General features: G+C 37.6%; 1 protein-coding gene across 1 annotated transcript; it reads left to right on the forward strand.

Annotated features, from left to right (window-relative positions):
- The first annotated feature begins 6,862 nt into the window (after positions 1-6,862).
- On the forward strand, positions 6,863-55,340 carry gpr149.L (G protein-coupled receptor 149 L homeolog). The gene is made up of 4 exons (XM_018263775.2): positions 6,863-8,423; positions 10,211-10,403; positions 26,089-26,537; positions 54,048-55,340. The coding sequence occupies exons 1-4, from the start codon at positions 7,476-7,478 to the stop codon at positions 54,615-54,617; spliced, it is 2,160 nt and encodes a 719-aa protein (XP_018119264.1). The 5' UTR covers positions 6,863-7,475; the 3' UTR covers positions 54,618-55,340.
- Positions 55,341-72,089: the final 16,749 nt, after the last annotated feature.

Here is a 72,089-nt window from a genome sequence, read left to right on the forward strand (position 1 = left end):
GATACTATACCTGCACTGCTATATATATATATATATATATATATATATATATATATATATATATATATATATATATATATATATATATATATATATATATATATATATATATATATATATATATATATATATATGTATGTGTATGTGTGCTTTAGGAAATAAATAATAAATAATACAAATGTACTCTGTGCACATAACTATATGTCGGTAGATAAACAGTGACCTTGGCTAGAAGCAGGAATACCAGATGCATACTAGAAAAAGCAGGATGATAGAATATTATCCCTTATGTAATGGAAGGAGCAAAAGAGAACGAGCACACCAGATTGCAGTAATTCTACTGGTTCATTTGCAAAACACCCTAGTGAAATATAGTATAGATACGTGCCCCATTTTCTGCTATCTACTTTTCCGGAACAGCTGTCAAATCATAGCATATTACACTAATCACATGTAGATATTAAAAGAAAAACAGATGCACAGTGCTGCAGGACACAATATGTTGCCACAATATTAATAAAAACAAAACACAAGTTGTAGGTTTGGGTTGAAAGAAAACTAGTTATATATGTATATGCTACTCCATTTACTTCCCACACTCATTCTCACATTCACTCTCACTCTTTCTAAAGGTGAAAAATCTGAAAGTGCTTTCGGACACATGTTTTGAAACCACAATGTATCTCTCTTTGCCATAATTCCAGCGTAATCACAAGTTTGATTGCCATAACTTCTGGCATTTGGAGTTAAAATGATGTGAGTGCCCAATTCTTTGGGTGCAAGTTTGCTGCAGCAACTGACACACTGCTGTGAGTTCCATGGTGCTTCACCACCTTCAGTGGTAGCGCTAGATCCAGGGTTTATGTGCATCAGTATGAGCTCTATTTTGGAAAAGCAGCAGCACCAAGTGCGAAAACATGGAAGTGCAAGGAGTGGTTTTGACACAAATACCTTTAATGAATAGGAGTTTTTTGCACTAGTGTTTACGGGCAAATTTGCATTAACTAAATGACCCCTTCAATGTCTGTGAGCCACACTGGGGCAGGGAGGAATGTAAATGATGTATAATCTCTGTAAGGTGCTGTGGAAATTTGTCAGTACTATATAAATGATTATAGAAATTAGGTGTAATTTGCTAATGTACCAAACACAAGCGCCTATGGGAGGCCCATTTATCAAAGTCCAACTTTATCTCATTATTTTCAGAAAGCTAATTCAACCAAATCCGCATGGGTTTTCCCCCCTTATTTATCAATACATTTTCTTGGAAATTTGCTGTATGTGAAAAAACCCGGAAAAATTGTGAAAAAAATTAATCATATTGATTTTCACCTGAAAACTCCCTGATTGTTGCTCGAAAACCATGAAATCTTCGGATTATTGCACCCAGCGCAGATCAAGAATTCTTCTGAACTTCTCCCATTGACTTATATGCAACCTCAGCATCTGAGATGCCGGATTTTCAGATTCTGACATATTCCATCCTCCACTAAATATTTGGATATTATAGTAAAAAAAACATGAATTGTTCGGGTTTTTGGCATTTGGAGTTTAATAAATAACCCCCGTAGTGTTCATTCACTAACCTGTGTGCTGGAAGTTATACCCAGTGGTGGAGGATGCAACGTGCATGATATCTTGTTCCTGTTTCTTGCAGTTTGTACCCTGACCTATCCATGTTAAATGACCTCTACTGCATATTTAGAAAAGTCCTTTTTTAAAAAAAACCTGAAAATGTGCAAAGGATCAAAATAAAAGTTTGCACAATAATATAATTTGCTCTAATTTATCAATATAATAAAATATTTCACATTCCAGGGTCACTGCACAGCCAAGTACATTTGTAATGAGTGTAAATTAGAAATTATATTTATCTCTCTGTCTGCGTTTATGACCCTTTAAAGAGGGTGGTGAATATATGGATCAGACTGGTTTCCACGGAAATATATTTATGTAATTAATTTGGTTCTGTTGAAAACAAAAGTATTTTTTTTAACTAACTTTAGAAGAAAGAAAAATGCCGGCAAAATTTAAATCAAACCCTTAGTTCCTGCAGCACAACACAATATTTCCAAGCTCAACTAAAGCCCTAAATGGAGTTGCTTAATTTTAATTACTGCTAGGCATATGGAACACTGTGTATTATTATCCCTGATAAGCAGTGAGTAAAACACGGCTCCTCTCAACTCTGTTACTCTTACATAGTAAGGCTGTGGGATCCTTCTTACAGCTCTACTGATGTTTTGAGTTATTCAAAAACATTTTAGACTTTGGACTTTTATACATTTACAAAGTTTATCCCTATATAAGTAGACATTACTTGAAATGAAGATCTATTGAAGTGTATAGGCTAAGTAATGGCTGCTTATCCATGAATAAGCCTCTCTGGTAAGCGGGAAACATGGATCTCTTCACTTTATCTACTGTTTCCTTGCTGGGCCCTCTTTCTCAGTGTTGGTGTAAGGTGAGAAGTCTAAAGCTCTGGTGCTAAGGAGAAAGCTGTGGAAGCCATTGATTCCAGGTTGATCCCTGATCTATGCTTGGGTGATTGGGCAGTCCATCCACTTTCCTGCTGGAACACTGCCAGTTGCGCTCTTCCCTGCAGGAATACTCTTGACTAGACTAGACTAGAAATCTTTACAATCGCACTGGAGCTCTTAAGATCCCCAAACGTCATCTTTGCCCTCAGTGCGCCTTGTTTGTTGGTCACACATACCTCCCAACATTTGAAAAATGTAAAGAGGGACAAAAAGTCCTGCCGGGCATAGGGCTGAGAGATTTTTGTGACCTGAGGAACTGAGTATTCTGGGCTGTTATTCAATTTAAGTTTTAGAAACGTTGTATATTTTTCTGGTGTTCAGTGCAGGAAAGCAAAGATAAATGCAGCATATTTTAATTAGAATCGGGGACTGCGGGCTGAGCTGTCAAAATCGTGACTGTCCCGTGAAAAATGGGACAGTTGGTAGGTATGATTGCTATAATTATGGACTATTCAAAAGGGCTTACCCTAAATGGTTATGGAAAAAGTAAGTTTGTAGGTGCAGCACCAAGGAATCCAAAAAGTAGAAAAATTAAAAATATAAACCTTTATTCAAGCATTTTAAAATAGTAATGGAAAAAAGCATGCCCCATGCTAAACAATGGGCTGTTCACTCAACGCGTTTCATGGCTCTCGCCACTTCCTCAGGAGCTAACAACCAGTCTAAACACCAGATATATATAAGAGAAATAAATCCAACCCCTCCCTGTAGCATGGCCCCCACCCCTCCCTACTAAATTTAACCCTTTCAATGAAAACCATATGTAAACATGCATCTTCAAACCAAGGTAACCCCCACAAAAATACAATAAAACACAATATAACAAGCCATCATAAAAAGCAATACATAGTATTCATCTTATCTTTCCCACTCCAGATGAACACTGTTGCTAAATAATAACTAAAGACTCCAGCAAAAAGGAGTGAACATTGATGTAATAGCCATTTCACTTATATAATGTAATTCTAGACAGCCCTAGTAACCCCCGAAATAAATCTAGCAAGATGTATCCCTCATTTAACATTTAACTCACCATCAATATATTAGCATCCAGGACACAATTATTACCAATATATCATACTAGTGACTCAGAGAATTAAACATCCCAACCCCCTGATGTTCCATCACGAAATTAATAGAAGCAGGAAACCTCCCACTCCCTATTTAGCCCCCCAAAACATTCCGTTGATCTAAGCTGATATATCCAATATGCCTCCTTGCGTAATAGCAACTTATCCAGATTCCCCCCCCTTGGTCCAACTGTAGCTGTATCAATAACCTGGTACTGTATTTTAATATCCCCATTATGTTTATCTAATATATGCTTAGCTACTGCGGACTTAGTGTCCTTTCTATTTACTGCGGAGAGATGTTCCAGTATCCGTGTACCCACTCTTCTTACAGTTTTACCCACATATTGGGCCCCACATCCACATGTAACAAGGTAAACCACCCCAATCGAAGCACAATTAAAATATCTCTTTATACCATAATTTTTCCCTGTTGACGTTGATCTAAATTCCTTAGAAACCAGTAAATATTGGCAAGATTTACATCTGGTTCTGCCACATTTGAAATTACCTTTAAATCTGAGCCATGCCTTATTATTATCACCCTTTCTGGAGTCATAAAGGCTTTTCGACAGCCATGACGCTACATTCCTATTCCTTTTGAATACAAAAGAGGGGTGGGGATCCAGGACTTCCGCCAACATCGGATCCTGTCTCAGAACATTCCAGTATTTACTTACACTATTCTTGATGAATCTAGTGTTTCTATCAAAAGTAGTACAATACCTTATCGTGCCAGCTTTACAACTCATTCCACGTCTACGATCTTTCCCCCTAACCAAAAGGGCTTTTCTATCAAGCGAGACTGCCTTCTCATACGCCTCCCTGATCACCTCGTTATCATAATCACGTTCCAAGAACCGGTCCCACAGTTGCATCGCCTGTGCATTAAACCGCTCCCAAGACGAACAAATCCTACGCAGGCGAATGAATTGCCCCACCGGGATTCCCTTCTTACAGCTAAAGGGATGTGCACTATCAGAATGAAGTAATGTGTTCCTTGTAATTGGTTTCCTATATAAATCCGTGACCACTGAATCCTGTTCTACTGAAAATAGGACATCCAAAAACGGAATCTGTAATTTATGTGTCTCCATGGTAAAAACAAGACCCTGCACTCTCCCATTACAATATCGGACAAACTCCTCCAACGACTCCTCATCCCCATCCCAGATGATATTGAAAGAGAATAAAATTCTGTGTATTCAGATTCCTCCGTGAGCCCCCCTGACTCGAATCGATTCTGTTATCAAGCTAGCCTTGGTTACTAGTACCCTGGCCTTGAGGGCACCTGTTTGGCTGTAAGAGCAGTTCTTTGTTTTTCGGTGTTTTGGGAAGATATCTCTATGCTATCCCACCAGTAATTTCCTTTTATTACTGTACTCTATAAAACTTAGTGATTCCTTTGATCAGGGTTCCGACTCTTTGGGGCAGATTTACTAAAGGGAGAAGTGGCCGTCGCTAACAAAAATTCGCCAGAAATCTCATCCAGAGGGGCATCGCCAATTTACTAATAGGTGTAGAGGACAATTCGCTAGCAAAAGACACTGTCTCTAGTGCAGTTTCGCACCCTATCGCCAGGCGAATTTTAGCTCAGGCGAACAATCGCTACTCTGCAAAAGTGTGAATTTTACAGAACGTTACCTCTTTTACCAGAGTTTCCTTCACCACCTTAGACCATAAGACATAGACTGATAAGATGAAGCTACATCCTCCTCAATCTTATATCAGTGGCATCATATCCCGTATGCCAGCAACTTATAAAAGTTGTAAAAAATGCTGGCAATTTTTTCATTATTAATGATTTTTGTGTTAACAATTTTTTTAACCAATTTGAGGGGCATGCCACATTTGTTTTAGGGTGGGCTCATGTCTGATGCCTTTGATTACATGTGGTAACACACGAAACGCGTTAGGACGATAGATGTTTGTGCAATAAAGTAAAGAGAAATTTTACCGCTGTCTGGAGTCCTGTTGAGTGCGTGCCAAACTGACGATTTCCAAGTTTTGATGTCTCCCCCATGCTAAGGGTTCAGGGTGCAGCACCCGGGCCACCGAACAGGAGCGGGGAGTGACCCACAACTTATTGTATTGGAAAGTTTAAAGCGGAGGGTTCGGGTTCGAACCACTTTAGAATAGCGGTGAGCAAGTCTTTATGAACGTAAAAATAACCGCTGAAAAGAAAAGGATTCTAATATATTGAACTAAACATATGGCGGGGGGTTGGAGCGCTCCTGTCTTTTTTTCCCTAATTTAGTGGGCTCATGTCTAGGGCATTAAAGGTTCTCTTTTGTCTTTATTTAGCTTCCTTGGACATGTGTAATAATAAGTGGCCCCTTTAAGCATTTGCACCAGCATCACCTATATGACTTATGTATGTAACCACCCTATTCAAATTGACCAAAGTGTAAGAGTACTAACAAAGTTTCGCTAGGCAGAATTGAACGCTAGTGAGAGATCACTAAGAAATGCTCACACTGACAAATTAACGCTGGCAAAACTTTGTCAGTGAGTTTTGCTAGCAACTGAATTAGCATAGTGGTAACGAATTTATGCATGCCGAAGTGGCGCAAAGTGTGGCGGAGTGTTCGCTGGCGAAAATTTGCCCTTTAGTGAATTTGCCCCTTTGTGTTTTCAGAATCTATCCACTTGTGTCAAATAACTTTGTCTTTTAATTCCATGAGAATTCCACCATCCACACTGCACCAATATGGCCTTCTTCTGGTATACTATAAAAATTGACCTCTCTATTATACTGAAAACATTTTATAACTTAAAAGAAAGTTTATTAATATTATTATCTGTTACTGTGACTTGAATTCTTTACCCACAATACATGGTTTTGCAGTCTAGAGGTCACATGTGGACCTAAATTTTTGGTTCCTATACAATTGATAAAGGGTCTAGCCAAAACATTTCACGTTACCCGCCTGTCCAGTTCTTTACTGGGTTATATGGGTTTCTATAAACAGCAAAACTAGTAACTGCCATGGCTGTGCCACTGTAACAGAAACTTTTCTCTGTTGTACAAGAAGGAACATGACTTCTGCATCCAATTTGAATGCAACACAATGTTCCATCCTATCAGCATCACACGCAGCTCCGGTGCATTGACTCCCGCATGACAGTAATGTTTGCATAGCTGCTGCCTCTCAGGCAAGTCTGTGGCAATATATCAGACCCTTCCTTTCTCTCCACTGCGAGATTCTGACTCCACCCTCCTGCAGCTTTCAACAGCACAGACGAAATCAAAGAGCATCTCACTCTACTACAGTTCTCACATAGGCAGCATGCTTTGAACGTGCCAGACCTCCTTGCAACACTCTCAATCAGGATACGTAGTATGCGGTTTCCAAAAGGATTGCATGAAGTTGTCCTCCTTTCCTCTGCCTTCACTCAATGGATTATAAACTCACAAGGACATTGCCTGCATGCTTTTGTTTTTGAACAGGATTGCCTTGCCTGACGCTGTGAATAATTACTGTCATTGTTTGGCATCAAAGAGAGGTTTCCCTGTGCTCTGTTGGCTTTGCTGAGAGTCCTACCTGAAGAAGGGATATCGGTGTTCTGAAAGGCAGCAACATTTTTGGGGGGTATCATTATCTCTTACATGTATCAATTTTGTTGCTATTTTCTTTCATCACGGAAGTACTCTAGTCTTAGTGCTTGGAATGTAATCTCTGATGTCAGGCTGTTCTGTACAGAGAAAATCCTGGGGTGTGCTTGGGAGATTGAAGAGTAAAAGTAAGTTTTGCACAGCAGATTGGTAGTGAGATCATACAACTCCAAAGGGAAGTTGTGCACCATGGGAAATATGTGTAAAGTGTGTCTGGAGAAATAAGTAGAGATTCACAGGCTCAGGACAATGTCTGTAACACCAACTCTCCTACCTACAAATGGCACCAGGTTTGCACCAGAGCATGGCATTATGGACGTGCCAAAGCCACCGTTTCCATTCAATGCTTTACTTTTCAGCCTGACACTCATAATCACTCTGACTGTGTTTGTGGCCAGCATTATTACGCTGGTTTTCTTGCTTAAAATAAAGAGCAGGACAACTCTGACTCTGCTTGTGACCTCCCTGTCCTTGGATGACTTGGTCAGTGTTGTACCAGCGTCGATTTTCATGCTGCAACAGTGGACAACACATGCCCTTTCCCAGCCTCTTTGCTCGGCTGCAGCATTTCTCTACTTGTTCCAAGGAATCTCAAGCAATTTAAAGGCATCCTCCATTATTTGCTACAACTTCTATACAGTTTATAAACTAGGAAACAACGAAACGCCCAAGGTGACTGTTAAAATCTATTGGGCAGTTGTAACTATATGGGTGATTAGTATTCTAATAAGTGCTATTCCTTTCTTCGCTTGGGGTAGATTTCACGCTACATCATGGGGATGTTTTACTGACTGCACAAGTTCTTACATTTTGTTTATTTTTGGGTTGTATTCTCTTTGCTTTTGCATTCTGGTCATCCTTTCTGCCCCTCTATCCCACCAGTTGCTTTGTAGAGATGACCAACATGTTCATTACAAAGATATTGACAAAGGATATCTCACCCCAACGACACCTCTGGGTAGCAATGCATCATCCCTGTCCCCTGATAATGCCGTTGGCAAAAGCTTGAAGAATTTCAACGAGAAATATGTAAGCCCGGAGGCAGTGTTCAAGAGGAGTGTGGCTGAAACAAGTGGGGATGGACAGCATTACTCAAACAGTATCAGAGGCAGCAGGAACATCAAAGTACTGTATGCTCAGAAGCGCTTCTCCTTGATCCTTGCTTTGACTAAAGTCATTTTGTGGCTACCAATCATGGTAAAGACTCACTCTTCACTACTGCAATATGTTATGTGTGTCTTTTAATAATACAAGAGGATGCAGTTCATACAAGTTTAATAGGCAGAGGAACTCATCCATATGTGACACCTTTACTATAACGCCAGAGGCATTTTGATGGCAATTAGGTCAGTGGGGGGGGGATCAAACACTATTGCTAGTGGTTAAGTGTTTGTCTAATGTTTTTGAAAAATAAGAGACCATGCTCTGCAGGCTATGACAGTGACAAACAGGGGAAAGTTGTGCTCACCACTAATTTTTAAAACCATTAGGCGGGGGTGCAATAAGGGTGTGACCACAAAATATATATAGACAAATACAAGAGTCCTCTGCACTCAACCCATTATCAATATAATAACATAAATATATTGCAATATATGGACAAACATAAACATTAAAGGGTAAGGCATTTTTCAGTAGCAGTATGCACAAAATGTCTCTGTCTTAAATATATTGATAATGGGTTGAGTGCAGAGGACTCTTGTATTTGTCTATAGGCTATAACAGTGACCAAACACTTAAATGATAATTTTAGTAATGCCAGTATGATTAGGCTGTGTAAAATAAAACATAAATAAAAATAATCTATGCTAAAAAGACATAAGCAGAGGGAAATGGTTAATGAAAAAAAATTACAGCATGACTGCAGCCCAGCCAGGGTGCAGGATTAAAGGACAAAAGCACTGCAGAAATTAATTTAGTGCAGCCTCAGTGCCCCTATCCATTCTATTAACATGCAGAGCAGTGCATGGCTGCCCGTGATATCACACCTATTAGGCTGAGCAATAAACTTTCTTTCTTTAATGGCAGTGCTAAGTTTTAGTGAGTGAGATACAGAGAGGGTGAGGAATATGTGTATTTATATCACAGTGCTTCCTCTAATTCTCCGTTTTTCAGCCTGCAGTAGATGTAATCCTTGGAGGAAGACGTTCAAGTGTGTGTGCAGGGTAGTAAAATATATTTTTGCCTTTCGTGTATGCAGTTTTACATAAAAATATATTAGAGGATGGCTTTTTTATTTTATTAAACAATTCTTGCACTTACGAAATATTTCAGTGGAAGCTGTTATAAAATATTAATCTTAAAATCATAATGCAATAACCTGCAATTCAGAAATATGGCATGTATGATATCATTCCTGCATTCTGTGCATTGGTGTAAATCAAGTACAGATATTGGGTTGACGTAAATATGATTATAAGAAAGGGATTGGGTTGGCATTGATTCTTGTAATGGGTGGAAATGCAACAGTCACCTGCCATGTGCTACCCAATCATAAAGGCTTAAATCTACCATAATTCATGCTTGTTAAGAGTAGACACATCTGTAACAAAAGCAATGGAGTAGTGGCCTGAATGTGGTGCCGTCACATATCCATAAAAAAAATAAAAGCTAATGAACGTGTGCAGCAAATGCCTATCTTGTTCATAATGGCAGCACCATTAACGTTGTTTCGTGAGATTATTATAAGTTTATGATACGTTGTAGAGTAATTGCAACTTCAGCTTTAAGTGGATGTTAAATTACAATATTTTGAAAGTAGCTCTACTCTACTTGAAAGTATGCTTTTGCCCATAGTCATGGATCAAAATTACAGTATTATATATTTAATAGAGTACTTCAATGCAGTTGTTTTATTTGTATTGTTATTAGTCTCCAGTTTATCTAGCCAAATCAGCATTCACTTGAGTCTGCCATGTTGCTCAATACTTATTCTGCCTTTGCATTTTCCAACTAAAGCACTGTACTCAATGTTTACCTTCCAGATACAAATGGTTGTCCGGCACATTGTTGGCTTTCAGAGCCTCTCTTTTGAGACCCTAAGTTTCGTCCTAAGTTTACTGTCTGCCGCCACTACTCCGCTGTTTGTCCTGTCTGAGCGCTGGAGCCATCTGCCATGTGGCTGCATCATTAACTGCAAGAAGAACACATATGACACGTCAGCAGAAGAAAACCAAAGTAGGATATTATTATTAGTATTGTCATGATTTCAAAATATATTTGGTACCATTTTTAACTTTTTTAATCAGTTTTAATTGTAGAGAGTAATAGTGAATGCAAATGTAGGGTTCACATTAAAATCAGTTGTTTAAGGAATGCATACTATGGGGGTATTTTAACCGACAAAGATTTAATTCCAAATACCGATTCCAACTAAATGCTTGATTCAATTTTTTTCATTTTTACCTCCAAGTGCTAATTTTTAAAAGTCATATATGTGCTGAGTTGCATCCACCACAATTGTACCCATTGCATCAAATGGAAGCAATTGAGATTGTGGTGTTATGCAAATTGGGTACAGGTTGCGTCTAGGATTTTTAGAGTGGAGGTTACATCACTTCCGGTGCATGTGTTAAAAATGCGTTTGCATCTGAGCACCTGTTGTGCCTGTTGATACAACCCACTGTGGGAATCCTGGAGCTACTGACAGCTACTGACAGGTATTTGGGGATAGTAGCTCCAGGGTTTCCCCCAGCATGAATAGGTGCAATAATTTACTTTAATGCATTTGTACCAAATAGTCTTGCGTATAAAAAATTTTGCTTGTGTCAAAAATATTTTGACACCCATTAACTTTAATGCGTTTCACGAATTTTTCGCCATTTCCCAAACAGGTTCGTCTATCACTAGTTTTAATAATTTATTTTTATATATAGTTTTTTTTAAATTATTTGCCTTCTTCTTCTGATAGGGGTCACTGACCCCATCTAAAAAAACAAATGCCCTGTAAGGCTACAAATTTATTGTTATTGGTACTTTGTATTACTCATCTTTATATTTAGGCCCTCTCCTATTCAGAGTCTAGTCTTTAATTTGAATCAATGCATACTTGCTAGAGAAATTTGGACCCTAGCCACCAGCTTCTTGAAACTGCAGACTGGAGAACTACTGAATAAAAAGCTACATATAACTAAAAAAACCCAAATGATACAAAATGAAAACCAATTGCAAATTGTCTCAGAATATCACTCTCTACAGCATAATAAAAGTTAACTCACAGGTGAACAACCCCTTTAATGAAATATGTCGATATACAGCTGATTTTATAAATGACCCCTAATATCCTAACATGATCATCTAAAGCCTGACAAAGAATTAGGCTAAAAGTGCTGAATCCCTGTGCATTAGACTTACTATCGGAGGTCAAACATGCAACAATTTTCTATGTAACTGAAGTTGTCCCCAGTACTTTATTTTTCAGGCTGCTCCCTATTGCATGATGCAAAGCGCATGGTAAATGTATTATGGGGGGGGCTCTGTCTGAGCTAAAGGTGCCCATACACTGAGAGATCCGCTCGTTTGGCAATGTCGCCAAACAAGCGGATCTCCCTCCGATATGCCCACCTTGAGGTGGGCAATATCGGGCTGATCCGATCGTGGGCCCTAGGGCCCAACGATCGGATCCTAACGATGCCTTAACGGGCGGTCGGATCGCGGGACCGGATCAACGAATAGATGCGGCCGCGATCCGACGGGATTTTCTGTCCCATCTGATCGAGATCTGGCCGACTTTCGGTCAGATCTCGATCGGTGAAGCCCGTCGGGGGGCCCCATACACGGGCCAATAAGCTGCCGCCGCGGTCTGTCGGCAGCTTTTATCGGCCCGTGTATGGCCACCTTAAGTCTGCTAATATCACAGGGAGATTATTGTAGCCACGTGTCACAGTTTACAATTGCTCACACTTGATCATATAAATGCAGCATTGCTGCAGTCACAAGGGGGTGCTGAAGTAGGGTTACTAGGTCAAAAGGCTCACAGTTGCACTTGTGTCTAATTTTTCTGCAGTGAGTTGTGTGTTAAAACCCCATTAAAAAGTACTTGCGTCAAAATGTGCTCATTGCACTTCTATACAGTTGTGCTTGGTGCCGCTCAGTCCTTCTTGTCTCTTGCTCTGAATCGTATGAAGTTGCACCTATTGCACTTTCAGAGGGGTTGTTCTAAGTTTGCTTAGCCCACAGGGCACTTCTGAAGAGTTGACTGTGATATTTAAATCACCCTGTTTAGCATGAGTCTTACTGATGCTTTATTACATCATTAAATGGATGACACATTATTAAGAGATCCCATTGTTTTTGTGCTAAATAGAAAAGCTGTGCAGCTGTGGAGCTACTTATGCTTCAGTATTCAGTCCCAGGAGTTGCTTTGGCTGTTAGCTATCCTGCACCTGCTACACCATTGCAACATGTTTATATTTTCTTGGAATGAAAACAATTATTTTATTGTTATTTCTAACGATCCACATTTGTGCGAGTTTTGTTTCGGGGAAACTTTGCTGAATTACTGCTCCCAGCTTCCCTTCATTGTCAGAGTTGCACTCAGGGTAGCAGTCCAACACATAGCATTGCCTACTTACTGTATACAGAGCAGCAGCGGTCCTGAAATGACTGCCTTGAATCTGTAATGCCTTCAAATGTGTCTATTTAAAAATGTTCCAAGTGAGAATTGTAGGATATGCACTAAAGAAGATGTTGTTAGGGGCAATCAGGAGCAGATGATTTAATTCCTTTATTGAGAAGAAGAAACTAGGCATAGAATGGTATCCCTAAATTGCATACAATTTTAATGTAATAACCTTATAGCAACCAATGAGCAGGAAGCATTTACTGGTCTGTTTAAAAGCAAACATATTATTAAATACTATTGGTTACTGCTTCTGGGCAAACTTAGTGCCTTATATTACATATGGGTGTCAATGTCTTAATTTTTTTTATATAGTTTTTGAATTATTTGCCTTCCTCTTCTACCTCTTTCCAGTTCTTTAGTAGGGGGGGGTCACATTATTTCATACATTTCTTTCATAAATTTCTTTCATTCAGTGAAATTGTGTTTTTGAATTTACATTCAACTCATTGCACCATTGCACTCAAAAATAAATGACGTGATTTAGGCTGGGGAGTTGCTGTGAATAAACAATATAAAACTGTTAAAAATAATTGATCATGAAAAGAGAGAAAAAATAAAACTTTATGTTATAAATTACCTGGGAAATCCTCTTTAAAACAAAAAAAAAAAAACTCTTTAATAATTGGGCCTAAAACAATAACCAGGGTAAACAGGGTACAGACTAACTGTGAATCAGTTGCTGATGTGGCTCATGTGGCCTAAGCCACCAGGCTAAGCCAATTTGTGAAAGTGAGTGAAAGTGATGGTATTTAGTCCATTAGATCCCATTGTTATCTACAGTAAACAGTCAAAAGTATTCAGGCACCACTTCTAATTAGTGGCAATTTTATTTTAAGCTATATCTAGTGCTTACACAAGTATATACGGTAGCACATAATCTCCAGAAACAAACAGTGACAGTAGCATGAGTGGTTTTGGAGCTTTCTATGGCTATCAATATTTCACCATCATAAGATTCCACCTTTCCAACAATTCGATCATGCTCAGTTGAAGTTCATACAAACTCACTGCAAGGGACTACCACGTGCTACAGAGCAGAATACATAAGAACTGAAACTTTTGGCCAAATAATGTTCATGGTCAATTTAGGATTCTCCACTTAGCAAACCTGGGAGTCAGCAGAATGATTTCCATGTAGACCAAGAAGTGTTTCATGATTGCATTTTACTTCTGATCTGAGCAACAGACTGTGAAACATGCTGGGGTCTATTCAACAGGCTATATTTGATAATTGTTCTATTTTAGTGTGCTACAAGACTATCAAGTGCCACAGGTTCTCAGGAAGATCTGACTTAACCATCTGTTCTGTGACTTCACATATTCAAATTTAGACCTTGTATTTGATGCTTTTTCAATATACTTTAAAATATAAGCAATTCATTATGTATGTGTGTGTGTTTGTTGAAGGAGGAGGAAGAGGTGTAAATTTAGAAAAGCAGAATTCTAGCCTTGATCAGCATTATTCAGCATCCAGACTAATTGATCTACTGTATTTATACCCTCTGACCAATCATTTGTTGAAGGTATTGACTATTTCTGGTAACCTCACTTCTGTCATTGCTTTCACTGCCACTATAATCACTTCCAATCAACCTCCTTAGTCTAATCTCAGTGACTCTGTGACCTTCCATCTGTGTAGAGAGTGCTATGGAAACATCTTCCCTCTACACTGAGTCTGTCTTTTAGCATTCCTTCTGTAGAAAAACAATAATATAGTGGCAGGTTTAAGAAGCAGCTTCTAGAAATCGTGGGCTTATTGTTTGTGCATAGCATTCTCTATAATATATCATATGTGTTACTATAGAAGATAGTACTGTAGCTCTAATCATATTGACGTTATACAGTGCCAGATACTCAGTTGTAATTTCAATTGCAAAATTGGCCTGGAGCTGTGGCCCTGAAGTGTGCCTATAGAAAAGGTGATGTTGAAGGCCTGCTTAAATATTAAAAGATTGTCAGAGTTTCTATAAAAATGTCTCTGTATCAACCTGCAGATTCGTATTCCCTACTTTTCAGCACATACTTCTGAATAATGCAATATATTAAGTTTCTTGTCTTAATTTTATAATTTACCAGGCTTTTAATAATAGGGTTAATTTCCAATGGCTGTTTTGGGGATAGGTTCAAAAGTGTAGTGTACAGCAGAGGTGTGAATTCCTGGGAATGCGAGGGTTAATAGTTTGAATTATATTCTGAAAAGACGGTGGAAGTTAGTGTAGAGAGTGGCGTAGCAGAGAAGGATTGGTCGTCAAGGTGTATAATCCTGACAGCAGCAATCATTATGGACTTAAAAAGTCTCAAGAGGGAACGGCCAACAGATAGTAACAGTAATTAATATGTCATATGATGAGAGAGTGAATCAGCATTTTGATGGCATTTTGGCTGATAAATGGTCATATTTTGTAAATATTCCTTAGATTAAAGGAATATGATTCAGTTATTGATTGAATTGAAGGACAGGGAAGAATCATAGATAATCCCGTGGCACTGGACCTTGAGCTATGGGGTGATATGGAGTAGTGGAGTTGATAACAGTACTGGGTTATGGGTGCTTGATGGGGTAAAGAGAACTATTACTGTCTTACATAAGTAGATTTTAGGGGTTATTTATTAAAGTCCAAATGCTAAAAAGACAAAAAAATTGTATTGGAAACAAAACTGGAATTATCTGAAAATCCAACTATTTCTGACTTTTCAGCAAAAAAACTGAAAACTTTGTACGATTCTAATTTTCGCAAAATTTTTGTTTGTCCCCGAATCGTGCTTTTATAATAATAAATAAGGTCCAAATAAATAAATAAGGACTCTGGGTGGCTACTGATCCCCGGCACTAATGAGATGTCCAAGTAGCCAGGGACCGCCTGGGTACACATAGCCAAAGGATGCACTGGAAGAAGATGGGGGAGCCGTGCATTGCTTTGTGGCTTCTGGAGAGGTAATGTCCGCGTACACAGGTCTTTGGTGAGATCCAGTGGCACTAGAATGGTGCCCCAGAGTGGGGTGAAAGATAAAATCCCGACAGTGGCTGCTTGCACAGTTCCCACTCAGTCCTTCTATTGCTGTGCTTTTCCTGGGATTCTTTTTATTCGGGCCTGTTTCATACACGTACATCAAGGTATCTGAAATGCACAACGCAGCTTCACCTCGCTTCACATGCTGTCAGTACAATATGGGAGATAGCCAGGGAGGAGCAATAGAGCGCCGCAGGATGAATCGTCGCCCTGTCGCCTTTTCTGAACAGGAGTGGAAGTGGTGTTTGGGTAAGTTATTTCTTAATAAAGGCTTTGCAATTTTAAAGTTTAATTTGTCTTGGTGTTTATTTTTTCGATGTATACTAACAAATTTTTTTAAAAATAATTTTGATGTGACTGGTCCTTTAATACAGCACTTTGCATTCTATGTGGACTTGCTGAAAACGTCAGGGTCTGTGCAAATAGACGCAAACATGAGTATACAAATACCCTATTTTTCTTGCTGTTGCTCTTTGCACCCTGCTTACCTCTCCTGCTATCCTTGCCTTGCATTTTTCAATGATGTTGTCCCTCCTCCAGGTACCAAAGTTAAATTCTAAAGTCTGCAGGGCAGGTAACATTCTGTTTAAAAAAAAATCATACATTGTTGGATGAATTTAGTAGCTAACACACTTAATACAATAACATTAAATTTAATGTAATATACTATTCTCTAGCTTATAAAGAATTAAATAAACACTACTCAGTATGCCAAAGTAAGTAACCAGTCTGCATAGCTTAATCCCAAGATAACCAGGGGGAATGTATCTTTTCTCAAACCGAACCTGAAATGTTACACCTATGAAAGCAATTAGCTGCCTCTTGTTTAGCACCGACAAACACTCATGAGTACTTATTTAAACTGACTAAACTCTTGCTGAGTAATGTAGGAAAAGATCTCTCTTATTTGCACTAATTGGTTTATTTATTACATAACCTGTATTTGGTTTAACAAATATTCATGTTTTTTTTTTTTTTTTGCCTTGTTACAAAATCGCACCCTAGTGACAATAAAAAAAATGCTGTTGTTTTCTATCAAGAGTTCTCCAAATATTTATACATTCTCTCGTTGCTTCACATATATATATATATTATTTAACTGGATGGTATTTCTTTCTGCTTTTATCTTGGCCTTAAGATACAAGTGCTGTATCTTTTATGTTCTTAAAACAAATGCCTCTTGGCATGTATTATTCATGGAGGATTGTGAAGAAGAATTTCTTTAATGTTGTCTTTTCTGGGGATTCTATCCAAACTTATCAGGTCTCTAAATAAAAAAGAAGCCAGTTTATAGTTAATTCAGATTTTTGTTATTGTTCCAATATATCCCAGGAAGCAGGGGCATAAACAGGCAGTAACAGAAGCTGCCACTGGGGGAAGGAATAAAATGAGGAGTTCCATTTTGGGATTAGGGTATATGGGGTCCAGAAATTATTTTGCTGTAGGGTGAGGTAACTTCTGTTTAAACTACTAACCATAAGCTGTGTATAACATGTCTGTACCATTGCAGTATCTCAGCAGGTTAATACAGTATATGTAGCTTTCACATAGGGGTAAGTCAGCCCTGAATACAATAATTAATCTCTAATAAAGACAAATGACTGTAAATACTTGGAAATATTATTTTTTAAGCACTTTTTTCAGCCCTGTATTTAGGGTTACCACCTGTCCAGTTTCCCCCCGGACAGCCCAGTTTTCAAATTAGAAAACCTAGACAGGAAGATAGTAAAATTCTTCAAAAGCACTGGTATATCTTGCGTAATGCATACCCATTGATACAAGAATTCAGAACACCACCTTTAATTTCAAATCGCATGGGCCAGATCATTAGGGTACATGTTACTTCATCCGAGATGAAAGTTAAACCCAGGGAGGCCAATATCTTTTAGGGTGGTAGGTTAAAAGGCATGTTCCCCTGTCTGGGATGTGTACAATGTCCATATGTATTTAAGGGTAAAGAATTTATTCATCCCCATACTGGACAATCTGTACAGTTACAGGGACACTGTACTTGTGTTTCCAAGTTTGCAATTTATGTGTTGACATATTGGTGTGATCTATATAGGTGAGACCACACAGTTCAGGGAGGTTTGGTGGATTAAAAAACTCAAATCTTTACATCCATTAGGTTTAAACAAGGATTTTGACCTCTTTTGTACTTATGAATGCACATATATCAATTGATTGGAAGTAATTGTGATGCAAGCCATGAGGTAATTTCCCTTTCATCACTGCCTTAAATATATCTTACCTGTGCAATGCTGTTGTTGGCTTAATAAAGGGCACACAGTCTGTCTGAAACATCGCTATGATGTACTAACTTTTTAATACACCTTTTAGCATTATTCGAGTGCTGCTTCATTCATTCCTATATATATATATATATATATATATATATATATATATATATATATATATATATATATATATATATATATATATATATATATATATATACTGTTCAAATGACCAGCAACTCCAGGGGTTTCAGTGAAAAGTTTTGTATTAAATAAGTGCAGTTACAGCCAACGTGACGTTTCGGTCCACTCAGGGACCTTTCTCAAGCCTTGAGAAAGGTCCCTGAGTGGACCGAAACGTCACGTTGGCTGTAACTGCACTAATTTAATACAAAACTTTTCACTGAAACCCCTGGAGTTGCTGGTCATTTGAACAGTGTATGAATTTTTTACCATGCACCCGGGTATTTGATACGATACAGTGTGCCACCCAGACGAATATGGATATATATATATATATATATATTTATAACTCAATAACACATTTTGTAACATTGAGGAAGTCTCATTAGGGTCAGGCCTTTGGGACTGAAGGGCAGGCCTTTTGGGATGATTGAAAACCTATAACATTAATTTCAGTGTTATTATTAGGCACCAATAGTTAGTGTATTGATAAGTAAAGTTGGGTGACAGAGGCATTGATGATGTAAAGGGAAGTTGTTCCTGACACAACTGCATCCAATGCATCTGTCTGGTTGGCATAATTTCCAGTGCCCAGCATGAGAGCGACACATGTCTTTTGGTTCATCTAATCTGTGCCTATTGATTCAGGCTGCTGTGGGAACCCTGGAGCTACCTCCTTGTCCATAAATATCAGTAGTTATTAGGTGCAGCCATGTTCGATTCAGAACAGGATGCAGGAGATAGAGAGTGCAACTATACTGACAGTGTTGGACTGGGGGGCCCGGGGCCCACCGGGGCTGCTGTCCTAGGGCCCCCTGCAGTGCTGGCATCTGGTGGTTCTGCTTGCGGCGCTGCGTCTGTACGCATGCGCGAGCCGTATTTGTGCGCATGCGCAAGCACACAGTTTTCTTCCGCAACCTCCGATAAAGGGGGTCGTAGCATTCATAGCCACATGTGGGTGCAGACCTGGGCCCAGCGAGGCCCACAAGAGCCGGGGGCCCACCGGGTTTTTTCCCGGTGCCCCGCCGGCCCACTCCGATCCTGTATACTGAAGTGCAAGGAGCACGTTGCTGAAAGTACCTTTAATGAATTGGGATTTTTTGTTCAACTGACATCACCTTCCAGGCATATCTACCTTCCAGACAATAAAAAAACAGACACATTCTCCTCCTAGGTTGTCTATACCTCCCCAACTGATTGGTCAGTGCACTTTAGGATTGCTTTCAATGAAGCTGCTAAATAAGGAGTGATGTCATCTGTTCCTCCTCTATAAAAATATCTGGCCAGAAATTGCTCTTTAACCTACATTGCAGCTTGAGGATGAATTTCCTGTTGGGATCCATTAGCCAAAAAGCTCCAAATTATGGGAATACTATCTCCCACAGAGCTTATTTTAAGCAAATAATTATTTTGTTTCCAAAATCTCTTGTACTGCAAATACCTTGTACTGATCCTACTTAAGCTGCATGAATCCACATTGGTGGCAAAATAATCCTATTGGGTTTATTTAAATGCAGTGTTTAATGTTTAAATTATATTTAGCAGAAGTAAGGTATGGTGATCCAAATTACGGAAAAATCCCTTATATAGAAGAACCCAGGCCCCAAGCATTCCAGATAATAGATCTTATAGTGCAAAATGCTAATAATGAAAGATCATTACAATGTAGTCTATTCCCTAGTGGTGCTCAGGGTTACTTAAATAAACTAAACGGGTTTTTGCCTAAACATTTTCTTAAAAAAAAGATCACAAATGGAATGTCCAATTACATGCATAATTTCTCTACATTACAGAAAAGTATGCCCAACTGAACAGGGTTACAATCCTAGGTTATTTTAAGCATCTAGATATTGACTGGTAGCGGTTACGTCTTCTTAGTGGCAGATGAAATTCAATGTAGATAAATGCATGTCTGCTGATGTGGGCTTTAAGTGCATGCTACTTATTCTCTTTATATGAATGAATGTCTTTAATGAAGCTTTGATTTTAAAGGCTTTAAGAATAATTGTGAATCATTGACTTATGTGCACTAAGCAACATCACTCTGCTCCTGTATATCTAGAGCCAACAGAGTATTGTTCTGTATAGCTGCAGAAAGTATCATGCAGAAACAGGCATGTCTCATATAGAATATTAGCAATTTAGTTTCCAATTAATTGAAAAGCGGCTGTGGAACTACAGTTAGGTCCATGAATATTTGGACAAACAACTTTTCTTTCTAATTTTGGTTCTGTACATTACCACAATGAATTTTAAATTAAACAACTCAGATGCAGTTGAACTGCAGACTTTCAGCTTTAATTCAGTGGGTTGAACAAAAAGATTGCATAAAAATGTGAGGAACTAAAGCCTTTTTTTTTTTCAACACAATCACTTCAATTCAGGGATTTAAAAGTAATTGGACAAATTAAAAAACTGAAAATAAAAAGTTAATTTCTTATGCTTGGTTGAAACCCCTTTGCTGGCAAAGACAGCCTTAAGTCTTGAACTCATGGACATCACCAGATTCTGTGTTTCCTCCTTTTTAATTCTCTGCCAGGCCTTTACTGCAGCGGCTTTCAGTTGCTGTTTGTTTGTGGGCCTTTCTGTCTGAAGTTAAGTCTTCAACAAGTGAAATGCAGCTCAATTGGGTTCAGATCAGGTGACTGACTTGGCCATTTCAGAATATTCCACTTCTTTGCTTTAATAAACTTCTGAGTTGCTTTGGCTGTCTGTTTTGCGTCATTGTCCATCTGTATTATGAAACACCTCCCAATCAAAGGATTGATTAAAGGAGAAATCAACCTGTGGGGAAAAAAAACCCTACACCCACCCCAGGTAGCCCTCCCTCCCTCCTCCCCCCAGGCTAACTACCACCCGGGGAGATGCCCCATACTCCATACTTACCCCATGGCGTAGATTCTTCCAGCAAAGTTCCCCGCGTCCATTTTCTGGCTCCTCTGTAAGCTGACTGAGAGCGTTCCAAATCCTGAGAAACCACTATGCTTGCAAAGACAAGCCACAAATAATTAGCTTATGCACAGTTAACGTTTCTTCAGAAAGCTGCAAATAAAAGTGCCACAGACTACATAAATTAAACAGCCATTACAGCACTGAGAAATTCTGGAGAGACACTAAGAGGGCCCATTTATTATACCTAAAATGTATTTAATGAAGGTTTTCAAGGGATAAATTAGATTTTTTATTGGGAAAAACCTCAAATTTTTAGAGATTTATTATACCCCCAAAGCTGCCAAAATTCGGAATCTGAAAATACTCCATCTCAAACCTTTTAATGTTATGTTGAAGTCAATGTCCCTGAAGTTGTCTCTTGACATTGTGATCTGTGCTGGATCATCAGATAAAGTCGGGTTTTCATCCGATAAAGTCGAGTTTTTGCAGTGACAATTCGATAAAGTCTAGTTTTTGGAAAATCAGTCGTGCAATTGAATTTTTTTCAGATGTTTTTTTTTCACTCTGACTTTTTGAAAAAAATTATTCATTAATGAATTCAATTCGTGAAAGGGAGTTTGGTCGACTGTTTTAATAAAAAAAATTGATTCATATGAGATTAAGTAAATAACCCCCTAAGTGATGGACTGTTGATTGCAATGATTTTTGATCATTTAAACCCTTTGCTATCCATATCACACAAGGTGATGGAAAAGTGACTTTTACTGAGTTTAAAACACAGTTAAGAAGTTTAAGATACTGTGCAGCCCAAACACTGGTAATGTGATGAAGGTCAGCACCCCTGTTACAGTAAGGAAGAGAGGCAATATTAACCCTGTCTGCTACAGCTGCAACCAAAAGGGCCACAAAGCTAATATGTGCCCAAGAAAACGAAATAAAAGAAGGTCACAGTGGTGTAACTATTGCAAGAGCCCAACGCATAAAGAAGCATTTTGCAGATACAATGTATAGCGAGCAGCTGACATTTGCCTTCAAAATAAGTGAAAGACAGTCAAACAGTTTAATACCAAAGGGACTAATGGTTGATAAAGGAGCAACATCACATATAATTACAAATATTAACTCACTTATCTGAAACCTGGAAGATCTATCCACCCACAAACACATGGCTATTTCTAGCTATTACACAACTAACTATTTAACTATATTACACAACTAACCATTTAACTATTTAGGGCAGTGTTTCTAAAACTTTTTTTCAGAATCAGCTTTTATGACCTAGAATTGGTTAAAACGTACTTACTAACCATGTTTTAATTACTATGGACTACTGTAGGATAAAGTTTTATGTTATGTAACCCTTTCCTGCTACTGCAAGAAATCTAGCGCTGATTTTCTTGTGTGTGGCGCTACAGGAGGCCTGTGCCTCTGCTACATGGGAGAGCAGAAACACTATGATTTGGCATGCCTCCACCCAGGGCCAGGACAGACTGGGCTGTGATACTTCCCTGATCACATAGACACAGAGGAAAGGTTGATGGCTTTATTTGCAGGACCCTGTACATAACCATGATACACACAGCCTGCCAGCCCGGAGCAACTTCATAAAACAATGCAGATGGTGATCTTTGAGGGGAATCCCCTCTTATGTGGCAGTTGCTTCCTGAAAATGACTCCCTATGGCTTTCCGTGCCCTGAAAAGAGCACACTTTGCTCTTTAGAGCCCTGACAATGACCCCCTTTCCACCCTAAATAGAGCACGATTTTATGCCACTGGGGTTCCTTATTGACTTTTTACACAGCAATATTTGGGAACTTACAGCACTTTGCTATCACTCTGCTGCTTCTCTCTCCCAGCCACACTTCCTGTGCAGCACTTCCTTCCTGTCAGCTCACAGGGGTGGGGACTCCTCCCCTTCCCTGGGGGTTGACTCCTCCCGTTCATTGCACAGAACAACACAGAGGAAAGACAATTATTCATAACTACCCTACAGTTTTTATGGAAAATATGGAAACTCGCACTAACCAGCACAGGGACCCTTGGAAAAATTAAGCCAAGCACCCTTTTCCTTTTTTGCAAATATGCAGAAAATTAATGTTCTGCACATATGTCTTCATATATCACTGTCTATTTAAGGGAAAACTGGAAGGTTTCCCTATTAATCAATATGGGGGGAACCCTGTCTTTTGATGAATATTTCTAGTTGTCTTTTATTGAAGCAAATGACATCTCATATTTCATGATATTCATAATAACCTGGAAAAATATTTTATATAAATACATCAAGAATACACCAATAATGGGGAAATGCTATCCAGCATGAGCAGAATAATTATAATCACCTTAGTATTTTGCATTTAGTTTAGAGCAGATGATAACTGTTCAGCCTGGTAAAGGCTGTGATGCAAGATTACCTGCATACAGCTGACAAGCACAACAATAGTATCTTATTAGTAAATGGCCCTTGGCATAGTTGCGGAAATCACTGGTTATGACATTCCATTCCAACACTGTTGATATTTGCTTGTTAGCCAGCAGCTATGCCCTAGTAAACAGAAGGGTAAACGAGATGCTGGTACAGAAAAACTGCACATTACCATATCGTTTAGTGATAAGGTTTAGTTCTCTATAACAAAAACTAATGGCAACCACTGAGGCAAAATAATTAAGTATTACATAGGCAACACAGGAAAATATGCTAGATCACCTGCACATCTAGATGTATTTTTCTTTCTGCACCTATGCTATCCCCTTAGACTTCGCTTGTATCTGATTAAAAAAGCTGGATCTGTGAAGTTGCAGTTGAATCCAGGTCATGTTCCTCTTACCTGGACTTGCTATTGATGTCACTTCCCTGCGACAATCACGTGGATAAAGGCACCTGCTGTCTGGACCATGGCATTCCTCTGTGACCATGTATACACCTGATAAAGCTGGTAGTCTGGTGTATCCTGTCACACTCAGTTACCCAAAACCCAGAAAAAGACCCATGGTCTTGGCTCACGCTTCAGCCTATAACTTCTGCAAACTGCTGAGTCAGAACAGGCAGAAGGTCAGAACACAGAAATCAGAATAATAATAGCACCCATGAACTACCAAACAGAACCTACGATGGGCAACTTGAAAATAGAACATGTGCCCTTTATACAGTATATGTTAATTTTCTCACTGCACGGAATGATGTCACGGTGCATTGTGCATGCGCATCTGATTGTAAAAGGTGCGTGCACAAAAGTCAGGCGCCCGTCCACGGACCTGAAGCGACGGGCGTCTCTGCCGCTTCACCACTAGATCAACAGTTGTTGTTACATATCCTTTTTAAAATTTTTTAGCTTCTTCTACACTATGATCTCTTGAAACTTTGTTTTATTTAAGAATTCTGTAACAGCTTCTTCAGATTTTCAACTCTGTCTTTAATTTGTATACCTCTTGGGAAGCCTCCTGAATTTTTCCTTGTAAAGCTTGCAAGGTTAAGGTCATCAAATTCGAGGCTACAGTGGTCAAGGATCTGGATCCACTTATCCCTGATGTTCTTGTTATTTTTGCAGAGTATTGGCTCTAGATGAATCTGCAGTCCTCTTGGTATCCTTGAATACCAATGGGTGTGCAGTGAAAAAAACATATTAGTATTGAACACTATTCAAATAATTTACTGTAACTGTATTTTAGAAGGATGAAAATGTGACGTACAAACAATCCTGTTTTTCTGGTAGTGTTCTTGGGGCTTGAGTAATGGGGTCATAATAAGGCAACTACTATTCCTGACAGTAGTCACTGGATATTAACTATAATGTGACATAATTATATTACAGAGTCTGCATGATGCTTTCTGAGAAACCAACAGTAATTGTTGCAGTGTTATTCAGCTCTGCAAGTGCAGATGCCATGAAAGGGTCATGACTGTAACCTTTGATATATTATTTGACCATTAGTAATCAGGATATTGTACACTTTTGGGGGAAGTTTTAAAGAATTTAGTGATATCATTGGAGGATTACAAGCTACATAGGGCAATAATACACAGTTACTAGAGGAATTGCATATAGATGTTTGCTATAAATGCAACTAATGATGGGTTATAAATAGTTACAGGATAATTCATTTTAATTTCTTTCAAAAGCTGAACTGCCAGAAAGGTTTTGGGTGCAAGATGCTTCTGGTGCCGCCAAGCTTTTGTTTACAAGATCTTATATTAGAATTAAAACACCTTCAGATTCTTCATGCATTACAAGATTGCTTAAAAGACAATGCCTTAAAGGAAAACTTTACCCCCAAAATGAATATTTAAGCAACATGATGGTCTGTGTGCTGCTTTAGGGGTAAGGCCACACTGGGCGCCTTCCCACATTCTGCGCCGGCTAAAATGACAAATCGTCGGCGCTAATTACAAGTGACTTTTCATTTTAGCCGGCGCAAAGTGAGGGAAGGCATTTGGGGAGATTGGTCGACGCAAAGACAAGGCGATTAGTCGCCAGGCGACCAAATCTACCCAAAACTCCCAGTATGGCCTTACACTTAGAGATGACTTTACCAGAAATACTGCAGCTCTAACTGTAACAGGAAGAAATGTGGAAGCAAAAGACAGAACTCTGTCTGTTAATTGGCTCATGTGACCTAACTAGTGTGGTTTGTTTGTTTGTTTGCACCTTGAATCGTACAATCCCAGGGGGCGGCCCTTATTTTTAAAAATGGCAATTTTCTATTTATGATTTCCCAATGGCACATACTACTAAAAAAGTATATTATTATGAAAATGGTTTATTTACATGATGCAGGGTTTTACACATGAGCTGTTTTTATGCAATATTTTTTATAGACACCTTCATTGTTTGGGGGGTACAGTTTTCCTTTAAGTTGAATAAGAAGTTGAATAAGATCTTACTTCTAATCTAATAACATTGTTTGTTTTTCCTAGTCAAAAAAAGAGGATTCGATTTCAACTTATCCTTCAATAAAGGCTATAGCATTTATAAGATATCGCAGGATAATCATGCTACTGTGGAAAATTCCATCTCATATCATAACTTGATCAACTACGACTGTGAAAACATGAAGGAACCGCGCTGTGACCGAATCCTCAATTCAGCAATGCTGGATTTCAGCACCATAAGTTTCCAGGACAGCTCCATGATGACACTGAAAATTCCCCATGCAGAAGCAAAACTGGACCAATGCAAAGAGAAGACTTTTGGGCATCTTCTGTCAGAGACAAAAGGTGCCTTTAAAAGAGATGATGTAAGAAATTTTGATAAATCTACATTTTATGATGGGCAAGAAAGGAGGTTGTCTCATGAAGAGAGTCGCAAACCAGAGCTCACAGACTGGGAGTGGTGCAGGAGTAAATCAGAAAGAATGCCTCGACAGGTAACTCTTGCCTTTTCTTACATTATAATGAATGCACAAACACCATAAATAAACTGTATAGTATATATATATATATATATATATATATATATATATATATATATATATATATATATATATATATATATATGGATAGACTGTACTTAGTAAAGTCATTTATTACAAACATTATGTCACATGTCTAATGGAAATGTGTGTACTATAATACATAACATTAGGCTATGGGCACATGAAGCTGTAGGCTCTGCTGTTCTTAGCCTGCAGTCTCAGGTCTGTGAAAAAACTTTTACTAATGGGTTGATAAAGGCTAGATTGCTACCCGAAACGTTCGTCTCCCATTAATAAAAGTTTTTTCACTATTTAAGACCTGAGAGTTCGGACATTCTTCCTTCTTTGCTGTTTCACCTGTTAATGTGTCTACACCAAGGTATCACTGTGGATATTTTTACGTGAGTGCCAATTATCTCTGGACCTTTGGAATATACATATTCTCAAAAAAGAATATTAATCTTAGTATTTTTAATTTATTTATTTCAGTCTATATATAAAGATACTTTATCCCATATATATATATTTATACAGGTATGAGATCCATTATCTGGAGACGTGTTATTCGGAAAGCTCGTCTCCCATAGATTCCATATTATCCAAATAATTAATCATTTTAAAAATTATTTCCTGTTTCTCTGTGATAATAAAACAGTACCTTGTAGTTGATTTTAACGAAGATTAAATTAATCCTTATTGAAGGCAAAAAAACTATTGGGTTTATTTAATGTTTAAATAATTTTTTTGTGCACTTAAAAGGGGCTGCTTTATCAAAGTTCTAATGTTAGAGCTTTTTTAACCTCGAATTAACTCAAATGACCTCGAAAATCGAATGGTATCTTACTTAAGAAAAAACTCAAATGGCAAAAACCTGAATGTGCAAGTTCGAGTCGCGCAACCCAAAAACTCTAATTGATTAAGTTTTCAGTGAAAACTCGATTGATCGTATCGAGTTCTCGACTCGAATTTTTGGCCAAAGCCCCCAGAAAAAAACACGACGAACATCAAGCAGGCTGTTTACCTCTTCAAATGGTTCCAGGGACCTCTGCCATTGACTTTTACATTACCTCGACAGGTTTTAGGTGGTGTATTTTGGGATTCGAGGTATTTCCAGGCTTGGGGTATAATAAATCTCAAAATGTGAGTTTTGACCCAAAAATAATTAGAAAATTTGAATTTTCGTGGAAAAACAAAATGTAATGCCCCTTAAGGTATGAAGAAAATATCCAAATTACAAAAATGTCAGTTATCCGAAAACCCCAGGTCTCGAGCATTCTGGATAGCCGGTCTCATACTTGTATTAATATGTTCCCAGGTAGAGTAAGAAATACTTTTTGCCTCTAGTATTGCTATTGTACACTGGCATCACTCAGCACTTACATTTCATGATGCCAGACAATCCAAAACTGGTGCCTTAGCAAATCTGAAAAATGTTATTGCCTATTATTTAATAATAATTTTTGTTACTAACGAAACAGAAGAGATGAGCGACGCCCAGATCAGTCTCTTGCCCCTAAGGATTTTTCTTAAGCTGAGTTGGTCTATGTTCCCTACCACTGATATAGGGTGGGTATTGTCTCTTTCCTACAGGTTCTATTTTACATAAACTCAATAATTTAATGATTTACATAAATCACAAACATTTTAAAGAAAAGTTTCTGCAGATATAAACCCATAACTATGCTTTCCCTTGCCACTACACTAATCAGCACCTGGCCAAAGTGTTCTCAAAGTGCCTATATAACTTTTTTAATCATTACCCATAATGCCACACAGCTGACGTAGAAGGAGCCTAAACTACAATTCCCAGAATGCTTTAATTAGCAACTTGGAAAGTGTCAGGGTGGTGGTCCAAAGGTGGGTATCAGTATCCCTGTAACACACACACATATGATTCCATTCTAAGGCATCATTAGAAAGATGAAGCAAACTTTAACAATGCAGCTTATCTGACACAGTGCTACACGTTAAGGAGAAAGCTATTCATTACAATGAATGTGCCATTGTTTCTTTTGAAAGATAAAAACATAATTTGAGCCTGTTCTATACATACTATAGGTGTGCATACTTTGTGACTTAGATAATGTAGGAAAATACAATTTGATGAGCTGAGATATTTTCTTATGATTAGCCATCATATTGCACCTGTATATGACACTCAATAAGGCAACAGCTATTAATCAATGGCTACAAAGGTTTGAGTTTTTGAATTAGAATATCATTAAACTATGAAACATTATTGTTTAGTGTCGCGTTTGGTTACTTTTACAATAGATTTCAACAATGTTTTTTGCATAGCAATTTTGCATTTGACGTTAGACATGGCAATAACAGTACTGATCAACATTGTTGTCAACCTTGATGACAGTGGTTTTATTTTTTATAAATTAAATTAAGGTGTTTGATTAATGAAAGTGAAGGGCAGAGGTCATTGCTTCATTCATCATCAAGTGATTTCTTACATTATTGCAGTCATTAAATTGCACAAATCATAAAGCAATCCATGTGCACATAGTAACCTGTAAAATATTTACTGAACTGTAGTGAGTAAAATATACTGTTTGGAGAAGCATATAATCACTTAATATTTACTTACTGATACCAGGGAGCTTTATGTAATTAAATATTTACATAGTTTTTTAATTTTCAATGTTTCCTATCAGCTGAGACACACTACTAACAATATCCAAACAAGATATCTGCATTCCTGTTTCATTTGACCCATCTGATACTGTCTTGTTCTTAACCAATCCTTGCTATATTGCCACTGTGAAAAATTTAAAGCAAAAAAAAAAGTGTTTAAATGTAATTGCATCCTGTGTTTCCTGTGTTTCCTGGTATCTAGTAATTTATGTAATACTAAACCATAATGTACTAGTAGAAGTCTTTATTTCCTTATTCTACAACAGCTGGTCAGACTTTAAAGGACAATTAGTAGATTTTATTTTATTTCCCACTTTTAGGCTTTTGGCACACACTGCTTTATGACCACTATACCGTTTATAAAACTCGATGACTGAAGCTTATGTAAAGCTGGCAGATAGGCCTCTGGTCATGTGCTGGCCTCTGCAGCCATATTTCCCATGGAACTTTATTGGAAGCTGTTATAAGTATATATGGACATATTAAAGGAGAAATAAAGCTAAACAAAGAAGTAGCCTAGAAATGCTACACGTTGTGTTTTGCAGTACAGTACCAGCCCAAGGCAACCACAGCCCTTTAGCAGTAAAGATCTGTGCCTCTTAAGATGCCCCAGTAGCTCCCCGTCTTCTTTTCTGCTGATTCACTGCACATGCTCTGTGCTGCTGCCACTTACTGAGCTTAGGGACATAGCATAGAAATGTCAAATACAAGACTAATTTGTAATTCAGATTCAGAGGCAAATTGGATAGGCTTCAAATTGGTTTTTTTTGCCTTCCTCTGAATCAGCTAGTAGTTAGGCAGGTTAAAATAGAGTTAAAAGGTTGAACATAAAATGTAGTAAGATAGTAAGTTAGGTATAAAAAAGAGACACGTCCATCAAGTTCAACCTTTTGACTCTTTTTTTTTTAACCTGCCTAACTTCTAGTTGATCCAGAGGAATGAAAACCCCACATGAAACCTCTTCAATTTGCCTCAGAGGGGGAAAAAATTCCTTCATGACTCCAAAATGGCAATCAGACTAGTCCCTGGATCAACTTGTACTATGAGCTATCTCCAATAACCCTGTATTCCATCACTTGCTAAAAATCCATCCAACCCCTTTTTAAAGCTATCTAATGTATCAGCCTGTACAATTGATTCAGGGAGAAAATTCCACATCTTCACAGCTCTCACTGTAAAAAAACCCTTCCGAATAGTTAGGTGGAACCTACAGTATTTTCTTCTAACTGGAATGGATGACCTCCCGTCAGCTGGAAAGACCTACTGGTAAATAAAGCATTAGAGAGATTATTATATGATCTCCTTATATATGTATACATAGTTATCATATCACCCCTTAAATACCTCTTCTCCAGCGTGAACATCCCCAACTTGGTCTCTTGGGCTCTCTGATTCAATAATAATAATAAACCCTCCCCTAAATCATTAATGAACAAGTTAAATAAAAGTGGAACCAATACCGAGCCCTGGAGGACCCCAATAAGAAACTTACTCCAAGTAGAGAATATACCATTAACAACCACTCTCTGTACCCGATCCTGTAGCCAGTTTCCTATCCCTGTGCACACAACTTAATTAAGCCCAACAGACCTTAGTTTAGAAAGCAGTTGTTTGTGAGGCATGGTATCAAATGATTTAGCAAAATCTGAATAGATCTACTGCCCCCCCCACTGCCCAGCATCTTACTTACCTCATCATAAAAAGCAATCAAATTTGTCTGATATGACCTATCCATCATAACGCCATGCTGATTGCTGCTCATAATGCCATTCACTAGAACAAAATTTTGAATGGGATCCCTTAACAAGCCTTTAAATAAATTGGCCACCACAGATGTCAAACTTACTGGCCTATAATTGCCAGGCTGAGGTCGTAATCCCTTTTTAAATATTGGAATGACATCAGCTTTTCTCCAATCCATAGGTACCATACTAGAGGAAAGCAAATCTGAGAAAATCAGAAAGAGGTGCCGGTCTAAAACTGAACTAAGCTCTCTTAGAACTGGGGGGCGTATGCCATCTGGCCCTGGTGCCTTGTTTACATACATTTTTATTAAAGCTTTATAAATCATAACCTGAGTCAGCCACTGACTAGATTGAGCTGAGCCATTAGTGCAGCTACATTCACTTTGGTTTGTGTGTTTCTAAACACATTTATCCCATTTAACACAGTAAATTGCGTCACAGCATCCCATCTAATTAAAGCTTTTACTATTATAAACAATGGTGCTTTGGTATTCTAATGAAAAGGTTAAATGCATTAAAGGAGTTAAGATGACTTTAGATAACAAGATTTCTTCAGTTAATCCTGAGTCATGATGCATTTAAGGGAGCACACGGGCAGATTCGGGGATATATAGTCGCCTGGCGACTAATCGCCTCTTCTGCGGTGTGACAATCCCCCGAACTGCCTTCCCCCTGCTATAATGAAAAAATGCCAGTGCCAATGCACTCGCGGCACTTCAATTTCCAAAGTTCCTTGTGAGGCAATTTCGGGCGTCTTCGGAAATCGAAGCGCAGCAAATGCATTGGCACTGCATTTTCTCATTATAGCAGGCGAAAGGCAGGGGGAAGGCAGTTCGGGGAGATTGTCATCCCAGAGAAGAGGTGATTGGTCGCCAGGGGACTAAATCTCCCCGAATCTGCCCGTGTGCTAGCTCCCTAACACACAAATCCAAGTGGCTTCATCTGTATGAATTAGGTCTGGGAACTAAGACTCCTCTATTGTATACACTGAAGAAAAGAACTGATTTAGCACATTTGCCTTTTCTGTATCTGTTACAACTATACTGGTACCATTATTTAATGGAGCAGCACTCTCAAACCGCATCTTTTTACTATTAACATACTTTTTTGGGGTTAGTCTTAGCCTCAGCCACAAAGCACTCTTCATTTCCTTTCTTTGCCTTCTGAATTGCTGTTTTAAAACATTTATTATAGTGTTTATATTCATGAAATTAAGCTTCTGTCCCAACAGACTTGTACTTTTAGTTTAAATTCCTTTCTCTTCTTTCCTATTAACTTATTTACTTCTATATTAAGCCACAGGGAATAAATTGAGAACAGTAACGATTTAATATCATTTTAAATGAGAACCATTTCTGTTCTGTGTTTTTAGCTGAAAACATAATGCCCCAATCAATGCTCTGAAAGGCAGCCCTCAAGACACTAAAATTAGCTTTTCTGAAATTCATGGTTTTTGTTGCCCCAGTGTATATTTGTTTTTTGAACCAGACATTAAATGATATAACATTATGGTCACTATTATCCAGGGGTTCAATGACTTGCACATTTGCTATAAGTTCTGAGTCATTAGAGATCACTAGATCCAGAATAGTGTATAACTAAGCGTAACTTCTCAACTGCAGCCCAGAACTCAATAAGAATGTGTTCTGGGCTGCTGTTTAGCCACTAAGTGCATCAATTTAATCTTTTAGATTGTGTGATTGGGTTAAGTTGAAATGAGAGGATGAAACGGGAATGACCTGAGATAGATCTGGTACCATACTGAACTTGTGCCACTTTAGAAGACACATGAGCTGAGCCTGACACCAGTGCCATACTGGATTGATTTTGTGTTATCATAAAGTTGGGAATTCCTGAACATTTCCTGCCATTTTCCCAAAATTTTTAAATTGTTTCACAGTTGTCAATATCATTATTGGAATTGACTGTTCACCAGTATTTATCAGTTAATAGCACCTGCATGTTATTCCAGTTAAATAAATAGCTGTTAAGTACAAATTATATTTCTCATGTACCGTAAACCACTAAAGCTCAATATATTAAGCAATCATTTTTAAGGTTCAGGAGTTTCTGAAAAGTTTCACAAAATTTGAGTTTTGTTTCCATTAAACAGGCATTAAATAATACTGTAAATCATTGCAGCAAATTACACTTAATTATAAAACACATTTGCAGATCTGACTCATTTTTAATCACTATGCATAAAAGCAACACTTTGTTATTAAAATAAGTACCTTGCATTTTAACCTTTTCCATATTTTGTCTTTGAATGTTCTGTTTAACTTTATCAGTGTGTAAGTTATCCAGTTGGATTCAAGACTTTCATTATAACTCATTAGAATTTGCTCAGGATCTGGGGTTTTCTAGATCTTTCCATGATTTGGATCTCCATACTTTATGTCTACTAAAAATTATTTAAACCATTTTTTTTTAAAACCCAATAGGATTATTTTGCCTCCAATAAGGATTAATTCTATCTTAACTGGTATCAAATACAAGGTATTGTTTTATTATTATAGAGAAAAAGGAATCGTTAAAACATTGGATTATTTAATTAAAGGGGTTGTTCACTTTTCAATTAACTTTCGTTATAATGGACAGAGTGATACTCCGAAACAATTGCAATTGGTTTTCATTTTTTATTATTTGTGGTTTTATGACTTATTTCAGCTTTTTATTCAGTAGCTCTCCAGTTTGTGAATTGTCCTGAAAAACATTTCCAACATTTCCAAATTTTGAGTTCAGTCTGTATCTGTGGATTGATGTCAAAAATGGTTTATAGGAATGGTGTGGAATAAAGGAACAAAAGTTGGGAACAAGGGACAGTTCTGGAATTGTGTCTTATTATATCTTTTTTATTTTTGTCTACTTTTTGCCATTAGAAATATTAGATAAAGAATACTATTAATATAAATTATTCAAATGTTATTTTTCTTTTCACCTTTTTCACAGACTTTATGGAATAAAGTTGAGAGGCCCAGCTGTATAATTTAAGGTGTATATGTAGTTATTTTTCTTTTCATTTTTCATAGCTTTTATGAAACCATTTATGAATAAACAAATATTTTCTGTTAACCCCTCACATAGGCCCATTATTGTGATAACAATAAAATTAATCATGTGTTAATTAATCATGATGCTGGGAATTGTAATTCAGATAATATGGAAAGTGAAATAAATCCAGCAGCATTCCAAAAACCATACAAAAGTTGCTTTATTTGTGCCACAAACTGGCACAAATAATCAACCTTTGCACATATTTTTTGGGGTGCTGTTGGATTTGTTTCCCATTCAGAAGGGTTATACAGCCTGCACATGACACTACAATCAATGTACTGGGATTCCTGTGTAGCACTTTTTTATTTTATTATGTAATTAAAATAATCTTCATGTTTTATTCAACACGCATGCTTTGCTCTAGTTCTTGTTCAGTTATGACTCTCTGCATCTTCCATGATCTGGGAATTGTGGTTTCTATTTTCAGTTAGAAAAACTTTTGACCCCTTTCTTCTTAATGTAGGGGCCTATTTATTAAGCCTTGAATTTTTCTGCTTGCGTTTTTAAGGGGAAAAGGAAAACTACTACAGCTAAAACCTGTCAAAGCAAAGTAGTGGAAGATGTTTCTTGCATTCATGATCTTTGTGGGGTTTAAATATTTTATATATTTATATTTTGACACTGGTTTTCGTTCAAAAATCTGAAAAATTCGTAATTGACGACTCAAAATTATTTTGTCACAACTTTCCCCCCACGTACAATTTTCATTTGGATTTTTTTAGTAAATTAAGCCAAATCATGTTTGGGAGTTAGGTTGAATTTTTATTTTTAAAATAATGAGAAAAATCCAAGTTTCAATAAATACCTCCCTAACTCTAATGACACATGGGTGTCTACCGCCACTCCTGAATGAAAATCATCGCCTTAATGTACACACATACAGTGGCAACAGGCAGACCTCAGCCAAATGTGTTGGTGGCTGACAGATGAAGCTCTGATGGCAGCAGCAGACAAAATGCCACAAACCATACAAACCAACAATTATCCTCCTAGAAAATGATATCAATGCAGAGTTGCATGGCCTGTATGAAATAGAAAACCTATGGCATTATACAGCTATGTGGTTAGAGAACTCCTCTAATATGCTTTTAATTTACAGCAGGGGTTCATTAGATATTTTGTAAACTCTAATAAATAATGAACAAACTGCTGCCAAACTGTTATATGTTACAATGCTTTGTAACTTTTGATATTAATGATCTCTGAGCTTAATAAAAGTTAATGCACTGCTAAATATTAAGTGAAAATCGTGTCCTACTTTTTCAAACACCTAATAGCCACCAGCTATTCCAGACAGGCTGTCATATTGATCTAAAATACACAGGAACACTGAGGTGACATAATGACAGAGTTGCAAGCAGTTTACAGTAATGGACCAAGAGTGAAATCATGAACATATGATATGATTCATTTACAAAATGAAAGGTTTACGAGCACAATGATTTGCTCAACAGCAGTAAAACTAATGTTTTGTTTTTATCTCCCAAAGAAAATCATACCTTTTAAAATAGAACTGAAAAACTTTTTACTCAAAGAGTTGAACTTAATGTCTCTTCTTCCAACCTCAGCTACAAATCTTCTAGAATAACAGCAACAATTACATTCTGCCATAGGCCTTATAGGGCAGTTACTCATGAATTCATGGCTTGAGCATATATCTTGTACCATCAAGCCGAGTACATTTGCCTATATAACACCAGCAGCATCCTTCTCTCCAATTTGAAGAGTAGATCATTTAGCATTGTAAAAAAGTGTTTAATTATAAGAGGTTTGGGATAGGCTCCTACTCAAGAACCACTACTCCATCTGGGAAAAGAGTTGATTTGCTGGATTTGCAAATATGACAGGAATGCAGAATAGAAAATGTTTTGCAAAAACCTAGTGAAGTAGCATGCAGCAGAGGTTTGCAAATACAGCGACTCACACATAGAAATCTAGTTGTAAATAGTTGTTTAATAACTACAGTTAAGTAACAGATTTATAAAATGTCCACATTGTCACTAAAGAGTGAAATAGCCTTTTAATGCAAGGTCTTATTAGTCCTGCATTAAAGTGGCAAAATTATATTTTTCTCCTTTTAACATGGATATAAAGGCATTCTAAAGATTCAGAGTGGAGACAGGCAGCTACCTAGCTGTGGATTGTGATGTTCTGCCTATAGTAACCATCACAGCTACGCAATATGTTGGCGCTATATAAATACATGTTAATAATAAGAAGAAGATGAATGCTTAATGAAGCCCAGAATCTATAAGTATGGATTATATCTTAAAGTCGAGCTTGAGCTGGAAAAAAACTGGATGAACCTGGTTGAACAGTGATTCTTGGAGAATTTTACATTTTACAAATGGGGGCAGATGTATCAAGGGTCGAATTTCGAGGGGTTAAATCCCTCGAAATTCGACTGGGGAAAAGAATCGAATAGGCAATTCGGGCGAATTTACGTGCCGGCGAATAGTCGAGTGGGCGAATATTCGCCCGGCGAATAGTCGCACGATCGAATATCCGATCGAAGGATTTTCATTTGATCGAATGATCGATCGAATGCCTTTTTATTCGATCAAAAACTTAGAAAACAAGCCTATGGGACTTTCCCATAGGCTTTTAAAGCAATTCGGTAGGTTTTAGGTGGCGAAGTAGGCAGTCAAAGTATTTTTAAAAGAGACAGTACTTCGACTATCGAATGGGCGAATAGTCGCAGCGTTTTTGCGCTCGATCTATTCGAATCATTCTACTCAGGCGAATTTACGCCAATTCGATGGTCGAGGAGCACAAAAAACGACTCGAAATTCGAGCTTTTTTCCTTCTCTTCCTTCACTCGAACTTAGTGAATGGGCCCCATGGAGTATGTATATATATATATGTATATATCACTGAAAAATGCTTAGGACATTAGCAAGGGAGATACAGCATAACTTGACCAAAGTTGCTCTTAATTCCTAACAGAACAAGTAAAATAAACCTGTTATGGGAAGATTTTTCCTGTCAAGATAAAATTGTTAATTATGTAGGGGCCCATAGGGGTTAATCTGCCCCTATGGTTTTAAGGCCCTACCCTTTTCTCAGTTACCAGGCAAAATCCTCAGTGTTATTGGTCAAGAGGTGTAATGACCACTTCCTGCCACACTGCAATATAGTGTGTGTAAGGATTGGCCTCTTCCTCTTTGGCTGCTGGATGCTGATCCAGCTGGGTGTGCCCAGGGGAGCCTGGGTACAGCCAGGCCCAGAGAAGCAAGTGTTCTTGAGAGAAGTCGGGGACCAGGAAACCCTGTGAATGAGGTTTAGCTATAGTAGGGCAGACTTGTAATAGTCTCTCTAGGAGAGAAAGGTAGATAGGGTAAAGAAAAAGAGAAGCTGAAGCTCCAACAAGGATTTGCAGCAGGGAGTAGCTTCCCAGAGGCTCTGTGTGAATGCCTCCAGTGCAGGGACCTCAGTGAAGAGGGTGTTAGGTTAGCTGTCAGCTTCCTGAACAGTGCACTGGATGGGGATGGCGTACTGAATACTGCAATTGCCTATTACCTGATGTAACTGTGTGTCATATGCTAACACCTCATCTGTGTACGTGAGTAAAGCTGGAGATATTGTCTTTGGACTAATAAATAGTTTCTTTGTTTGCATCATAAGAACCTCCTGGTGCCCAATCATTTTGTATATTTTGTATGCACAGTAGCCTGAATGTTGTAGTTGCACTAAACCTTAGAGGGAATGCTTCCACTTAGCGAAGGCCCTGATCCTGAAGTGCGAGTCCAAATTTAACCATGTTCTGCTCACTAGCTGGAAAGTGACTCTGTGGTGTGGATAACCCAGATTAGTGTTACAATTACATCATGGGTCAACACAAAAATCAAGGTTAAATCCTGTTACTTTAAAGGGCTGCTGAAGCCAAACAAAGTGCTATGGCTATAAATCATGCACCTAATGCATAGGACTTACTGTATATTCCAGATTGAATATTTATGCCCCTCATAAACCTTTCTAATTTTGTTCTGTTCTCTGTCCAGTGTTGGTTGCTCTGCATAAGTCTATTACAATTTGGGCTCCTGTAGGCGCCTACTGAGTATGACATGACAATAGCCATAATTTACTACATTAATATTTACAACCAGAGTCCGTATTATGTTTTGCAAACTAAATCATTTGACAATTCCACAGAGGAAAAAAAAGATTTTCTCTTGGCACAATAAAATGTGCTTGATCTTGTTCAGTTCATCAGCTATGCCATTTATCAATGTCTGGTATATATTGATCCTTTCACATATTAATTAATGACTTTATCCTACAGTAGCTGGTTTTTATGACAATTTGCGAGAAGTAATATTCAATTGTACTATGTACTGTACACCCATTTACTGTCTACCCATTTACTGTCTACTGTTGTAGATGTAGATTTTTTTTCCCTTTGCAGCTTTCTTTCTCTCCAAACTCACCAAGGTGAAACAGGTCTGTGCTTTATAGTAATATGACAGTGGGTAACAGGCATACAGTACAGCAAACATATCAATTAAGAAAATGTTGCTGAATCACCCAATGCAGTTCTGTGATAACTTGCCTGGAGTTGAACCAGGGGCCTGGTATTCCTATGCTGTCTGCATTACCTCTGCTCTATTTGAGCAGACAGCTAAGGCTCTGGTTAACTGTTATGGCTGTGCTTTGTAATTGCTAGTAAGCTTGGCTTGTTTCACCAATTGCCAATCTGGCCACAGGTGATCTGTGCAAGCCATAAGTCTGGCTATAAAACCACCTACACTGCACTGATTCATCGCCCAACGTAGGTCTATTTTCTAATAGTTCCTGTGTGTGTTTCCTGTCTGATCATTTGTTCCTGACCCTTGCCTGGTTTGACCTTTTGCTGTATCGCTGCCTGAACCGACCCTTGCCTGATATTGATCTCTCTTCTGGATCCTGATTTGGTACCGTATTAGTGTTTGTTTATCCTGACTACGCTCCTGGCTCCTGTTCCTGTACTGCATCGTCTGGCTGGTACTGTCCCTGCCTGTTCCACGTCTGCACTCTCTGTTCCCATTCTTCCTTTATACCTTATGGTTCCTTTGCCTGTAAAGAGCTTCCCCCTTGGTCCTCTCACATTATGTCCTGGTAGCATCTAGTAGCTGAGGGCTCCTCCCTAAGCCAAAGGTGGCTGCTTTAGGCAGAACTGTGAGCCGAGACTGGGACCGTGGGGTTTGCTCTGGGTTTTGGGATACCATAATTTCCTAAACAGAACCAGTGCTTGGGTACAGACTAAGTCCACATGCAGAGCAACAGCAGAGGAGTTGATACTCTCCACTTGTCTAGATCCAAATGGTGTGGCCATAAATTGACACTTTTTCAGATGATGAACGACTTTTTTGGATTTGCTTCATATTTGAATATTCAAATGACATGCTTTATGTTCTTCCAGGATAAGGAATGGGCTGGGTTATGCAGAAATATAGTTGTCTAGTGTGGCATTATTATCAGCAGACATCAAACTGCAGTTTTCATATGCAGTTTTTTCCCCCACAATGCGATGTGTTTATCCACAATTACATGCCAAAACATGTACTGATTGACTTTGCAGAAAATCTGGGGCAAGATGTGGCTATTAATTTCAGAATGGGGATGGTATCACTTCCAGTGAGCTACTGGGCATAGGAGTCCTTGCAAACTATGGGGAAAATGTAATAAAATTCACAAAGAGAACAAATTTGCAAATAAAGATTTGCACGTCGCAATGTATTGCAAATCTTAAGTGTGCATTGTGAACCTTTAACACCTGCTTGAAGGTGGAGTAAACTTATGAGACAAACGTAGCAACTTTTTCAATAAGAAGTTTTATTACATACACTGCACACTGTCGCAAACTATAAAATTCACAACCGATATCCTACTGTCACATAAGGGGGCAAAATCAACACTTTGCCAGGCGTAGATTCGCCAGGACAACGGCAATTCACTAAAATCCAAAGTTGCATCCAGGACGCGGAATGATGGCAAAGTTGCACTAGCTTTACTGCGCCAAGCAGAGTGAAGTTGCGATAGCATTGCCTAATTTGCATACGACGGGAAGTTAAAGCATAATGGACGTATATGTTGCAGCAAATACATTACACTACACAAGCCCGGGGACACTTAATAAAATAAAATAAAGTTGTTATATTGCCCTACACATGAGTCCAGTGTATAGTTTATGTGCCATATGTTAGGAAATGTAGGGGGGAGGCCATTTAACCCAAAAAAAAATTACACTTTTTTTCAGCCTATCACCCTGAAAAAGGAAAATACACTGGCGTTTTTTGGGATTTAGAACAATTTTCAAATATTTTTTTAGGAACTCCTATCTACTCTATTGCACTTCGCCTGGTCTGAGGCATCTTAGTGAATTTGCATAGTTATGTCCATTCGCCAGAGTGCAAATTCACCAGGCGTTAGGAAGCGAAGTACCACTACAGTCTATCTCCTTCGCTAGCATAGTTACGCTAGCAACCGTTAGTAAATCGTGAAGTACCGAAATTAAGCCATGCTGGTGAATTTTTGCCCGCGTTAGTCACTTCGCCCTTTATACATTTTATTATTTAAATATTATTTAAAATCATAGAGCGCACAAACAAATACATGATTGACACGTTTTGTGGTCAAAAACCCTTCCTCATAAGCACATATACTGTATCAGAGTAAGCTGGGCAGATTTAGCACTTGTGTACGTACAAGGAATGTGCTAGGGCACAAGTACCTTTTACGAGTGGGATTGATATGAGCAGAACTTTGTGTCCATCTTAGTGTGAATATTGTAAGTAAATGACTGTTTGGATTTGTAGCTATAGGATTAATTAAGTTATATACTTTTATTGAAATGTGTACCCTTATTGCTGTTACAAATCTGCAGTGAATCATCCCAACGCATTTCTCAGTATTCTGTCCTTGAGCTTAGCAGCGATGTTACCAACAGAGTGGAAACGAAAGAGTGTAAAAAGCTAGAAAATTAATCAATCTAATCCCATCATGAAAATACATACCATAAAAATGTCCCATTCTGCAAACTAGAGGACTACTTGATCTAGGCTTCTAATGTAGTTTATTAGGGAGTGCTGGGAAACTGTGTCTCTGCAGGTGTTATTAACTATAACTGACAGCAACTGAGTTATATCTCAGCAATATATGAATGACTCCATGTTGCTGATCCCTGGTGTGAAATAAATGTTAGTGTCGGAACCCCCATTGTACTAAAAAAAACAATCACTCTGAATATTTCATCAGAATGTAAATAATAATCACAATGCATTCCCCAGACAGTAATTCAAGCTTTATATTGCCACAAATTCGTTTTTGTATTGGTTGCCAGTGTGGCTTGTATCTAAAAAAAAAAAAATAGGTTATGTTTATAACTGTTATAAACAAATTCATATGTGCACTCTTCCTGTTTTATGATTTCTTTTACTGACACCAGTATTGGAAAAATAACATTCAAACACAATAAAACAATGGAACCCAAGCAGCGCTGGCAAGTAAATTAAACAGAATCTGCTGAAAGCACGGATCCCTGAATGGATACTGAGGTGTGACTCACTCATACATGATATATACTAATATGATCTGACGTTTCAGTGTAAGGGTCTCACATCAGTAATACACACCCCATGGATAGGCTGTATAATAAAGCCAGGAGGGGCATATTCCTGTATAATGCAGCTGATAAAGCCGAGTTATTGCTGGAACGTTGATACACAACGGGGTAAAACAGTGAATCTGGCAGGATAGACGTAGGGAGCGAGTCCATTAAAATTCTTCAAGTAATGTTATACACAGATGTGAGTCTGTCTTGGATTTTAGAAACTAGAATATTTGAACACAAAGGTATTTATCTAATTTACCTTCTATTCCAAAATAAAGTTCATGTTGCTCAATACATTACATATAGATTGATGAAGCATTTTTTTACTAGAGCTAACACTTGTATTCATGCAAATGTACAGATGCTTTCATATTTAACAATTTGTTTTCCACATTGGAATGATTCCTTCCAGTGCAGGAAAAAAATGGTCCAAATCTTTAGTCCCGTTTGCTATTTGCCCAGGAGATAACAATTGAGAGGCCAATTAGAGCTTGGTACTGCTGCTGAACTCTAGCATCATGAAGAAACAAATGTTTTTCCATTATCCATGTAGTCACATTCGTGAATAAACTATCGAAATGCAGAGATATGGCTGTATATTTTATACCATCAAAGGACAAGGAAAGGCACTTAGCTACATATGGAAAGGTGTCATACTGTTGATGCTGCTCCATTTCAGCTTGGTTCAACCCTGAGATTGGCAGCACCTCTATAATGGTCAAAATTGTATTCATGAAGAATGCTGCTCAGATGTGTATTATAAGAGTCACATATTATTTTTGCTCACAAAGCAGTTCATGAGGGGTCAGGGGAGGCAAGAATAAAAATGTATTGCCTTGAAAGAATAGTATCAGGTCAAGCAGAGCCAAAAACATTGGTGGGAGTTTACTGTATTGTGTCTAATACAAGTAATTCAAAATTTTCGAATTACTTGTATTAGATATATCATGACCTGGATGTGCATATGCTTGATTGAAGATAGGACTACATGGGAGTGTAGCTGGTGGTTTGGCACTATGGAGGAAAATGCCCCAGGTATAAAAGAAGTGGTGAACTGGTGGGACATAAGGAAAGAATAAGAATAATAGCACAAGTAGTATCTCCAACAGCATATTTTAGCCAGTGGAGATTCCACTTGTCACCCCTCGTGACAGGGAGTTTTCAATTTAAAAATGTTTAAATGGGCAATTGCTTCAGTTGTATGGGGAAAATTCACTAATATCCGAAGTTGCACCAGCGACAGCTTCGCCTCACTTCGCCAGGCGTAGTTTCGCCAATGCTACACAAATGTGAATTTGGGCTCAGGGAGGCAAACGGTAGCAAAGTTGTGCTAGCGTTAATTCGTCAAGCAAAGCGAAGTTACGTTAGCGATGCCTAATTTGCATACGGCGCCAAGTTAAAGTACAATGGACGTATATGTAGCAGCAAATACATTACACTACACAAGCCTGGGAAAGCTTCATAAAATAAAATAGAGTTGTTATTTTGCCCTATACATGAGCCCAGTGTATAGTTTAGGTGCCATATGTTAGGAAATGTAGGTGGGAAGGAGGGTGCCCCCAAAAAAATGTACGATCTTTTTCAGCCTATCACCCTTAAAAAAGGAAAAGACGCCAGCGTTTTTTGGGACTTAGAAAAAATTTCCACTTTTTTTGAAGCAATCCCTATCTACTCTATTGCACTTCGTCTGGTCTGAGGTGGCGAAGGCAAGTCTGGCGCAAGAGGAAACGTTCAGTAAAATGCGCAAGTTAGTTAATTAGCGTAGTTACGTCCCTTCGCCATAGTGCAACTTCGCCTGGCATAAGGGTGCGAAGTAGCGCTAGAGTAGGTCCACTTTGCTAGCGAATTTACGCCAGTGCCGTTAGTAAATCGGCTTCGCGCTTTAGTGAATTTTCCCTGTAGTATTCTAGAGAAACTATTCCAACAGTTCTGGGCAGATTTATCAAGGGTCGAAGTGAAACTTAGAAATCCGAATTTTCGAGCTTTTTATGAACAAAATTGTCAAATTTGACTAGGGGACTAATAAAATTAAATTTGAGTTTTTTAAAAAAATTCTAATTTGATTTTCGAGATTTATCATATACTGGCCTTTTAAGAACTCGAATTCGACTATTCACCACCTAAAACCTGCCGAATTGTTGTTTTAGTCAATGGAAGACACCCTGGGATCAATTTGGAACTGTTTGCAGCCTTCCTCACATTCAAGTTTTTTATTCGGAGAAAAACTCAAATCGATCCAAATTGATCCTATTCATCAGAGTTTTGAAAATTAGATTTTTTTAATGAATTTCGACTGGTCGAATTTCGAGTTCATGGGAGTTTTAAAAACTCACATGAATTCAAAATTTGACCCTTGATAAATCTGCCCCTTAGTGTTTTTGGACTGCTGTTCAAAAGCAACATCTGATTGGTTAAAATGGATTACTGCTCCAGATCTGTTTACCTTTTTTTTACATTACTAATTATAGTTTTAATGGTCTTCAGTAACAAACTATAGCATACAAAACACTAGGGCTCATTATTACTTATTAAAATTCTGGATGCAAGTGCTAGATTTGTCTCTTTTACCAAAATAATAATAATCTAATTATACATAAAATAAACAGCCTTGAGTCACCAGAAAAATCTATTATAGTCTTAAAGGGCATTAAACGCTGCTTTTAAAGATAATATTTATAAAGTACTCCACTGAGCAAATGTATAATTAATTTTTTTTGAAATGAGCTGTTTTTAAAAAGAGAAGTGTCATTTTTGTTGAAAGCTCCACAGGGGATCAATGAATGCTGCAGGGCCAGTCTTCAAGGGCTTCAGTTCTCTATGCTGCTATCTGTCAGGGATCTCGTAGAGGCACAACAGTTGTAATAAGCTGCTCTTGGGAAAAGTGCACTATGCATATTTATTTTTATAAAGGCTTTGCATACCCTTTAATTTGTCTTTTTACTAAATCATTACAGTAAAGATTTTATATTTAATACCTTACTTTGAATTATATACACATATTTTCCTCCAGAAAATCTTGAAAATAACACTTCTTAGAGAGTTTATTAAAAAGCACCTGTTGGCTAATAGAACACACACAAAACTACTGTTACTGGTTGGGGGTAACAGTAGTTTGTTGTTTTTCAAACTGGCCCCACCAGTGCTAGGACACCTACACCAGTAGGGAGATAGAGGTAAAATGGTTGTGTTTCTTTTCCAGTAGGGTACTGCTGTAAATTCCAAGGAGTCTGTGTCACAATCCCAAAGTTATCAAAATATGTTATGCAGAGGAATATATAACCTCCAGGCAGTATTTTTTTAAACTGGCTTTACTTTGACTTTGAATATCGAAGTCGAAGTTTTTTTCACAGAATTTGACCGTTTTGCGGTCGAAGTAAAATCATTCGATCAAACAATGAAATCCTTCGAATGGAACGATTAGAAGGATTTCATCCATCGATCGAACGATTTCTCTTCGACTTCATAAAACGTAGAAAACTGCTCTAGAAGGTCCCCATAGGCTAACATAGCACTTCGGCAGGTTTAATTTGGCGAAGTATTGAAGTCTAGTTTTTTTTTAAAGAGACAGTACTTTGATAATCGAATGGTCGAATATTCGAACTATTTTACTTCGAATTGAATTCGAAGTAAATTTGGCGAAGTTTTGAAGTCTAGGTTTTTTTTAAAGAGACAGTACTTTGATAATCGAATGGTCGAATATTCAAACTATTTTACTTCGCATTGAATTTGAAGTCGTAATATCCTATTCGATGGTCGAAGTATCCAAAAAATTACTTTGAATTTCAAATTCTTTTACTTTGAAAATTCCCTCGAATTCACTTGGACCCTTGATAAATCTGCCTCTACATGTTTCGGGTACAAGCCCTATATCAAGTGGGTATGGTGAATGGTATTATGGGATTAAATACCCTCCTCTAACCCAGGAACCTCCCCCAATTCACCTTATAGTGAAATAAGGGTAATTGCTAAATGTGGAAAAAACTGAAAACAACAACATTTATCTGTCCATTTTTCATAGTCCTATCTAGTGTAACCAAGTCCTCCATTTTTTCATGAAGTGAAGTCTTTTTGTGCCTGTTAAAACCCAAAATCAGGGAAATTGCCATCACTGCCTATCCTTGATACCCATTAAAATGTAACAAAAGTATTGCAGAAAAAAGCCTACTTAAGGGATTATGAGAAGCATGTAGATACCAGTAAAACATTAAGGGGCAGATTTATAAAGGGTCGAATTTCGAATTGAAAAAACTTCGAAATTCTAATTCAAAAAGACTGACCAAAATTAAGTTGCAGTTTCTTTTGGTCGAATAGGTCAGTTTTCGATTGAATAGGTCCATATTCAGCCGAATTTGAATCATACGAATCGAAGGAATAGCGCATTCGATCGAATTTGATTCAAAGTTTTTCCCAAAAAAAAAAACCTTGATTTTTCAAAGTCCACCAATTGACTCCAAGTAGGATCTAGGAGGTCCCCCATAGGCTAAAACAGCAATTCGGCATGTTTTAGATGGCGAATGGTCGACGTCGAATTTTTAAAGTGATAGTACATGATAAATTTGGACTATTCCGTAGTATAAGTACACACAAAATAGCTCAAAATTTTTTTTCATTCAAAAAGTCACCTTGACCTATATACATTGTATAATTTGTTTTACTTACACGGCAGGAGCTCCATGAATCACAAGGGCTAGCTTACCAGAGAGAAGAGAGGAAGAAGAAAAAAAAAAAGATTAATCCCATAGGTATTTAATTCCATAATACCGTTCACCATACACACTTGATAAAGGGCTAGTATCCGAAACATGTAGTGTTCACACTGCTAATAAAAAGAACACTTGCAGTTTGAAAATACTGCCTGGAAGCTGTTTATTCCTCTGCATTATATAGCAGGAGGGAGCTCCCTGTACTTTCAAAAAAATTACTGTTACCCCCAACTGGAGTGCGGGCTCTATTAGCCCATACCTTTTGGTTGAGTAAAATATTTCTGAGCCAACCAGAGTAGAGCGTTTCCTGTAATATTAATGAATTTACTGCATGCATATTGCTGTGTAAATTTTTTTTATTATTCCACAAAACAAAATGAAAACATAAGTGATATACCATAATATGTCTAGGTATGGGACCTGTTATCCAGAACACTCAGGGGTCCTTCTGTAATTGGATCAGCATACTTTGCCTACTAAAAAAATCATTTAAACATTAATTAAACACAATAGGATTGTTTTGCCAACAATAAGGATTGTTTATATATTATTTAGGATTCAGTATAAGGCACTGTTGTATTATTACAGAGAAAAGTAAAATAATTTAAAACATTTTTAATTGTTTCATTAAAATGTAGTCTATTGGAGATGGTCTTCCCATAATTGGAAAACTTCTGTATAATGGGTTTCTGGATAACAGATCACATAACTGTACAGACAAATTGTATACATATAAGGCAGGCATATAAGGAAGCAGAGCATTTATAGTTAAAAATGTACAGTGCAGAGCATAGATAAAGAAGAGGAAATTGGAACTTGGATTACAAGAGTTGCAGAGATAAAGAAAACAAAAGAAAAGAGAGGATCAGGCCAACAATAAAGAGAACAGTAGAAAATTAACCATTAAACAAGTGAGACAAATGAAAGAACTGGCACCAGGATGCTCAATAAATTCAAACCACATTAGATAATGTACGGGTATCCGTCTGCCCATAGTTACCATCAATGGATTTCCGCATTAAGACCTCTTTCTATACAATATGTCCAAGGCAAAATAACTTTTTCCATTGTCATGCACTTTCCATACCATAGCTAAAGATTGTTGGGTTGCCAAAAACAATGTATTGAAATAACTCTTGAAATGGATTTACAAACTTCCCCAAGGGTTTAATTCATTGTTTGATATAAGCTTTTATTTTAAGAGTGTATTTATATGTATGGGAATCGCTACAATTAATTGTTTTATAATTAAATTTATGGGGCCCATTTACTAAGAGTCGAAGTGAATTTTCAAATTCAAAAACTTCGAATTTCAAATTAATTTTTGGTTCTTTGACCATCAAATAGGCCAAAATTAGATTCACAAATTAGACCATTCAAAAATCGAAGTACTGTCTTTTTAAAAAACTTCGAATTCGACACTTCGCCACCTTTGCTGTTTAGCCTATGGTGGACCTCCTATAAACAAGTTTTGAGTAGTCAAAGTATTTTTTTGTAAAATCGTTCTAATCGTTCGATTTGAATGATTTAATCGATCGAATGATTTTTACTTTGATCGAAAACGCCCATTTTCGATCGAAAAAATACTTAGACTATCGAAGTATCAAATTCGATGGTTGAATTTCGAAGTTTTTTAACTTCCAAATTCGAACCTTAGTAAATGTGCCCTTTATGTTTGAAAAATGTGTTTTCTGGAGGGATATATATTACAAAGTTGCATATTAGAATAGATTTGATGTACATGTAAAATGTAAAAAACATGTATAAATATGAAATATTTTTGACACCATATGAACTGTTCCTTGACATAAAGGGGGTTATTTATCAAGCTCCGAATATGCGAACCTCGAGGAAAAAAAAAACTAAGAATTTTTCAAGATTTATTAAAGCCGATGGTCTAAAAACTCTGAATCCGAAACCCCGGCATCTAAAAGCTCTCAAGGTCCTGTATAAGTCAATGGGGAAGGTCCCAGTGTCTCCACTGATGTCCGTACTGATATCCAATGAGTTCATGGTTTCGGCGCAAAAAAGTCCGAAAACTACGAAAAAAGTTTGCCTGACCCTATTTTTTCAGGCTTTTTTTTCATAAATAAGGTCCATTTGGGAAATCAGAGTTGCTCGGATTTCTAAATACTAAATACTGAGATAAATTCAGACCTTGATAAATAACCCCCTAAATATGATTAACTTAATTGTTTTGACCTGTTTGGTTAATATGTTAATTTTATGGGAGGGCTACTTTGGTTTTAAATCTCGTGCATATTAATGAAGGTTGAGGTCTCTGAGGAAGTGCATAGACATGAAACGCGTCAGACATTTTCTTGCAATCAGATGGCTAAATAAAATTGACCATTTTAACCGAAACTTTGAAGTAAGCGATTCTTGAGAAGTCCTGGAGTACCTACTACAATTTTTGGTGTTTAGAATAACTCGTTTCCATATTTATGGACCCAAGATACTGTATGTGCTTTTTCAACAGTGTCTAGAGAGGGGTATTTAATACATATACATATAATCTGATTTCTGTAGAATTTTTGTAGGTATGTCTCCTAGGTGAACAGCAGCTAATTATTAAGGTTTTCAAGAAAAAGATAAGCAATCAGAAATACTCTTTCTCTATATCTAATTCCTAAAGTGGCAATAATTTATAAAGTCATCATAACATCAACATTTCAATCCACGCAGGGATCTTCCTCAGAATGCTGGTGTTATGGTGTTATCATATGTAATATTAACAGTCACTTCATTAAGAGGAGATCGTGTCGGATTGCTTATATACATTGGTTCTATACTGCTGGAAATCCTAATGATGGCACCCCTTGATGAGTATGGGGCTCTACACTATATCATTTAGGTGACACTTGAAATTTTTTTTGTTTTATAGTTCTTTTAAGAAGATGATAACATTAAGGCATGTGAAAGGTCGAATAGTACCTACATTTTAACATTCAGTCCAAGCTCTTCATAATACCTGCAGCTAATTTATGCTGGGAGCAATGATAATTAAATTCAAATAAATCCAAAATTTTAATAAAGTTTAAGACTCTAGAACTGTCAATAAAGGATAATATGACGGGTCTATTTATGATTATTATGTTGAGCTTGTGTCCAAAGTCCATATTGTATATTGTATTTTTGGGGCAAGTGTAAAGGCGTAAAGGCCATGGTTTTAGTCCGGTGTTCAATTCGGGCAGACAGCTAATGTGATTTAAAATCAGGAATCCCCACTACCCTCCCAGATGTTTACTACTATAGCCTGGTGCATTTACTACTCCAAAAATTATTGCAGGCATTTAGAGCTTTACAGTAGCTTTTTTGCATCAACTGGATTTTCCTGGCCCTAACTTGTAATTACATTCTCACATAAGACCTGTATGATTTGATATGTTCTTAATCATAACTGTACTTTATATCTTATGGTGTATTGCTGCAAATTAACCCTTAATAGCCAGCTACAGACCTGAAATATATTGGACAATATCTATATATCTGCCATGCACTTTATCATAGAGTACTTTATCATAGAGTATTGAACTACAGCATAATAAAGTCTATAAAGATTTCTAAAAATATTTTTAACTATGGCTGTCATAGCAGACTGAATAATATAAATCATCTGGTGGTACCCTTCATAATGCAGTTTTCTCTGGACAGGAGCAATATTTTTGTAGCACATATGTGGAGGCCTAGTTATCAAAGGTTGGATTTTAGAGGTTTTTGAAACTATGAGTAACTCACAAACTCATAGCTACAAATGTCATGGAATTTATTTAAAGATCCAAATAAAAAAAGTACGAATGGAAAATAACGAGCTAAAAAATACAAATACCTCTAAAACCTCTAAAGATGTTGTTTTTGGGGCAATTCCTAGCAAAAAAAAAATTCCAAGAAAAAGCTCCTTATCAGATCCTACTGTAGCTTTAGGGACTTTAGGTGAATGCATTCTTGGAGGGTTGCTCTTTTTACAATCCTATTAAATTTTTCCAGTGGTATCAACAGACATATTCTGATTTGTATATTGTAAACATTCAGTTTGCATGGTAGAGGAGAAGATAATATATTCCATGTATCAGCTTTCTTCCTGTCCTCGATAATAATGTACCATTGTAATCTTTTTTGTGGTTTTATAATCTGCACTTTGCATATGTTGCTGGTTGTATATCTACAAAACCTTTATCTACAAAACCTTTAAGGATATTTTTCATATAACTTAGAAATTGCTTGCCAGTTATGCTTAGCCACTCAGATTAATATGTCACATTTTATTTCATACTTGTAGGTAATACAGTATATTTAACTCTGTTCCATCTGATTCTAGCTACATCTACATTCTTTCCTTTTACTATTTAGCTTTTCTTACCACCCTTATTCAAGTCTCATGTTTATATTGTAATTCTTCTTACCATTGTTATTAAACCATTGTTATGTAATATTTTGCAAACAAATTAAACATGAAAGGAAGAAATATTTGTTAATCAAACATGATCATTTAAAGACATAAAGAATAGTGGTCTCTGTGTTAGTTGTCTCCTTTATGAACAACAGCCTAGACCAGTGATCTCCAACCAGGACCACCATTAGAAATCACAGGGCCCCGTACGAGTCTTTTCACCGCTTCAGGACTCCAGTTTCGGCTGTTTTCTTGACTTTGGGTCTTTTCGTTGATTCAGGACTTCAATATCGGCTGTTTTCGTGACTTCGGGTCTTTTCACGCTTCGGGACATAGGCTTTTCGGGGGTTCGAAACTTCGCAAGGGCGGCAAAGCTTCGGCGCTGTCAAGGGGGGTGCGGCTGTGCTGCACTTTTCGAAAGAGCCGGGCCCCCCTTGACAGCGCCCCTTCAGGCCCGGTACACTTGTACCCTCTGTGCCTTTGTGCCTTTGCCCTGTCTCCAACCAGTGGCTCAAGAGCAACATGTTGCTCACCAACCCCTTGGATGTTGCTCCCAGTAGATTTCCTTGCTTGTAGGCAAGTTTTGGTTGCATAAAAAACAGGTGTACTGCCTCTTGTAGTCTGCCAGGCTACCAAATAGCCATTCACAGCCCATATTTGGCACCCCAAGGACTTTTAGAACTTATGTTGCTCTCTAACTTTTTACATCTGAATGTAACTCATGGGTAAAAAAGGTTGGGGACCACTGGCCTGGACCTTCATCAAAGCTTCCCTGGTATCGTTCACTGTTTCCACTATACAAAGGGAGCTCTGGCTTCTCATGGGCCATAAGTGGGTGTGGCTCAATCTCTATTGTCCATCAGGATTAACCCAATTAGGTGTAGTCAGGGGACAGTGGACAGTGGACTGCAAAAAGGTAAGATGTGTAAGATGTGGCATGCGATGTGTAAAATCTAAATATACCTCAATATACAACATGAAGATCAGTAATATGTCCAGAACAACAGAATAATTAGAGTTATTTTGCATGTATATAGTGTTAGAGCAAGCAGTGTTTGTAAAGCCCAGATGTTGCAGTTTTGTAAAGGCCACACATTGATGATGTCCCATGGTTCACTGAAACACACACAAGTGATTAGATATGAATATACAGTATATGTGTCATATGTATCAATTTAACTTTCTGAAATTGCAAGCTCTACTGAGCAGGGACCTCCTCCCATTTCAATGCAAATGTATTAATATACTTATTTATATTCTGTAATTGTATTGATCGCTGTTGATTCTATTATTATATTGTTTTAATTTAGATCAGTGCATGCACAAGTACCACTGTATAAATAAAATACTCAAGCATACATACTACTCACGTCTTCTCCAAAGGGCAATAGTACATTGGACATGGTTTGTCACCCTCAGTAGCCAAGATTTGTCAAACTATAACACCCTGTGTCCCATTGCCCTAAAAGTGGCACAAAGTAAATTGCTTTGCTGAGCCATCCATTCAGTATTATATGACTTGCTAAATACAGATAGTGATGCATTAATGGGGACAACTGCAGGTCTCTTTCCTCCGATATGGAATACAGATTCTATTTTGCAGAAAGACAGTGTGTAAAGGCCCAAAAATGGCCTTTTTTGAACTTTACATGCTTCCTTTCCAGATGGAAAATGACTGTTTTTGTCTATCAAATACTTCCGCTAACAGTATTCCCGCAGTCCTCAATCAAATCTGCAGTTTATTAATACCTGAAATATTAGCTAACTGTTTTTTTTTTGTAAGTGCTTTAATATAGACAGAGAAATACGTTGAAAGCCAAAGTGCCAATTAAGATCCAGTTACTTGGCTCTAATAACATTAGACATGCTTTATAATAATGGCATTTCTGAACTGTTTGCTCATGAATCCATTTTTGGCATATGTGGCAAGCTTTTGTTCTTAAGTTTAATTCAATTAGAAATATAGTTACCTTATGACAAAAGCTGCATTAAAATATTCACTTAAGATGATTTAAGCTCTGCAGTAGATTCTACAATAGCAAAATGATAGCATTAGTGTTGTGGGAATGCAATAGGATCTGGAAGAAATCAATACGTTTCTAGCAGCATACTGTATTTGTAAAGGCACACTTAAAACACAAACGAATGGGGGAAAATGTGATACAGTACATACATTATTTAAAACTTTCTGTGCCTCTGAGTTAAGCAGGATCTAGAATACAAGTTCCTAGGAACCCCCATCCCCATAGAATCACCGTAACCAGAAATATAGAATCTAAGTAGCTGGCACGCTAGTACTTCTGGGTCAGTGCATTATATTCTACAGTCTGCTGCACAGAATGTGTTCAAAGCAACTAAAAGCAAAGTTGGCCCAGCATGGTGCATCACCCCTTTGGATGATGTTGACAGATATCATAGAAATGGAAAAACTACACTTTATAAAACTAAGGATCTCATTAATTTTCCCCTTAACATACAGTGAGTTCACAGTAGCTTACAGTATACACAAATAATTCTATGTTGTTAACAGTATATTGATACCTGGGTGCTGTAACTACCATAACAGTAATGGCAGAACTTACAAATACATCTCCTATTGCTCTTTATGCACAGCCCTTCAGCAGAAGCATGACCCACGCCTCTATATAAACACAAGTAGAATGGATTTTTTTAACATACATTGAGGTATGTGGCCTTAATGAGCTACTGCCCCAACAAAGGCTTAAAGAATATCATGCAGTTTCCAGAAATACCAAGCATTGTTGGAAAAAAATAAATGTGCTCCCCGTTTCCTGAATTGCAAAGCCAGAGTTTTCACCTCCTCTTTTGACAGATCCTGTAAGGAAGTAGTTACAGGGACTTGTGTGAGGAACTCTAAAGTAACAACACAATACAGTTAATGATCTCCACTTCATTTCAGGCACCCAGTTGGTCATTTAGTATGGTTGGGCAGTGTGCAAAATCTCCAAAGCACTGGAGTGCCAGTGCTATAATATAGTAATTATCTGTATTAATTACTAATGAGCCTTATATTGTGACATTTATAGTCAATGTGTACAGTATATTTTGAGTTGGCCCCTGAGCTCAGGTATTTGACATCAGCACAGAGCATGTGCAGCTAATCAGCAGAAAAAAAGATGGGGAGCTACTGGGGCATCTTCACTGGCACAGATTTTCCCTGCTAAAGGGCTGTGGTTGCCTTGGGCTGGTATGGAAGTCCAAAACATAATATACAACATTTCTAGCCTACTTCTTTAGTTAGGATTCAGTTCTCCTTTAAAGTAAAATTATTATTCCTATATTCTAAACTTAATTTATCAATATTTTATTTTTCAGCGTTCAGGAGGCGCTCTGGCTATTCCTCTGTGTGCTTTCCAAGGAACCGTTTCACTTCATGCACCCACTGGTAAAACCCTTTCCCTATCGACCTATGAGGTAAGCAGTGATGGACAAAAGATAACACCAACATCTAAGAAGATTGAGGTATACCGATCGAAAAGTGTGGGCCATGAGCCAAACAAGGAGGATTCCCCAAACCAGTTTCCAGACACAAATGTAAAGATCCACCTGGAAGTCCTTGAAATCTGTGACAATGAAGAAGCCATGGACACTGTTTCAATCATAAGCAATATCAGTCAATCTTCAACTCAAGCCAGGTCTCCTTCACTTCGCTACTCAAGGAAAGAAAATCGCTTTGTCTCATGTGACCTAGGAGAAACGGCTTCCTACTCACTCTTCATTCCTACAAACAACCCTGACAGCGACATTAACATTTCCATTCCAGATACAGTTGAGGCTCACAGGCAAAACAGTAAAAAGCAGCATATGGAGAGAGACAGCTATCAAGAAGAAATACAACTGTTAAACAAAGCTTATAGGAAAAGGGAGGGCGATGGGGACAATTAAAGCAAGTGCACAGAAATAATGTCTCCACACAACTATCACTCTAGTTTATTCTCCTGAGCTTCTCTAATAGTAGTCTGCCTTGCAAAGTGCAAATTTCTAATTATCCTAACTTATCTGCTTGCTTTGCAGCAGTAGTATCATTTCTAATGCAGCAGTATGAATGAAAGCAATTCACAATATTCTTAATGTTAGGGAATGGACTAAGGGCACCTTAATGGCCACTTGTATTGACTCTTGATTGATGGACACAATATGACAATTGAAATGACAAAAAGAACCCTTTACTCTGAGCAGTCTCCAACTCAAAATATGATTTATTTAACTAGGTAAAATTCATAAACATATTAAGTGCATATTAAAACAGCCTTTCTCCACTGAAAAAACTGACTTTATAATATGAATGATAAAACCCAAAGAAAAGTCAACCCTAAAGCATTATCGTGGATATTTGTTTACTCTGGTTGCTGATATAAAGCAGAATACTTTATATACTTTTTTTCTCATGCTCTGAAACAATAGCTTTTTAAAAAAAGGGAAAAGAATATGGCTAAGAGCAAACAAGCTTAGCACCATAGTAGCTCTGTACTCTGGCACTTCCTCCATAAATACAGATACAGGGATAACCGGTAGGCACAGGGTCTTAAAAATGAAGGAAAGCTATGGAGGCATTTTATTGCCAATAGATTAGCTGCAAGAGTGCAAGCTAGAATGATATATTTATTCTGTTGAATGTTTTATCATACCTGAGTAAAAAGCTCTAGAAACTCTCTGTTTGTTTAGGATAGCAGCTGCAGTATTAGCTTGGTGTGACATCACTTCCGGCCTGAGTCTTTCCCTGCTCACTTATAGCTCTGGGCTCAGATTACAGCAGAGAAGGGGGGGGGAGAAGATCAAACTGAGCATGCTCACACCCGGGGCAAGGAGGTTTAAGCTGAAGACAGGAAGCCTAATACAGAAGCCCATATGTACACAATAGAAGGAAAGAAATGCTGTGTTTCTTTTGATAGGGGACTCAGATCAGCCCTACTTGTTCATGAGTTTACTGGTATATTTAGGTGGACCTTTCTGATAAGGCTTACTTAGTTTTAACCTTTCCTTCTCCTTTAAGGAACTCTTTCCTTACCACCTGTCCTATGGCAGATTGTAAATACAGGGCTGCCTTGCATCCAGCAGCTCTTGGCTTTAGACCTTTATTTATAAGTAAATTTGCTGGGAAGGTCTGATAACTGCATTAGTGCCACCAAAAAAGAGGGTTGTTCACAGAGTCTGGAGTAAAATTGTTTGCCTAATATGCCCCAATCACTACCCAAACAGAAAAGTAACTGTCACAAAACAGAGGAAAACCTGCACATGTATGTATTAATGTTTATATGTATTGCCAGAGGCGTAACTACAGAGGAAGCAGACCCTGCAGCTGCAGGGGGGCCCAGGAGGTATAGGGGCCCCATGAGGCCCTAATTCATATCCAATTTCAATACATATTGGTAAAACAGGTCAACCTCTAGACATTTTTGGGGCCAATTTGCTGTGGGGCCCAGTAATACTGTATCTAGGTACGCTACTGTGTATTGCCCTCTAATTTTATTTATTTATTTGCATTACCAGTACCACAGCCACCTACATTTCTTTTTACAATTCATTCCCTTATATAGGACAGTCTGCTATGGCGACTCTCCTGCCTTATCTCCACTATTATAGCACAATGCAAAAGCATTTACATGCCAAATCCAAGATTCAGTTACAAATTATGGATGGATTATGGATTGGTTGTGATTTGATGGACACATAGCTAAATATTGAAGAGCCATATAGATTAGGTTTAGATTATTTGAAATGCTTTGATATTTGTACAAAGGATGATGTAGTCACATTAATTATCCCTTACTGACATTTTAGAATGTAGTGTTCATAAATTCTAATACTGATGGTTAGAAACTGTCTGCTCCATTAAGACTTCTGAGATTTTCCCTTCCACGAAAACATGAAATTGATGTGCTTGGCTGGTTAGTATGACTCACACTTTCGTGAGATGAGATCAGTTCGGTGAGGTGCTCAATGAAACAACACAAAGCACGTCAGGCTAGCACAGGAAGATGAATTTATGATTAATGTAATAGCAAACCTTTTTCATTTAGCCAAGAAAAAGTATAAATATTTATTAGGCGTGTATCCAATGCTTAAGCCGCAAATAACATTTTGTGCTGCCATATGAAATCCCATCCGAGTGTTGTTGGTAAATAAATGGTTACGAACTTACGAAGTGTGTGTATGTAGTTATTTAATATTCTATCTTAAATCTGCAAATGGCTTTTTATTGACAGTCTCCTCACATGTTCATTTACAGACCATAAAGCACCTGATCACTGAAAAAGAAACTGAAATACAGCTTGGCGCTGCACTGCTGATTAAAAACATGCATCACTATAGGCAGAAATAAAAAATAATGGTAGCATCTCATATCAGAGTAGATTTTTGTTTTTTGCAGAAATGTAGTTGTAGCTAGTAGGTTCAGCTTCTTACAGGTAGATTTCAAGAAGCGTGATTTTTTTTCACCAATTCAGGCTAATTTGCAATCAGCAAAGCTATTTGCAAAGCTCTACCATAAATATGTTCTCATTCTGAGCAAAGACAGGAATTTAAGGTTAATAAAAACACATCTTATTTCCATCAATGCAAAAAACTATTAAATATATTCAACACCATCAGCTTTGTGGGGAAAATAAAGCCTTCACAATCTGAAGGCTTCCTGACTCAATTACCAGTGACTATTTCCTGCCTGCCTGGTAGAAGAATCCATCTAATGCTGATAATAAAAAGTATTTTTTATTTTATGTATTGTTATTTTGTCTTTGGCTATTTTAGTATCATTCTAGTGATTAGGATATATATATACTGTATTTTGTCATGTTCTCTCTAAGATTCCTCTACCGAATGGTAAACAAACCAATTTTGTCATACCACACACTTCCTTATTTTACTTGGTTTTCTTGGTTTCTTCTCTACTCCTAGTAATGGGCCGCCCATGGTGTTGGCCAGATGGCTAGATTCAATTCAGTGAGAAAAAATGATCTCATGGTTTATCATGTGAAAGCAGAAAACAGACTTCAACAGAGTTTTCAGGTAATAAACACTGGGATGACTTTTTCCGAAATGAATTGCATCTCAAATCGAATCTTCTCCATGAGTTTTCATGTGATTCTCACTGAATTATATCTGGCCCAATGTTGGACTATATGGCCATTGTTGGGATGCTGGGACTTCTATTTGAACAACGTATGTAGAGCCACCCACACCTGCCCTAAACTGTACACTCTATGCACGATGTTGCCTGACCAATGACAGACAAATAATATCTGTTTCCCTGCATGATAAAATTAATTAGCATTTGCTGCAGCTGCTTGGCACTGTGGATTTATGATTTATTACAATATCTGACAAAGCCAATTATCATAATTCTTACAATCCATCATTCTTGACATAGCTCTACCACCTCTATCATATAATTATGAAGTAGCATATACTGTTCATAAGTTTGAATGCAATATTTTGATTGGTTGCAATAACCTGGCACCCACTTTGAGACCTATATTACTTTATTCCCAAGATTTGACATTTTCATTTTCATATTATAATAGACCCAGAATTGCTCTTTCCCAAGTATAGAAAGTCCAGCCTATCAGTAGATGCCTAGGAAAAAGGAGGTCTAGTCGGCTCCCCACAAGGGGAAGCTCAAATACTGTTTATCACTATAATTGTGTTGCCATCACAAACATATAGCTATGCTTTAACTAGTTTGCTGAGTGGCCCTTAGGTGTGACAGTATTAGTGACAGCTAGGAACTTGTAGGTGCAGACAAATGTGCAGAATCTACAGGCAGCAGGTATGCACGGTTGTTAATGTTATAAATTATTCTTTATTACCCCACTACATAGCTATAGGATTTTATGAAATTTAAATTCTAGTTTGAGGGCTTATAAACAATGTATCGTCTTAGGAGACAGGTGGTATATATATATATATATATATATATATATATATATATATATATATATATATATATATATATATATATATATATATATATATATATATATATATATATATATATATATATATATATGTGTATATATATATATATATATATAGTATATATATATATAGTATATATATATCATTGTAGATAATTAGCCATTTGATGCAGCTTTTAAAAAGTAGAAATGTTCTTTATAAATATATCAACATCATTTTATAAAGCCCAACTGCCAAGTAAATGCACAGATGGATAATTATGAGAGCATACTGCAAAACTGTAATACTGTATATATATATTTTTTTTTTTAATTTTCTCACTGGAAAATATATCTCATGGCAATATACCATCTCATCATGACCAATACTGTGTTCTCGATGTAGAAAATAAAAACATATCACATAACTTGAGTGGCTGGATTTTTTTTACGTCTTTTTATGTATTTTAACTTTAAATGAGCAGCATTCCTTGTGCTGTCCAAATGGAGGCCTGCAGGCTGGATGGAATCAATGGATTTTTACAGCTCTAGGGTTATATTAGGGCTCCATTGAGCTGACACGAGGTCACCCATTCCGATTAGAAGAAAAGAGGTTCCGTCTAAATATTCGGAAGGGTTTTTTTACAGTGAGAGCTGTGAAGATGTGGAATTCTCTCCCTGAACCAGTTGTACTGGCTGATACATTAGATAACTATAATAAGTATTGGATGGCTTAAGAAGGGGTTATGGAAGATAGCTCATAGTACAAGTTGATCCAGGGACTAGTCCAATTGCCATTTTGGAGTCAGGAAGGAATTTTTTCCCCCTCTGGGGCAAATTGGAGAGGCTTCAGATGGGTTTTTTTTGCCTTCCTCTGGATCAACTGGCAGATAGGCAGATTAAAATAGGTAAAAAGGTTGAACTTGATAGATGTGTGTGTTTTTTCAACCTAACTTACTATGTTACTATGTAAAACATGTGGTATGAGAAACAATTAGCCAGTTTAATGTAATGTGTTGAACAGAGCTATGTTAGACGATTAATTTATGCATTTGCTTTTTCTTATATGAATGATAAAGGGTGGATTCTTATTTAGGGATTTCTCATATTGATTTGGGTAGCATTATCACTGCATTAGCATTAACTCCAGCACATGCAGATAGGACATGTCAAAACACCATTTAATAAAAATATTGATTATGGAAGGGGCTTCCAAGAGGAATAAGGGATTTTAGTTTACAGATATTCTCACAGAATCAGAACAAACATCAGGGAGCTCTTTGGTCAATAATAGAATCAGAGGTCAGTCCAATAACAAATTTGCTCCAGGATCTGGAAGAACACTGCTGGTGTGATATTAGCTTTTCACCAACAAACAAATACTAAATTCAATCATAGCATTAACAGAACAATATATTTTAGTTTTAATATTTAATATTCACTGTGTAAAAATTATATTTTTTGTTAAATAAAACTGAATGCCGCCTCTCTTAATACTATTTTATTACAATGTACCCAGGCCTGGACTGAAAATTAAAATAGGCCCTGGCATTTCAGGTACACAGAGGCCCAATCAGTCCACACAGGGGCCCAAACAGCCCCCACCAGCCCACTAAATACTCACTTTCTATGGCACCTTATAGCAGCCCCTCTGGCATTTGCCAGAACCCACAGATTGCCGGTCCGGGCCTGAATGTACCCCTAATGCTATTGTCTGCTCCTGTTTTCAAAATCAGAGAGGCCAGTAGTAGCCTGAAAATGAAAAATTGCTGTTAATAGGAAAAACAGAATCCTCCAATATCAGAGCTTTACCCCATTTTTCTCATGAGCTCAAAGACTGAAATAAACAGATATGGGGCATGTTAACCAAAATGTTTGGACCTAGGGTTTTCCAAATAAGGGATCTTTCCGGAATTCAAAACCACGTCTGACAGGTATCTTCATAATTCATACTGTACTTACACCAAGACATTTATGTTGAAGTTGAAAATGTCTTCCTTCTACAACAGATGATCTTTTGTTTTTTTACCTACCTGTAAAAAAGCACCCACCAAATAATTATTTGAACTGACCTCTTTACAAATTATAATTGCATCCTTTCTAAAAAAAATAGCGGTATGGGACCATTTATCCAGAATGCTCGGGACCTGAGGTTTTCTGGATAATGGGTCTTTCCGTAGTTTGGATCTTCATAGCTTAAGTCTACTAGAAAATCATTTAAACATTTAAATAAACCAAAATAGGCTAGTTTTGCCTCCAGTAAAGATTATATTTTAGTTGGGATCAAGTACAAGGTACTGTTTTATTATTACAGAGAAAAAGGAAATCATTTTTAAAATTTGGATTATTTGATTATAATGGAGTCTATGGGAGACAGCCTTTCTGCAAATCGGAACATTCTGGATAACGGGTTGCAGGATTAAGGATCCCATACCTGTACTAGAAGCCTCCATTTGTATCCCTATATTAATTATGCTGCTAGTCGCTGAGCTCATCAATATCCTTTTTATGAACTTGTGAACAAAACTGCAACACTTACACCAGCAGTGGTTTCACAAAGGATTTGAAAATAATATTCACTTTATGCATGGTAGCAATAGCTGTTTTTATTTTCAAACACAGTAACTGCTAATGCACAAACCCCAAACTCATTGATTGTTATAAAACTTTCAGACTGTTCCTGCTTTTATTGCCCTAGTGTGATTCAACAGTCACCTCTCGAGGGAGTTTTGTTAAATATAATCCAGACATGCATTTGCTTGTGTCAAAAGAGTGTATTTGTTGAAAAGTATATACCTAAAAGGGCACTTTTGAAAGTGATTGCTGGCATCATGTATAATTGAATTTGGACTGCATAGTCTTGTACAGAAATAGGCTAATTTGAGCCTTGAAAAAAACTAAATGTAGGCAATGCTCAGCGATTGAAAATGGCTGGTGAATGTAGAGCTGTGATAATAATGTATAATTTTTGCTTAAGGACTGACATAAATATACACCTTACTTGGGAAACTTACAAGCACTTCTGCTGTGAGGATAATGAAACTAACATTAAATAGGCACACAGTTCTGTTCTATTCATGTACATCACAAATAAGCAACATCGATTTATGGATGTTATGGGGAACAGTTTCTTCTTTGTAAATATAATGGCCTGCTATCAAATCAACCAAAATGCAATAAACCAGTGTCGCAACCCTTTTTACTTTCTAAACCATGTAATTTACTTTCTGTTCTTTGAAGAAGAAGCATTTCATAGAATATTTATTTTCCCTGTGCTAAACAGTGCGTTATCCCTGAAAACTGAGAGGTCCTCGGTGGGAAACTGTGTGGATGAATAGTAAAAGATGGGCAACAGTTGAACTTCATAGGGCTCTCATAGAGAGGGAATATGCTAGTATTTGTTATTGAGTGTTGAATAACTGCAGGCAACATAAAATAATAAAATCTCTTTGTAACGTTCTAAACGCATACTTCTAAAATACACAAAAGAACTTCAGTTATATAGCTCTTATCAGCAATAAAAATGGCTGGTTTATAAAAAATATATACATTCTTGAAGAGGAATTCCATCGGTATCAAAAGCAATAAGAAAAAGACAAATCCATCAGTACAGCAGTATCAGCGTAATACATTCAGAGATTATGGTATGCTTACCAAGAGATATCAGAATATCCCTCCCAGCAAGCCAATACCAACACAGAATTATTAGAGATAAGTCTTTGAGGGGACCAACTACTATCAGTTGTGAAGATGCAAAATCCCTGGCTCACCTCTCATTCTTTTTGGAAATTTCCGCAGAATTCATGTTTCGTCTTTCAGGGATTCAATGACCAAAAACATCTATGTATATATAAGAATTGCATCTCCCATAGTTCTTAATGCTCAATACTTAATGCTTAATACTGCTTACTGTGCTTAGGCCATTCATTCTAGAAAACAGATTTTCCAAAGCAAAGGTTCTCTCTGTGTATGTGTGGGATGTCCAAACACTGTCTTTGTCACCTTTCTTCCTTGTTACCAACTTTTAATTTTACAGACTGGGCTGGAAAAATACTGTTTTATTGCAGAAAAACACTATTGCTATTAGGCAGGGGAACTCATTTTTGAGCCAGTGTCTCTACAGGAGTTCTGGTAAAATGCTGAAGGAGGCAAAATGTGAATTGGTAAGTTAATGGTTAGGGGCACATTTACTAAGGGTCGAAGTGAATTCAAAGTGAATTTTCAAATTCAAAAACTTCGAATTTCGAAGTAATTTTTTTAGTACTTTGACCATCGAATAGGCCAAATTCGACTTTGATTCGAATTGAAAATCCTTCGAATATTCGACCATTCAAAAATCGAAGTACTGTCTCTTTAAAAAACTTCGACTTCGACACTTCGCCACTTTAAACCTGCCGAATTGCTATGTTAGCCTATGGGTACCTCCTAGAACTTATAGCCAACATTTGGCTAAGTTTTTAGAAGTCAAAGTTTTTTTTTGAAAATCGTTCGATTGATCGATTAAATCATTCGAATCGAAGGTTTTTTATCGATCGATCCAACGATTTTACTTGGATCGAATATGGCTATATTCGATCAAAAAAAACTTCGACTTCAAGTGTCGAAATTCGACCCTTAGTATATATGTGCCCCCTAATGTATAATTAGTTTTGCCACTAGGTGGCAGTGGGTCCTAGGTAAACTGTGACGTATAAAGTTGCTGGTAGTGAAAAGTGAATAAAGAAAAAATCCTTCCGGAGGTTCCTCCTCTTTCTCTGCTTTATTACAGAAAGAACGTGAGACACACATGATCGAAATATTCGCTAATGACAAACGGGACAAAGGAGCTAAAGAGGAAAGAAAGAAAAGAGAGGAAGAACAATATCAGAAAAAATGGACATTAAAAGACAAGCCAACACAGAATGACAGAGACAATTTTTTACCGAAAGGACAGTCCCAGAGAGAGCGAATAGAAGAAAGAGGAGAGCGAGGAGACGCAAGAGAAGTAGATCAACGCAACTATCAGTTGCACAAAAAACGGGGAACTGGGAGGATTATGTACTAAATCTGTCTGATAAAAATCTAACAAGTGGAGAAATGCAACTTCTTGCTAAAGGTCTTAACTTTAGTCCGACAACTAATTTTAATTTACTAGAAACGTTATTCGATGTGAATCGTTTTGTGAGAAAATTGGTTTTGAAAAAATTCTTTCTAGATAAAGAAATTCATAAACCAGCAGAAATTGCATTTCCCACAGTGTTGGAATGTGATGAGGCTATACAAATACAAACACACGAGTCTAACAGTGAACATAGTGTAGTTTGGAACTTCAGGGAAGAAGTAACTATATCACACTTAGAATCCCTAAGAAATTAAACTGAAGGAAATTTATTTAATAAAGAGGGCATTAACAAACTGTATTTGGTTAAATTGAAAAAGAGGTCTGATTTCTATCCAGTACACTAAAGAGGGAATGCAGTAGAAACATTCCAAGAGGTAGTGGAACTAGAACTCACTAAACTAACAGACAAAACCACTAAAAACAAATGCATATCAAATTAAAGCAAAACAGAATTAGAAGCATTACATACCCTAAAAAATGATGTGACTACTGTGATTAAAAGAGCAGATAAAGGGGGACTGGTAGTGGTACTATATACTGTTGATTATGTTAAAGAGGCAGAGCAGCAATTAGGTGACACCGCATCTTATCAAATATTAAAAGTAGATCCCACGGTGCAATTTAGAAGGGAACTGGTTAAGATTGTGGAAAAGGGATATGATTCAGCAGTATTCGGGGAGGATATTAAATCCCTGTTAGTACCAGAGTTTCCAATGTTACCAATTTATACCGTCTCCCCAAAGTCCACAAAGGAATATTTCCACCAAAAGGGAGACCCTTAGTATCAGGGGTAAATTCTTTGAATGAAAAACTTTCAGAATTAATTGATTTATACCTACAACCCCTAGTGAAACGACTTACTTCATATCTGAGGGACACAAAACAGGTATTACAAATTTTTAGAAATTTCCAGTGGAGCCCAGATTATATCTGGGCAACCGCTGATGTGACAAGTTTATACTCATGTATACCCCATGTGAAGGGTCTGCATGCAATAAGATACAATTTACAACGATACAGCATGAATGACACTGTCACTAAGTTATTCAGATTAGATGCGATTGAATATTTGTTGAAACACAATTTTTTAAAATTTGATCAGACACATTACCTCCAGACATGTGGCACCTCAATGGGGGCAAAATTATTTAGATACACTGAATAATAATGATTTAAATTGAAAACGGACGGGCACATTTGACAGTAAAAGTATACAGTTTTTGGACTTAGAAATGTCCAGTAAAGATTGTGAGGTGTACACTACAGTGTATCGTAAAAAATGTGCAGGAATGTGCATTGTTGCATGGAGACTCATGTCATCCGAGACATGTCTTCAAAGGGGTACCAACAGGACAATTCTGCAGGCTTAGGCGAAATTTTCTCATCAAGGCCTGCAATTTAAGGGACCAATTCTTGACAAGAGGTTATCGAATGCAGGAATTGGAGAGAGCCTTTAGAATTGCCTTACAAAAAGATAGAGAGGACATGTTAAAAATGAAAGAACCGAATAAACATCAAAAAATAGATAAACCACTATTTATTACCTCATACAGCAGACAATTCACCAAGATTTGGAGTGTTATTAGCGGAGGGTTCGGGTGCAAGTGCATCCGAACCAATCTACAATTGCGGTGAGCGAGTTTTCAGTTCAGAACACTGACCGCTAAAAGAAAAATTGTCCAATAAATTAAATATACAGCAGGAGGCTAGAGCACTCCTGCTCCTTTCTTCTACTGGTTTAAAGGAAACAGGAAATGTGGTGGACATTTTGGCAGTGATAGATAAAGGGACAAGAGTCTGTGTCAAGGAAAGGTGAGGAACCCAGATTGTGCCGCAACTGAGCTGTTTAAAAGGAAAAGAAGTCATCCAATAAAGTGGAACTGGTTAAAATAAAGTCTATCATGACAAGGGGACTCCTCAATTGACCCTTCGCCTTCAGCTATCCAATTGAACCCCATTGTTACATACCGTAATGACACACCAGGAGTCAGAAATGGTGAAAATGGCCACAGCATTTATTCACATTTTATGAAATAAATAGGACCTTGCCAGCCTCACCCCAAGGCAATATTCAAAGCCGAAATTCCATAAGAGATCGCTACTATGCTCTGCCGCTCCTCAATTGAGATCAGCACTATGTCATTATATCCACCACTGAGTATTAGGCTGCCTCTACCTACAGAGAGGATGGCCCAAAACTCTGCTATGAGCAGGAGCTGCATCTCCCACCACGAGAGAGGTTCAGCAGCCCTGTTGTCGGTCCGGAATCTGCAGTGTGTCGATGATAGGAAATCCAAGCAGGCTGTCACCTAGCACAAGCAGTAGGAGCGTCGGTATCAATCAACCCACTGTGCAGTCACAGGAGAGAACCTCCTTTTTCCCTCTTCTAAATGTACCTGTGCAGTACTCTGGCAAGCTCCTACCACTGCTGTGACAAATAAAACTTAAAATACATTATCATATATCCACTGTTTTGATCCAGAGGAAGGCAAAAAACCCAGCCTGAAACCACTGGCAATTATGCCTCAAGAGGGAAAAAAATCCTTCATGACCCCAATGGCGATCGGAAACATTCCCGGGATCAATAAAATTCAATAAAATTGACTAATAACATGCAAACTCTCTCATGTTTATACTGTATAACTATACCGAAAACCACAATATAACATTACATGCAGGAATACATCCACATTTGTTATTAATAAATAATATGACAACATAAAGAGAAACTCCTGAGGGTGGGTGGAATGTTTCTACCTGCTCAGAAGATAAGGAAGTGAACTGTTTCTTCCCCTGACATCACATCCATGTCTTTCTCTGCCCCAGCTGTCTTAACTCATTCCTTCTCACACACTCACATCTACATCTGAATTTGCCAGTCTTTATAATATAAACCATTGTAATCTGGCTGCTGGTCGTTCGGATCCCTTGTCCTGCAGCCCCTGCTTTTATAGCTCCAGGACTTTCCTTACCCCGTGTTTGAAGGTTGCACGCCAGCCATGAGGTTTATATCATATCATGTTTAGTGGATGCTATTTATTATTGTGCTGGGCTGTGCTTAATTGAGGGACAATAACAGCTTTAGACCAGTCTACATAGTATTCTGTATTAGTAAATTTAGGCTGTGAATTTAAGTCTGCTTTGCAATGGTTTTTCCAACATTAAATTACTTTTAGAGAGAAGACAAGCCTTTGCACGTAATTTATGTTATGTTATGCCTGCATGCTTGTTTATTTTACATGAGTAATCAGAATAACCAGTGAAAGAAATGTAATTGTGGAACCAAGAAACATGAGGCAAAGTTAATAACGCCATTAAAAAATGTAGAGAGAAAATGATAGTTATATATTGTCCATAAGGTCAGCACTGTACAGGAGGCAAATGATTTGAGGATTTATGTGCAACGTATGTCTTATACTTCAATAACACAATCAGTTCAGTTGAGCTGCAGTCACACAGATTCTTGCATAATAAACTGGGCAAGACTACATGAATATGTACACTACAAACTACATCATTCTATTGAAGATAGGTATAATCTTTGAGTATGTCCTTGCCTTAAATTTAATCTTGGCATCCGAGCACACAAAGTAAAAGAAATACACCATTTCAGGCAGGGCTCTCAGGAGGGTGTTTAATAACTGGCTGTTCGGGGATTGAGCCTTGGCAGGTGTAGACAGATCATTGATCTGTTATAACCATGTACTTTGAATTATAGCAAATTGTATATAAACAAGCAAATGTATGCTCCAAGTCTGAGGGTTTGCCTGAATGCCTTTTGTGATATTTTGTGGCTAATGATGTTGTCTACACTCCGGCAGTACCAGTCTGTAAAATGTACAGTGAGAACAACAACTTTGATATATTTATTTATGCCCTGCAGAATTGTATGAAACTAAAAATGATCATAACAATTGTTTCTTCATCCAAGTCAGATGTCTATAAAATAGGGCCACAGACCAAAATAATTTGTTTATGTATTATGCCCTTGCATTCTCTTAAAGGAGGATGGCCCATTAACGGTTTTCCAAAACTGTTCCGCAAGTATATATGCTTTCTGTCAAAGTTTAATCTCAGTAATATTATATACATATATATATATATATCTATATATATATATAATACACAAAAGTCATGACTATCTTGTAAATTATGTCCTTATAAATGGTGAGTTCTGATGTCATCAGTTATAAACGGTGAGTTCTGATGTCATTTCTGTCACATGACTCACTTAAACTTGTGTATTATAATAAATAAAGTACCCCCAGTTGTAAAATATGAGGATATTAGAAGTTACCTCGGAGTTCCATGACCTGTATAAAAATGAAACTCCTCGATAACTTATAATATCCTTATATTTTACAAGAGGGGGTACTTTATTCACTAGATAGATAGATATATATATATATATATATATATATATATATATATATATATATATATATATATATATATATATATATATATATATATTTATATATCTCTTAAAGGGATATTTTTCTAATGAGGATACAAAAAAACCCTTGATAAACATGGAAATGGAACACATCCTATTTAAAGATCAGGGAACCCTTGCAGATAATGAAACTGTTTAGTTAAACATGCACAAATAATAGGTTAATCAAAACTGCCGCACACATCATTTTATCCCCCCAGTAGGGAAATGCATCTTTAAAGCATTATTGGAAATGAATAGTGTTCTTCTGAACACCTCAACAATATTTTTTGCATTTTAAACATATTCATATATTTAGTAATATCTAAATCTTATAGGCAGGAGCTTTCCCTAATCAGAAGCATCTCTGCATAACGTGTCTACTCTCCAGTTTATTCTCTTAGGGATACGACACATTACGCATTTTTGATTGATGCAATCTCTTTGTATGCAGAAGTCCTTAAGTGAAGGTGCTGCAGGGAATAAACAGCTTCTCTCTGCCCATTATAATCAATAGATATGAAGGAACCTTTGTCTAAACAGATCATGTCACCAATCAAACATGACCTGCTAAATCTTGCTAAGTTAAATCAAAGTCCATATGAATTTGCTAGAGAGTATATTTTTTTTTTAACTGGAGTGAGGTGCAAAATGCAGCCATTACTGCCTGAATGGGCACTAAGGGGCTGTGATAAGTAACCCCTATAGTCACCTTAACTTACCTTCTGTGCCTCTCTCACAGTTCATACATAAACCAGAAAACTACAAACAGATGGTGATGCCAAAAGCTACAAGAAAGGCAATTAATGAAGGGTGCATAGCTTGAACATTTAAGTGTCCCAGCCGGGAGAAGTAAGGACCAAGGAGGAAGCTGGGTCAAAGTTCAAGTATGTGGTAATCAAGGGGTTAAACAGGAGAGAAGTCAATGTCCAGGCAGGATTTCAGGAGGCCGGCAGCGCAGGTTCACTAAGATAGTTTCAGGCAGGGGTAAAGGTACAAATAAACTATTACAATATTATAAAGCACCCAGGAACAAAGTAGCAAACAGTTCCTATACTTAGGCAAGGATACAGCGTTTGAGACGGTCCTTTATTCATACTAAATGTCATCGCGCCTGCATCATCGTGCCGTATCCTCCTGCGCCGCCGGGATGAGACACTCCACTGTGCGCACCAGCGGCGGTACTGACATTAAGCTCTTGGTTTTATGGTTGTTAACTTAACTATGTACAAAATCAACCTCACCTTCACTATTTTCTTAACCATATCCTTTTTTTTTTGGTTAGTGAGGAGAGGAGGAATAATAGTTTGGAAAGTGGGCCCTCAGCCTAAGCTTTTCTGGTTGGCCCCTGGCATCTCAGTCCGATACTGTCACCAGGTGTGGCTGGATTACCAATTGGAGTAAGCAGCCAGGATCAACAACCATAATAAGAAAAGGGACTACACACTAAGGGTGGATTTGGACTAAGGGTCAAGGCACACAGGCAGATTTGGGGAGATTAGTTGCCCAGCGACAAATCTCCTCTTCTTCGGGGCGTCTGCTCTCCCCGAACTGCCTCCTTTGCCTTCCCTCCAGCTAAAATGCAAATCGCTGGCAGGATGGCACTCGGAGCGATTTGTTTTCCGAAGTGCGACTTCGGAAAATGAATCGCTCAGAGTGCCAGGCCATGTGACTAATCTCCCTGAATCTGCCAGTGTGCCCAGACCCTAAGGGGCAAATTCACTAAGATGCGAAGTTGCGCCAGGCGCAACTTCGCCGCACTTCGCCAGGCGTAGTTTCGCCAGGGCTCCGCAAATTCACTAAAATCCGAAGTTGCGCACAGGGGTAGCGTAAGGTTGCGGAGTTGCGCTAGCGTTGATTCGCTATATAAAGCGAAGTTACGCTAGCGAAGGCTAATTTGCATAAGGCGCGAAATTCAAATTTCAATGGAGGAACACGTATCTGCACTACAAATGCCTAGAAAACCTTCAAATCAGCAAATAAAAATTTTATTTTGCCCTACACATGTGCCCACTGTCTAGGTAAGTTGCCATGAGTCAGGAAATGTAGGGGGGAGGAAGGGGAGCCCCAAAAAATTTTCGATCTTTTTCAGCCTATCAGCCATCATGTAGAAAATACGCTAGCGTTTTTTGGGACTTAGAAAAAAAATTGACTTTTTTTTAAACAATCCCTATCTACTCTATTGCGCTTCGCCAGGTCTGAGGTGGCGAAGGAAGTCTAGCGTAAAAGGTAGCGTTCAGTACACTGCGCAAGTTAGTGAATTTGCGTAGTTTCGTCGCTAGCGAAAATTCGCCTGGCGTAAGGTTGCGAAGTAACACTAGCGAAACTACGCCAGTGTTCGTTAGTGAATTTGCGCAGTAGCAAAAATGCCAAACGCTAGCGAATTAACGCTAGCGTTCGGCGCTTCGCGGCTTAGTGAATTTGCCCCTAAGAGTGACTTGTAATAGTTCATGTTGTTGTTTGGCATGCTTTAAACAACATTAGTATGTAATAAGAGTTCTAAGATGTTTGACATTTAGGGGCCCATTTACTTAGCTCGAGTGAAGGAATAGAGGAAAAAAAACTTAAAATTTCAAATGGTTTTTTTGGCTACTTTGACCAACGAATGGGCTACTTCGACCTTCGAATCGAACGATTCGAACTAAAAATCGTTTGACTATTCGACCATTCGATAGTCGAAGTACTGTCTCTTTAAAAAAAAACTTTGACCCCCCTAGTTCGCCACCTAAAAGCTACCAAAGTAAATGTTAGCCTATGGGGAAGGTCCCCATAGGCTTTCTAACAATTTTTAGGTCGACGATTCGAAGAATTTAATCGTTTGCGCTAAATTTCAATTCGGCAGTCGAATATCGAGGGTTAATTAACCCTCGATATTTGACCATAAGTAAATTTGCCCCTTAGTATTATATGGAAAGTTGAAACAATACTTACAAGCCAACAACCACTTAATTGACCAGATTCGAAATGCCTGTATGCACAGAATATAAGTGCTTCCAGGGAGGGTGACAAAAACATTCATTAAATGCATATTTGCATCACAAAACATTTGAGTGTTGATTGAAATTGCTTTCTGTCCTGGAAAATTAGCTCATCACCACTAGTGGGCAATAAAACCAAATGAGTACAAGCTATTGCACCCATGAGGTTAGGCAGACTTCATTGGACATAAAAGTCCCTTTTAACTTTCAGCCATTCCTGTCTGGTGTTGGAAAATTTGATAAATAGATTACATCTTTTTTAAGAGCTTGTAGAACTTGAGTCAGTGACTGAGGGAAAGTGGATTGAGACATGCCACGGAGAAGACCTTGTGATCACTGAAAGCTGCCAAAAATTATTTCCTTTTTCTTTGTAATAATAAAACAGTACCTTGTACTTGATCCAAACTAAGATATAATTAATCCTTATTGGAAGCAAAACCAGTCTATTGGGGTTATTTAATGAAGAAATAATTTTTTAGTACACTTAAGATATGAAGATCTAAATTACAGAAATATCAATTATACAGAAAACCCCTGGTCCCAGGCATTCTGGATACCAGGTCCCATACCTGTACAAGGTACTTTTTTATTATTACAGAGAAAGATAATAATAATTTTTTAAAAATGAATTATTTGATTAACATGGAGTGTATGGGAGATGGCCAGCAAATAATTCAGGACTTTCTGGGTAATGGGTTTCAAATAACGGATCCCATACCTGTACCTGTGTTTAACCATCTTAGAAGATCCATAAATAAAAACACAAACCAGAAACCAATTATAACATGATCTTTTAATACAATGTATGGATAGATGGATCTGACTAAATGAATAGATAAAGGGAGTATGAAGATTTATGCCACGTCCTGTGACTAATGGTTTATATCAGGGGTGCCCAAAAGGTAGATCGGGATCTTCCAGTAGACCTTTAGCTGGTGACCAGTAGATATT

This window comes from Xenopus laevis, chromosome 5L, assembly GCF_017654675.1.
Source record: "Xenopus laevis strain J_2021 chromosome 5L, Xenopus_laevis_v10.1, whole genome shotgun sequence".
Taxonomy (NCBI): Eukaryota; Metazoa; Chordata; class Amphibia; order Anura; family Pipidae; genus Xenopus; species Xenopus laevis.

Excerpts from the sequence above, each read along its gene's own strand:
- gpr149.L (XM_018263775.2), top strand. The coding sequence starts at position 7,476 with ATGTCTGTAACACCAACTCTCCTACCTACAAATGGCACCAGGTTTGCA. Across the intron at positions 8,424-10,210 it reads TTTTGTGGCTACCAATCATG|ATACAAATGGTTGTCCGGCA; the intron begins GTAAAGACTCAC and ends TTTACCTTCCAG. Across the intron at positions 10,404-26,088 it reads GTCAGCAGAAGAAAACCAAA|TCAAAAAAAGAGGATTCGAT; the intron begins GTAGGATATTAT and ends TGTTTTTCCTAG.